This window comes from Plecotus auritus (genome assembly GCF_963455305.1).
Source record: "Plecotus auritus genome assembly, chromosome: 8".
NCBI lineage: Eukaryota > Metazoa > Chordata > Mammalia > Chiroptera > Vespertilionidae > Plecotus > Plecotus auritus.
Window position 1 is genome coordinate 160398984 of NC_137782.1, and position 65843 is coordinate 160464826.

The following is a 65843-nucleotide window of genomic DNA, read 5'->3' on the forward strand; positions in this document are numbered from 1 at the left end:
AAGAGGAAAAAGTAAAATAAAATCATGACCAACCCAAGATAACACTGATGATGCTCTGATGACTGTGAGTCCTTCTGCATGTCTGTGAGGACTTTCAATGATGCTTGTGGACATTCCCCCGGAAGTCCACAGGAGGGCTTGGTCCTGTGGGAAGGGTTTTGAGAAGAGGAGCAGCTTGGTTAATTTTATGTTTTAAGAAGATCACTCTGTGCCGTGGGAAAAGGACCATAGGTGTGAAGGTGTGAGAAGAGAAACCAGGCGAGAAGAGATGGTGGTGGTTCTCACCATGGCAATGAGAAGGGGACGAACTTGTGACAGCATTTTCAGGTAGAATCGTGAGAACATATGTTTTTAAAGGTGGGATTCAGCTCCCTAGACCTGTGTTGTCTAATATGGTAGCCACTAGCCTCTTGTGGCTACTTAAATGGGAATAAATTAGAGAATATTGTTTGTCCGCAATGGGCACATTCAAGTGCTCAATGGCCACATGGGCTAGTGGCTGCCAGATTTTGGTAGCCTAGCTTTAGTGAATATTTCCATCATCACGGAAACTTCTACTGGCTAGTGCTAAGATCTCTTGGAAAGGTATTATAACATGGGTATAGAAGAGATCAAAGAGGTCTCAAGTCCAACGCCCTCACTTTAGAGGTTGCATGCTGGAGGACGCTCAAGTGATGCCTCGGGAGTGGGACCTACGCCAGGTTCTCGGCTGGCAGCCTCCTTCATGGACGCACTTTGTAAGCGTCATTGGCAGAAACACGAGCTTTCCGAGGGCTTTGCTTCCAGAAGGAAAGGGTAGAGCCGTTCTTGCTTCTCCCCAAGCTTTTGTCCATGAGGGAGGAGGATGGGAGAGGCGAAGGCCACACGGAAGGCGTGATGACCCCATTTAACAGAAGGCTAAACTAAGGAGCTACTGGCAGTGACTGAGTAAGCAAAAGTTCCGGGAAGACGCGGCCCGATTCTGACTCAGACCACTTCATAATTCCACCGCAGCCTGGAGAAGGAAGGGTGGGATATAAACAATAACAATCACCATTGTTGTTTCCAGCTAACATGGCCCAGCGCTGGAGGCTCAGAGAATGTGTCTTCAGTCGCTTCTGCAGGAAAGAATGCACTGCTTTCTGAAAACCACCACCATGCAGGGTACCTCATTTTGTCACTCAGTCACATGCCATCTTCAGACTCTCCAAAGACATACGGAGGACGTGGGTTCCAAAGAAACACCATGGGCTCACATGTTACACACACATCCAGATCCCAAGTAGGCCCTGATTCCAGAGAAGCAGAAAGAAAAACAAATAAGCAAAAAGAAAGCCCTGAGCTAGCAATACTTCCTGGTGACCTGGTAATTCTGGGAACAATGAAGTGAGTTCACAGGAAGTAGGTGAAAACAGAAAAAAGCCTTGTTTCTGTCACCTCCGAGTTTCTGGTTATGGGCACGGCTTAGCTTCAGATGAGTCAGGTGGGGAAGGGGGCCGGGGAAGCAGCCTAAGGAGCAGGCTTGGGAAGGAGAGGACAACAGTTTAAGGGCACATGATCCCCCCAAGACCCTGACTTGCTGAACCTGGGACAGACTTTCCTATGGGACTGTGGGTTCATCTCCAGCTGCCCTTGCTCAGCTCAGGCTGCTGGGTAGACCACCACATTCCTCTTCCATGGAGCCAGGGGTACTCTGATAGCCTTCCAGACTTTATTGCCTTGTGCCTTCATGGACAGATGACCCATGACCATGACAGACCCATTTGTCACCTTCCTCAGTCTATGCTGGGACTCACATCCTTCACATTAGTGTTGTCACTAATGTTTGAGGAGGTGATAAGAACAGCTACCACTGCCTGTGCTGAGAGCTTCATGTGCGTTAGCCCAATTAAACATCACAACCCCTATGGGACTATGTGTCTCCAGTTTACCAATGAAGAAGTTGAGGCTCAGAAAAATGATAGGAACCAGGTGATCCAGAATCGTGCTCTTCGGTATTTCCTCAAATGAATCGAAAACTTACATCCATACAGAAACCTGAGCATGGATGTTTATAGTAGATTTATTTATAGTTGCCCAAACTTGGAAGCAACCAAGATGCCCTTTAGTAAATTAATGGGTAAATAAACTCCTGTACATCCATACAATGGAATATGACTCAGTGCTAAAAAGAAATGAGTTATTCAAATCCTTAGGAGACATGGAGGAGCCTTAAATGCTTATATGAAGTGAAAGAAGCCGATCTGAAAAGGATACATGCTGTATGATTACAACTGTATGACATTCTGGAAAGGACAAAATTATGAAGCTAGTAAAAAGTTCAGTAGTTACCAGGGTTGGAGGGGAGTGGGAGGGAATGGATGAATAAGTGGAGCACAGAGGATTTTTAGGGCAGTGAAACAACTCTGTCTGATGCTATGATGGATACAGGTCATTATACATTTGTCACAGCACACAGAATGTACAACACCAAGAGTGAACCCTAATGTCAACTATAGACTTTGGGTGATACAGATTTTGGATGACAATGTAGGTTTATTGGTTATAACAAATGTAACTCTTGTGCAGAGTGTAGAGGGAAGGCTGTGGAGGTGGGGAGGTGGGGTATATGGAAGCTTCTATAATTTCTGCCCAATGTTGTTGTGAAACTAGGACTGATCTAAAAAATAAAGCCTATGTGTTTTTCAAAAGTTTCAGTGCCTGTCCAAGGTCCCAGCACAGTAAACAGTGGAACTGGGACCCAAATGCAGGGCTCCTTAATCCCTAATACCATGTCCTTTATTTCACACCTCACTGTAGTCTTTCATCAGTCACATACTTTTAAAAAAATTTATGGCTTTAATTCACAGTGATAACATGATGTAGGCATTAATTCTATTTTCTGATAAGGAAATTGGCTCAGAGAGGTTAGCTAACTCACTCAGGTCACGAACCCGGTGGGTGAGTGACTGAGTCAGAACTTGAATCTAGGTCAGTTGACTTGAAACTGTGCTTTTATCAGGTAACCCAGTGACTTCTCTGACGCAGAAACGCATCTGACCCAGAAACACACACAGAGTATTGTCCAGCTGATTGCCTTCACCGACCAGCTACTATGTGACTTTCTTTAGATGTTGAGTTAGTCCATCAGTGGCTAGCAGTGGATGGAGTCCTGGGTACCCAAGGATGTGGGTCATGTCTCCACCAAAGCAAGATGCATGAAAACAGGCTTTGCCGTTGGTCCACACCCAGAATTAATGGGTGTGGAGAGATTCATGGAGAGAGAAGGGGCCAGGGAAGAAACTGGGCTAGAGTGCTGGGAAACTGAGATGCAAGCCCAACCCCAGAAGGCTCAGCTCTTCTTCCCGCTGAGGTCATGGGAGTCGGGCTGCTACACGGGTGGCCAGGCCTCCCAGTTGCGGAGGGAAAGCTAGCATCAGCAATGGAGGAGACCCTCTGGGAATACTGGGAGCATTCAACACTCCCTTCAGTCTGCGTCCCTTCTCTAAAGGCCATTGGGACAATGCCGCCCTCTCCCCTCTGAGCTGAGAACTTGTCTGACTGAAATCCTGCTCACATGCTTGTCTCCCCACTCCTTCCAATACCCTTTCTTCCCTTTGCTTTTAGGCTATACTTTCTTCCCTAGTCTCTAGGAAAAGAGGAGATGGAGGGTGCTGCCCCTCCCTGTCTGTTTGTCTGTCTGTCTGTTAGGTTGGCACTTCTCTTTCTTGGCCAAAGTCTACACTCTGGCTCACTGCTTTCGCTGTTCTGTGAGGAACCAACCTGAGAGTTAGTCAAATGCTGACCACACAACACCCTGCTGCAGAAAAACAACTGAAAACTGAAGGTGATAACCATGGGGGCTGCCAACGTGGAGTTGGGCAGGTTGGGCACTGCCCAAGGGTGCCTGGCAGAGGAGTGAGTGGGGTCTGAAATAGAGACCTGGCTCTTCTCACCAAGCTGTGTCCCCTTATCCAAAGGGACATCTCTAATGAACACAGAAGAGTTACTTTTTAAAAATCCTCACCCAAGGATATGTTATTGATTTGAGAGAGAGAGAGAGAGAGAGAGAGAGAGATCAATGTGAGAGAGAAACATTGATCTGTTGCCTTTCTTATATGCTCTGACCAGGAATCAAACCCATAACCTGGGTATGTGACCTGACCAGGAATAGAACCTGCAGCCTTTTGGTGTATGGGATGATGCTCCAACCAACTGAGCCAGCCAGCCAGAGCGACCTGACTGTTTTGAAGGCCACGGGTGATCACTGTAATCAGCATTACTGTGGCTCTTCTTATTCCTGATACTGCTAGCTTGACTCAGTGTGGAAAGAGGCTAAGCTTTGGAGTCAAGGTCCTGGAGTCAAACTAAGTTCTCCAGTTACAAGAGGTTAGAACTTTATAAGTCTCTTGGCCTCTATTTATCCATCCCCATATGCTGCCACATACATATTCTCATTGACCTTCACAGAACAAAACAAAACAACAAAACAAAACATACACACACATACACATGCACACACACACACACACACACACATACACACACCAGCAGTGGGGGACAGACTTGGAGCTCAGGCTGCTCCCTCGGGTAGAAACCTTCCTCTGCACCTCAGCCCTCTCGAGGGCATCGCCACCTTGCACACACCCAGGCCTTTCCTCCGGGGCCGAGGAGGCAAGGATGGCCTGGCAGTTAGAGTCACGCAGGGGCCATTGGAGAAGAAAGTGCAGCAGCTTTTCCCACTTGGTGATTACAACAGTGTCTGCAGTTGATTGCATTATTCCTTTCAGCTGCAAGGAAAACACACCGGCCTTAAATGGTTCTCTGAGAACCAGAGGCCTCTTGCAGACTGTTCCTCTCGGGCCCCCAGGCTCCTGGGCACATCCTCTTCAGCTTTCTTGCGCCAAGCCCCCAGCACAAAGGCACGCAGGCTTGGCTGTGTCTGTGAGGGGCTGCGCCTGCTGCCCAGGGCCTGTGGCCCCATCCTCGAGCTCTGGTGAGTAAGGCGTCCCTTTAAGGGCTTTAGGTATTTTTAAACATCGAGTCTTTGTGGAACCTGGAAGGGGGCAGGGCTCAGTGGGGGCTCTGTGGTTGTTTTCTTCTTTTTCCTGTACAGTCAGCTGGGACTGTCAGGAATTCCAGGCTGTGTGTGTTTATGGGAGATCATGGGGGGTCCTGGGAGAGGAAAGTGACATAACGACCTGCATTCTCAGGGGCCCCTGGGAGCCTGGAGGCAGCTCCTTTCCATCCTCGGAGCCTGTTGCCTCAAACTCAGGACATTGTCCAGGGGGGTCCCTGAGCTGTGCAAGGAGGGGCGGGAACTCAGCAGCCGAGCCTGTTGCAGCCCTGGCTTCCCGTCTCGGCTGTCACCCACCCCTACCCCTGCCCACCCTGCAGGTATTTCCAGAATGTCTCTGTGGGCACGCTGTGCTGTCTTCACCCTGGGCAATGGCTAACCTCTGGCAGCGCAAGGAGGGAACCAAGAGGCAGGGGTGCCGCACAGCCCTGGCACGTGGGAGCCCCAATAACTGCTCATGAAGTGCACAGGTATCAGGCTGATGTCAACTGCCTATTGCCGGCTCTGAGTGCGAACTTCCATTCCAGCCCCACCACCAGCTCCCCCAGGCCTCAGGGCAGCCCCCAAAGCAATGTCCACGGGTTGCGGTGTGGGTCCTAGACGCTGATCTGTAGGTGACTGACCACCACCTCCCCACTAGCTGGCCCCAGGCCTCCTGGATATTTTCACAGGGTGCTCACCCGTCTGGGCACAGCCAAGATCTTTTACCCAGTCACCCTGCCATTGGCAGACAGGTGTGAAAAGAACAGAAAGCAGACATCTCGGTCTGCTGATTTAATTACTGTTTTCAGAGCGGCTGGGGTTGGGTCTGGAGAGCTCCTAATGGCGGGTCTGTCTGTGGAACAAGAGCAAACATGTGAGCTTTAAGTAGGGGGTGGACAGGCCACTGCTAATACAAACAGTAATGCCAGGCCAGTCAGTCGGGGCGACTCCTCCGACTCCTCTGACTCAGTGTTGCCCTAGGCCTGGGCGTTGTGCTCAGACACGCTCGGTGCTGCCAGCAGGAGCCTGCAGCCAGGATGGGGTCGCACGGGGCAGCGACACTGCCATGTCCCCAAGGTGCTTGTCCTTTTCATTTACTCACTCAACAAACATTGATTAAGCTCCTCTCTAATTAAGCCCCATCCTCCACCCAGCAGTGGACAGGGGACGCCAGCCTGCCGGTGGGTCCTTTGCCCTCAAGTCAGATGTTTGTTCTCAGGAGACCGCACTTTATCTTCTTCTCAGGACCCCGTGGCCTGTTCGCACGCACCTCCCAGGAAGGTTCCTGACAGAGGCGACTGTCCTGATTTCTTGGCTCCAGTGCCATTGTACAGCCTCAGCAGGTCACACAAATTCCCAAACCACATAAATCCTACATATCCACTAGGGGAGAGGGTAAGGGGAAACGGGAAACAAAAGAGAGTAGAGGTTATCACGGTAGAAATGCAGGTTGGAGAAGGCTGCACCCTGTCCAGTGCAGAAGGGAAGGGGGTGAAGTAGTCACCGGAGCAGAGTTAATACCATTAATACCAGAGCCCCCACGAGCAGGGCACTGGCTCAGAACGTTGTCTTGGTTCTTATGGGAAGCTCCCCTCTTGATATAAAACACCTGGGAGAGCTGGGCACACACGGTTTTGAACAAATGGAAGCTATCATCATCAGCAGCAGCAGTGCTTCAGTAACATCATCGCCACCACTGCCACCACCATCATCATCATCATCACCCACTTTTATTTATTTATTAAAAATATTTTTATTGATCTCAGAGAGGAAGGGAGGAGAGAGAGAAAGAAACATCAATGATAAGAGAGAATCATTGATTGGCTGCCTCTTGGACTCCACTCCACTGGGGATTGAGCCCACAACCCAGGCATGTGCCCTTGACCAGAATTGAACTGGGGACCCTTCAGTCTGCAGGCTGATGCTCCACCCACTGAGCCAAACTGGCTAGGGCAGGGGTGGGCAAACTTTTTGACTCAAGGGCCACAATGGGTTCTTAAACTGGACCAGAGGGCCAGAACAAAAGCATGGATGGAGTGTTTGTGTGAACTAGTATAAATTCAAAGTAAAGGCGTGGAGGGGAGAGCAAGAGAACCCTTCGCTCTTTCAGCTCCGCGAGCCGGATAGAATAGCTGAACCAGCTGGATCCGGCCCGCGGGCCGTAGTTTGCCCACGGCTGGGCTAGGGCATCATCACCCACCTTTAGAAAAGACAAAGGTTCATGGAGATCTTCTCTCCTGTGAGGTTAGGAGAGATGGGTCAGGAGGAGCACAGGTCAAGCAGAGGGATGCTTGGCAGCTTAGATGTAGAGACTGGAAGATTTTGAACAATCAACTGAGCCTTCATCTACAGTCCCTGGGCTGTCATTGATCATTGTTGGGAGAGCAAGCATCGTGATTAAAAGTGGTGTCAAGGAAGGCCGGAGGTGACAGGTGGGTCTGAATGCTTCACTGAAGAAGGGAAAATGAGTCAGGGAGACTAATATGAACAACAACAACAACAAAAAGGATAGGTCCCGATGATATTTTTGTTTTATTTTGTTCAAATTAGTTTTAGTATTATTTATGGTTTTTTATAACTTATTGAGGTTAACTATACCCAACATCAATTTAACCATTTTGAAGTGAGTGATCCAGTGACATTTAGTATATTCATAATGTTGTGCAACCACCACTTTTATCTAGTTACCAAAAAACATTTCCATTGCTCCAAAGTAAATCCTGGACCTATTAGTCAGTTTCCCCCATTCCCCCTCCCTCCAGCCCCTGGTGACCACCAAGCTCTCTTCTGACTCTATGGGTTTATCTCTTCTGGACACTGCACATAAATAGGATTATACATGTGACCCTTTTTGTCTGGCTCCTTTCACTGAGCAGGTTTTCGAGATTCATCCACATTCTAGTACTTCATGCAGCAGCAGTACTTTATTCATTCTAATGGCTGAATAATATTCCAATTTTTAATCCATTCATTCATTCATGAGCACTGGGCTATTGTGAGTAGTCAATAGAAACATGCACACACAGTCCTGATGCCATTTTAAGGATGACTTTGAAGATGTGTCTTTATGTGTCCTCTGCTCTGATGCTGTGGCAGGACTTCATGAAATATATTTCTGAGCTGAGGGTCCCAATTTCAGTTCCTGGGCAGCCAGGACATGGTAGCCCCCATCCTGGAGAAGCAGCACCAGTTCTGCTCAGGAGGCTGGAGGAGACCGCCCTGGGTTGAGTCAGAAGACAGACCCCTGTTGAAGTAATGGCTCTGCTGCTTCCAGGCCGTGGTAGAGCTGGGTAGGTCTCGGAGCCTCGGGCTCCTCATTTCTCAGAAGGTGCCATGATCGCCGCTCATCTTTCTCACAGAGCTGTTGGAAGGATGACGGAGCTGTCCTAGGCGGGGTGCTTCTCAAGTAATCATGGATCACACATTTGTGCCATGATAATTATTTCTCAAGTAGAAGACATACAAGGTGACAATTCTGACTCACCATCAGTATGGGTTTGTGTTCCTCACTGCATTATTTATTACTAGAGGCCTGGTGCACGAAATTCATGCATGGGGTGGGGATCCCCTCAGCCCAGCCTGCACCCTCTCCAATCTGGGACCCCTCAGGGGATGTCCGACTGACGGTTTAGGCCCAATCCTGGGAATTGGGCCTAAACCGGCAGTCGGACATCCCTCTCACAATCCTGGACCGCTGGCTCCTAATTGCTCACCTGCCTGCCTGCCTGGTCACCCCTAACTGCCCCCCCTGCTGGCCTGGTAGCCTCCAGCTGTCCCCCTCTGCCGGCCTGATTGCCCCTAACTGCCCCCCCTGCTGGCCTCATCACCCCCAACTGCCCCCCCCCCACCAGCCTGGTCACCCCTCACGCCCCCCCCATCCCCGCCAGCCTGGTCGCCCCACACAGCCTGCTGTTCAGTCATTTGGTCATCCCTCACTAACCCCCCTGACGACCTGGTCACCCCTCATGCCCCCCCCGCCCCCGCCAGCCTGGTCGCCCCACGCAGCCTGCTGTTCAGTCATTTGGTCATCCCTCGCTAACCCCGCTGCTGGCCTGGTCGTAGGCAGCCATCTTGTGAGGGCATGAATGTCAATTTGCATATTACCTCTTTGTTATACAGGATTATTTATTTGCAAGTATTCAAACATGGAATTCTTTAGAAGGCTACTGGGTAGCTCACAGAATCAGAGAAATGAATAATTGGGCTCAAAAGGGCAGGAGCCAAACAAAGTCTGGGGGTCCCTGGAGCAGGGTTCTAAATCCCAGGAGAGGGTCTGATTGATGAGGCCCTAGGGGCAGGCAAGAATCCTTGATTGACAGTTCCACCAGGCCTGTACTCTGGTGGGGTGGGAGGGGCGAGGAAGGGGAGATGGGGAAGAGGTGATTCCCCAGATGGAAACGGAGGACCTGTTAACAGAAGGAAGAAGTGGAGGCTGGGAGGCTCCAAAGCCTCAGATGTCGACTAGAGACAAACTCCTTGAACTGGTTATGCAGAAGCAAGCACAGCAGGCCCTGCTGAGCCAGGGGCTGTGGGCCTACCCTAGCAGCAGAGCACAGTTTGGGGTAACTAGAGATCTGGGGTAAATGTTGGGGCATGTCACCTGCACAGCCCCTGCAAGGTGTGCCCTTAAATGCCATGCTCCACGGTGAGGTGCAACAGCCCAGCGAGAAGTCTGGAGCCAACTGGCAACAGAAAATATCCAGGCTCCAGGGGCCCAGCCGACGGGGCTTTCCCAAAGCCAGCCAGGTCCTCAGTGTGTGGGGGGGAAATTGTTCATCGCCATTCTTCTGGGCATGAGCTGTCTTCACACTTTAAAAATAAATGAATGTGGACTGAGGCCCACTGGGCCCCTCTTGTCCTTAATCATCCATCTCGGAAGTGGTTGGCAACCCCCGCTGTCCATGCCCCAATATAGGCTGCCACACTCCCTGGAAAAACAGGAATTTCTTATCAGATCAACAGGAAATTCTATTTTTACTTGATGTTAGAATTAAAAATACCAGAGAGGAACTTCCATGTCCAAGCAGGGCACTAAATTTATCCCCCACTGAGGCACTCTCTTCCAAAACGGCTGCGCTCAGGGCTTGCTCCCTGGGAGACTGGCCAGGATGGCACGGGTGACAGAGCGCTGTGCATCCCCACGTGGTTTTCTTTCTCACCCGGGCAGCAACTTTGCCAGGAGGATCCCAGGGTCTCAGTTTCCTCATCTGTAGTAGCAAGAGGCGTAACTAGACCTGTGTTTTCAGTGCAGAGGCCACTGGTCACAGGTGGCTGTAAGTGTAGTGTACGCACTGGGTTTTGAAGACCGATGACTGGAGGAGGACAATGCTCCTCGCACGTCCCGGTGGGTCTGGAAAGCTGCGCCAGGGACGTTCATTAAAGCGAGGAGCTAGCTCTGGTTAGCAGTCCCCTCCCGTTAACCAAGTGGCCCTGGCCAAGAGTGACCCGTAAGCCAGAGGACCCCCTTTTCCCAAAGCAGGTAGGAGAATGGCATTGATGTGCTGCGAGAAAGCAGGCTCAGGAGCATCAGGGAAGGAAAGCCAGGGTTTACTGAGGCTGCCTGGCGCCAGTGCTTACCAGCAGGGCCTGGATCTGTCCACCGCCACCAGCGGGGGTGTTGGCTTCGTCGGCAGCCGCCCCATTTCACAGAGGAGAGAGCAGGGGCTCCGAGAGGTTGTCAGGGAATGGAATCAGAGTCAACCTCATTCTGAACTCACGCTCTTGTCTTTTTTCCTCCACTGTTTTGTGCAACATTTTGCTGCAGGTCACAAGCCAAGCGAATGGACCCAGTGGCCACTAGTGTGGGCACTGCCAGCTGGGTGAGGGGCAGCCTTTCTCTGGGAAGGAACATGTCTGGTTAGCAGGGCAGCTGCCTTTGCCCGGCATTAACTGTAGCACAAGTACCTGCTTCCCTCAGCGGGCCATAGGCCTTTCCTGCAGTGCCCGGCTGGCTTGACCTTGAAGGTCACAGGACTCCTCGTAACCCTGCAAATGCACCCTTAGCCTTTCTTCTGGGATTCATATAAACCAGCGATTTTCAACCTTTTTCATCTCATGGCACACATAAACTAATTACTAAAATTTGCGGCACACCAAAAAATCTATTTCTTGCTGATCTGACAAAAATAGGTATAATTTTGATTCACTTAACACGGGACGGCTATTGTTGTGTTGGCTGTTGTTGTTTTTTAATTTGACAATCTAAGGGAAAAGAGGTCAGTGCCCCTGAGTAAACAGTCAGGTATTGCATGTTTTAAAAATTCTTGGGACACGCCAGTTGAAAATCGCTAGTATAAACCGATACCTGATTTGCTTGCTGAGTGGTATTTTTGTTTTGGTCTGATTTTTTTTTTTCTTTTTAGTGGAACGATAAAAAAATACTTGGGCTCTCACCCTGCCTCTGAAGGTGGGATCTTGATGTAATTTGCTTCTCATCCCGGGACCTCCGTTTCCTCATCTCTAGTAGCAAGAGGCTTAATGAGACCCGTGTTTTCCGTGCAGAGGCTGCTGGCCACAGGTGGCTGTTGAGCACTTGAAAGAGACTGGTCCGCTGTAAGTGTAAAATGTACACTGGGTTTCAAAGACGGATCAGAAAACAGAATGAAACCTTCTCATTAATAATAATGATGTTGCTTATATGCTGAAATGATAATATTTTGGATATATTGGGTTAAATAAGATAAATTAGTAAGTTTAAATTTACCTGCCTATTTCTTTATACTAAGGTGGTTATTAGAACGTTTAAAAATATATATGATTTGTATTGTTTCCCATGGACAGGTTGGCCTAGTCATTTTGGGTTCCTCTCTGTTTTGGGTCTGGCCAGTTCACTTGTCCCGGGAAGACTCTCATTTGGTGGCTGCAGGGACCCTCGCCTCTGGCTGCTCCTCATCCATTTTCTCAAATGTCCCTCACAGAGCTGTCCCAAGGCGGGAGGGGAAGTGCATAGCTGTCAGTGACCTTGTGACCCAGTGAATGTGGCAACGTGCGTGTTCTGGAAGGAGCTGCATCAGGTCATGGCCCGCCCTCTCTGCCATGGTGTGAGGGAGAGGTCACCCAGGCTCCGAGATCCTTCTTGCTCTGCAGCTGACGCCCCCTCATGAAAGCCAAGCCTGTGGCTAATGGCTGAGGGCAGCTTCAACTTTTGACACTAGGTCCAGGAGTAAGGGATGGTCTGGTGCGTTTTAAAACCGTGATACATGTCCCAACTTCCAAAGAATTGGTTCTTTTCACACACAGGTAGCCTAAGAAAAGGAAATAAAAAGTCAGAGAAAAAGGAATCAGAGTGTGTCCTGGACAGAAACCCAGTGACCTGGTTAAGGGGCTGACAGCTTTTAGAATACTCAAGAATTGGGGTGTGATAAGACACAACAAAACAAACACACAACAGAACAAGCCCACACCTCTCTTTGTAGGGTTACACTCTGTTGCCAAAAGCTAGGCACTTGTGTGGAGTCAGTTAAGGACTGTGAGTGTTAACTCAGTGACTAACAGTTAAAGGCGGAATGAAGTAGATGAGAGTCAAGCATAAACTTGTACCTGTTGGGCAATCGTATGAGGAACTGGGAGATGTGAAGGGTGAATCAAGGGTGGGTCAGTGCCCTTAGTCTGGCCTTTGCCACCTGGAGAAGGCAGTGTGGCTTATTCCTGCAGCGAAGGTGGGATATGCCCATGGACTGCTAGGCGAGCCTCAGTACCTGAAAACTCACTCTGCAAGGCATGTGATGAGCACTGTGGGGAAGAGAATACACACAGACGGGAACATAGACAGGACAGAAGGGATTTTTGTTTATTCCATAGTCTCATTCTAGAAGAGGGGAAACTGAGGCCTGTGAGTTGGAGTGATGACCCAGGATTACATATCTAAGTAGTGAAAGGCAGGGTGAAGATCTCAGACTCCTAATGTTAGGTCCTTGTCTCAAGGATCCTGAAGAGGGTGTCATGAAAGAAATATTGGACCAGACCTTAGGGGACCTTGGTTCTACTTGAGTCACTACTAATGATGTGACCTTGGACAAGTCATTTCACTTCCCTAAGCCTTAGTTACCTCATCCATAAAGGGGATGGGACTACGTGGTCTCTGAGGTCTCTTATTCAAAGAGTCAGGATAAGCTAGACATGATAACAAACCCCCACATCTCAATGGCCGTGATAACAAACAACACCCACATCTCAATGGCTGAAGAAGCAAAGACTTGTTTCTCACTCACACCATGTGATCATAGCAGGGATTCTGGCTGATGGAGGCTCCACCTCAACCCATGTTTCATGGGGAAGAAAATGTGGTAAAGCATATTCTGGCTTTTAAAGCTTCTGGCACAAAATGGCACATTCACTTACAGTTTGCTAGCCAAAGCAAGTGACAAGGTCATCCACCGTATGGCCAGAAGGAGAGACTCAAAATATTTGACAACAGTCTTTCCACCCATATGGTGTCACATGGTGACAAAACAGTACAGAGCTGTGTGGGGCAGGGGGGTTAGGAGCACCCGCCCTGAGTGGACTTGATGGGAAGACTTCATGGAGAAAGCTGCACTCAGAGGCAGAGAGTAGAAAACACTGTGTCTGGAAAGGCGTGGCAGGAGCAGAACCGGGGGAATGGCAAAGGACGAGAAATGCTAAGTGGGGAACTGCCTATTTGGCTGAAGTGTGGCTGCACGAGGGGAGGAATAAGAAGAGAAATCTGAGAGCAGACCATGCAGGGCTGTGAGTGCCAGGAGAGGGGGCCTGTGCCTTATTTGCTGGGCCCTGTCATTTCTGAGCAGGTTTTGGAACCCATGAAGTCGTGTGTGGATGCAGCTCTAGAGAAGGGGTGATTAGAATAGCATGGGAGTGGGGGACATGAGGTGGAGGCCTCTGCTCTCCTTGGGGCTGGAGGTGGCGAGGCCTTAATGCCCCGAGGCTTAATTTGGGGGGAGAATCAGGACAAATGCAAGGGAGACTACATGTGAAAGAAGCTAGCACAGGCCTTGGCACCCTACCCAAGTGGCTTACATTTGGTGATGGTCGGTGATGTATAAGGAGAAAGAGGGGGAAATAAAGATAAGCAGAAAGTTTTGAGTTCAGATGCCTGGACAGCATGGCATCTACAGAAAGAGGGAGTCAGGATGCGTCGTCGTTAGTTCGGAGTGAGGGAGGTGTGAGGTGCGCTCAGTTCTAGAGATAAGGGGGAGTCTGTTCCTGTCTCCGGGCGAGGGAGCGTGTAGGGAGGGGAGAATGGTTGTGGATGTGCAGTTCGGTGAAGCAGTCCTCCTGGTGTGAGATTTCAAGTCAGTGTCCCAGAGAGGACCATTGAACTGTCCAGCCTGTGTTCTCTGAGCATGTGCAGGTGCCCCAGAGGGGCAGGTGCAATTTGGTTGGCAGTTGCTGGAGCTGCCCCTAAGGTCCAGGCTTCGAAGGGCACCTAGGACTTTCTTGGGAGAGAAAGCGGGTAACCATGAGGGCTTGTGGGGCTCCCTCCCAAACTCTAAGGTGAGCATCAAGCCCAGTGACAGGGAGGACATTCCTGCCTAGTCTGAGGTCATGGTCCAAGGTGCAGGTAAAGTTCAATGCCAAATAACAGGAGTCTCCATGTGTCAGCTGTCCTTGTTCTCATTCCCGACGGGTCACTTTGTCCAGATCTGAAATTGCATTTAAAAAAAATATATTTTTAAATTTATTTTAGAGAAGGGAGAGGGAGGGAGTTAGAAGCATCAATGATGAAAGAGAATCATTGATCAGCTATCTCCTGCATGCCCCACACTGGGGATGGAGCCCACAACCTGGGCATGTGCCCTGACTGGGAATTGAACTGTGACCTCCTGGTTCATAGGTTGACGCTCAACCACTGAGCCACGCCGGCCAGGCTGAACTTGCATTTTTAAAGTGTCTGCAATCGTTTTGAGCTAATCTAGAGAAGATGTGGACGCACCCTCCCAGCCCCTGCTGCTTACGATCCTCCTAGCCTCTGAATATGATTATTTAAAGTAATAATGAAAAGCAAAACAGGAAATTCTTATCTGTTTGGTCAGGAAATTCTTGAGCTGTGTGGAAGGTACTGCTCTGGGGTCTGTGCCCTCCAGGAACTGTCTGGAAATGATTTATGATCCAAGATGGCGCCAGTCCTTCCTCAACCCACCACGTCAGAGAGGGAGGGATGCCCTAGCCCTGGGAAGCAGGACCTGTGCTATCTTGGAATGTGCATTTCTGTTGATAACATATTCATTGTCTCCACTCATAAGTTATGGAACTGTTTTTGTCTTGCCCTGGAATGGGAAATAGCATATTTAAGCAAAATAAAGATATTCTGTTTTAAATTGGAAAAGCTTAATTTTTTTTACCATGTATTATTTTATGTGGAATCTTGGGTAGTAAGACTTAGGGAAGAAGATTCATGTTGATTGAGGATGCATGCGTCCCACAAATTCTGGGAGACCCTTCATGTGCCATGTAAACTTCTCTCATGATGGGTATTACTTTCTTCATCTCACAGATGTGAAAGCCGAGGCTCACTGCGGGAAGCAACCTCATAAAGAATAAAGGGTGGAACCAGAAGAAATAATGTTTTCAATAGTCTCTGCGTTACCTGAGAGCCCAGGCCAGGTCCACTTTGCTCACCACTGTGTCCCCAGCACGGGGCAGAGTGCCTGAAATATATTAAGTTCAACCCCAAAACGAGTTCTTGAATGAAAGAATTAAGGTGTGTAGGGGATGGGGAGGCTGATCATCTGAGATTTGCTGCCACCTCATGACTAGGTCCCCTTGTTCTGTTCCAATAAGGGTTTTTTGATTATTTCTAGTATACATAGGGCCAAAGAGGATAAATCTCAGTAAGATGTTGAAAGATTGTTGATTTTTACCAAGAGCTCATGTTATGGGCTTAATGGTGTCCTGACCCCAAGGTTGATATATTGATGTCCTAACTAACCTCTGGTACTTCAGAATATTGGAGATACCATTTTAAAGAGGGAGGTCATTAGGGCGAGCCTTATTCATATGACTGGTGTCCTTATAAGAAGAGGTAATCAGCCTTGGCCAGTCTGGCTCAGTGATTAGAGGATTGGGGGTATGATTCCTGGTCAAGGGCATGTACCTGGGTTGCAGGTTCGATCTCCGGCCCCAGCCTGGGTACATGTGGGAGGCAACCATTTGATGTGTCTCTTTCAAGCTGATGTTTCTCTCTCTTTCTCCTCCCTCCCTTCCACTCTTGCTCTCTAAAAATCAATGGAAAAAATATTCAATAGAAAAAATATCCTTGGCCCTAGCTGGTTTGGCTCAGTGGATAGAGCGTTGACCTGTGGACTGAAGGGTCCCAGGTTCGATTCCGGTCAAAGGGTATGTACCTTGGTTGCAGGCACATCCCCAGTGGTGGCTGTGCAGGAGGCAGCTGATTGATGCTTCTCTCTCATCGATGTTTCTAACTCTCTCTCTCTCTCCCTTCCTCTCTGTAAAAAAATCAATAAAATATATTTTTTAAAAAAGAAAAAATATACGTGGGTGAAGATTAATAAAAAATTAAAAAAAGAAGAGGCAGTCAGGACACAGACACATGCAGTAGGTAATGAGACAGAGAGAGGGAAGACCATGTGAGGATGCACGGAGAGGCGGAGCCAAAGAGAGATGCCCTGGGAGAAACCAACCCCGCTGACCCCTTGATCTTGGACTTCTAACCTCCAGGACTGCGAGGGTACACATTTCTGTTGTGTAGGCTGCCCAGTCCATGGTACTTGACTGTGACAGCCCTAGCAAATTAAACTGCTGGCCTCTCTGTGGCTCATTCCCTACTGAGCATCACATCCTCATGCGGCTCCTCGCGCTTTCCTTATGGCATTCTTACCTCTGAATCTGCATCGGGACAAGGCCGGTGCTGTGGTGTGGAGCTCACCTTGAGCTGAGGACCATGAGCAGATCTGTGTTCGAACCAGGCGTCCTCAAACTTTTTAAACAGGGGGCCAGTTCACTGTCCCTCAGACCGTTGGAGGGCCGGACTATAGTTAAAAAAAACCACTATGAACAAATTCCTATGCGCACTGCGGGCCCGGGACGAGTCAGCTGCTAAGCAGGACAGGCAGCGGCACCCAGCGGGCCGGATAAATGTCCTCGGCGGGCCGCATGTGGCCCACGGGCTGTAGTTTGAGGACACCTGGAACAGACTCTCTCCTCTCCCCTAAAGTCCTGATGAGGTATTGCTCGCAGGAGATCATCAGGATGAACCTTGTTCAATATGACTGGTGTCCTTAGAAGAAGAGGTAATCCGCCTTGGCCAGATGTGGGCTGCAGTAACAGGGCTGTCATACACTGGCAGGCTCTCCTGCTCTCTGAGCCGTTTCTTCATCTGTGTTTGTTTAGCTGGCAAAGGTTTTGTTTTTAACTGATTTTTAAATGCTGCCATTTCAAAGGACATGTGTTCTCACTTCAGCAGCAGCCAGCTCGCCGATTGTCTTACACCTGCCTGCTTTGCTGGTTCACGTTCGAGTTTGAACCTGCCTCGGCTCCAGCAGCCTCTGTGCGTGTGATTCCAGCACAGTTCGGCCTGCGGCGTGCCCTGCACTTGGCCTTGTGTTTATGAGGCTTCTCTCAGCCAGGGCCTTCTCCTCCACTGTGAGGCCTCCTTTGCGGCTGGTGGTTGGCACCTGGTGTCCTGCCAGCTCGCATTCACGCCTCCAACTCGCTTCAAACTTCCACCTCCATGAACTTGGAACTGCTCACCCTTGTTTTTATGCCGAGGTTGGCATTGACTGGTTTTTTGGGTCTCCACAGTTCTCACTGACCTTAGCATTTCCTATTCACCCATTCGTTTATTCATTCACCTAACAAATATTGCTGGCTTTCCAGTATGTCTTTTTTAAAAATATATATTTTTATTGATTTCAGAGAGGAAGGGAGGGAGAGAGAGGGATAGAAACATCAATGGTGAGAATCATTGATTGGCTGCCTCCTGCATGCCCCCTACTGGGAATCAAGCCCCCATCCTGGGCATGTGCCCTGACTGGGAATTGAACTGTGACCTCCTGGTTCATAGGTCCATGCTCAACCACTGAGCCACACCGGGGGGGCTCCAGGATGTCTTTTTAACTTGTCACTTCTGGTGCTGCTAGCTTATTTATAGTGTATCTAAAAATTTACAAACTTTTTTTTCTTTATCCTAATTTAAGTAGGGTGACACAGGGAGGTAGGCATCATATACCCATTTTACAGATGAGAGAATGGTTCTGTCTTTTCAAGACACCCTGTTTGCTTCTAACTCCTCACAAATATAAAGGGGAGAGGTTTGTCAGCTTTGGAGAATGTCCTAAATTCGAAGATGCACTAAAAAGGAATTATGTGTCTGAACCATGGTCCTGTGAAACCACTGTTAAAAGAAGTGGACCCAGGATGGGGGAGGCTGGGTAAGATGAAGTGTCAGAGGGATTTGAGGATGTGGCCAGATGGGAGCAGGAAAAGGTTGGGGGACATTCTAACAAATGCAAGCACATACTGAGCACTTCCTTCCCAGGCAGCATTTGGGAGAATGTTTTGATCCAAAACAGAGCAGAGACCAGTCTGGGGCCTTGGCTATGGGGCTTTATTTGTCAGAGGCTGAGGACTAAAAAAGTGAAAGCTGGACCTTGAGTTGGAGAGCCGAAAGCTGGAAGGTCAATGACCAGAAGGCTCTTGGTACCTGGAGTGTGCTAACTAGAAGCATGAAATGAGAGAGACACCAAGACATTAGCCCTGTGCCAAGCTGACTGAGCAACCGAGAGTGTGTTTCTTTAATTCATAAACCGAAGTGTTCTTTGTGCACCAAGACAGGGGGATACAATGCACCAGTACAGTGGTGTCTACAATGCATCTGTCTCCCTTTCCAAGTTAGCCTCTCCACCTCCTCTAGGATCATTATTACCTCACTCCATCCTCACAGTGTTATCTTCTCATTTTGTAGGATGACCAACTCCAGGTTTGCCTGGGACTTGATCAGTTTTAGCTCCAAAGTTCCACATGCCAGTAAATCTCTTCATTGAGGGCAAACCAGGACGGCAGGTCCCCCTAAAGAGCTTTCTTTTTACTGAGTCCTTCCCAACCTGAGGACATTTTGTGACTCCTCCTTGTTAATCAGCTCTGCTTCCCTTTGAGCTCCCAGTCCATCCTTTTCATCTGTGGACTGCTATACTTCTTCCTCATGTAGTCCATCATCTTACTAAGTCCCCTCACCTTCCAGGTGACTCCTGAACCTTCCCCTTTCGAGATTCACCAGCCCTGCTTCTTGATAGCCACTGGGTTCTGGGATCACATTTTCTCCTTCCAGCTCTGAGTTGCGGCTTCTCTTTCTCAGATCTAGGGAGTGAGTGTTCCCTCCACTCTCTGTGCCCATTTGACACTCCTCAAATCTCAGGTCTTGGTCCTGTGCCCTCACTCATCTGCACAAATGCCTACAAGAGTGAGACAGGTAATACAACAGGACAGGCAGACTTAATAAGGACGGAGAGAACCAGAGTATGTGTGCCCCATCAAGAGCTGTTTTCTACTTTAGCAGGTTTTCAAAAGAGTTGGGTACCTTGGTTTGCATGCACTTTTGGAGTCCAGCTGTTCCATGAAGTAAATTTATAGTAGGTCACATGCTCCAACCTGGAAATGGAATATTTTCACCTAAAGAATTCATTTCTCAGAGTTTTTGGAAATATCCCATCCTTGAGTTCTTGGCCTCACGTTGGGATGACAAGGCTTCTCCTCACCTGACTTTATACCCTCTCTCTTTCCACGCAGGTAATCAACACGTCCCTGATCACAAAGCTCTCACAGTGCAGTCAGGACCTTGAAGGGGACAAGTGAGAACCAGCTAGTCAAGTCCTGGGAACATTATTAGTGTGGAAAGATTCTCCCAGCTGATGAAAGTCTTTTCACTCATCACTGGCTTATTTCATCTTTTCATTGAAATTTACAGGCAGAGTGTGGGAACATAGTGAGAACAAGATGGTCAGCAACCAATGAACAGACAGGTCACAAGAAATTACTGACATGAACAAGGTCAATAGCTTGAATATTTAAGCTATTTTTAGTATCTAGTGTTGTAAGTCTAGAAAGGACTTCGAAGAATAAGTTGTCTATTCATCTGGTCTCTAGTGGGGCTGTATGCGAATAATCTCAAATTTCTTATATTCTAATTCTTTTTATTTTCCTAAAGGGTTTGTGCTCTCCGATTTAAAAAAAAAATCCTTCCTTCATTTTTTGGTGTTTTTAAAGGCTCTGCTGGCCAGACTGGACCTGGGTTCCCACTGCTGGTGTATGACACACGTCCATGCAAGGCTGCAGTGCAGCTCCCCTGGCCGTGGCCCTCACGGGACTCCATTCCCTGTGCCAATTTGTCCACCACCATATGCCAACAGGTCGCTGAGGTTCCCAGAGGGAACCTCGGGCAAACTTTTTGACTCGAGGGCCACAATGGGTTCTTAAACTGGACCAGAGGGCCGGAACAAAAGCATGGATGGAGTGTTTGTGTGAACTAATATAAATTCAAAGTAAAGGAGCGGAGGGGAGAGCAAGAGAACCGGATAGAACAGCCGGATCCGGCCCGCGGGCTGTAGTTTGCCCAAGGCTGCTCTAGGCAGTTTGAGAGGAAACTGCAGGAAAAGGAAATGCAAGCCTGCCCTCTGGTAGCTTACAGTCTGGTTAGCAGACAAAATAATGACACTTGACACCATTAAGAAGCAGCTCAGTCTCACGTTACCAGGTGCCTACTTTGTGATGCAATCAGGGCAGGAAAGGAAGAGGTCCCTGTGGACTTATGGCCAAGGCTGAAAGGGGGGGCGTGGTGAACATCAGAGTGGGCTCATTTCCTAGCTGCAAGTTGACAGGCAATACCAGGAGGACGGGGTGCAGAGCCAGGCCCTTGTTGCTGATTGCACACCTCTGCTGTGCTAGGTCTCTTACATTGTCTTCTTTCATCCCCATGGGAACCCTGGGGCAGCAGCTTCATTATCTGTGTTTGACAGATGGGGTTCAAAGAAGGTTCAGTTACCTTCCCAGGTGAGGCGCTGGTAATGGGAGCGGTGGCCTTGAGAGCTGGCTGTTTAATGCTATGTAAACATTGTCCTGAATCTTCAAATTGTTCAGCTGGAGGCCCTTTTCATTCCCTTTCCAGAGCCGGAGTTGCTGAATGGAAGCAGGATGGGAAGGTTCTGGAAGGTGTGCAAAGTGGTTCTCAGGAACTCTCTAAAACCGTTGTACTAATAGAGGAACGGGACAAAAACAATTTTCAACACAAACACAAGCACACACATACAAGTAACTAATCCACACAGGCGTGTGCACACACATACTGAAGCCTGGAGACACTGCCGTGTCCTACTATATGCTTTCCCAAAGATGCTGGATTGGGGCCAGGAACTATAATAGCTGGAATAACTTTGTGTGAAACTTCTGTGGCAGAGGGAAGAGTCAGGGGAAGGTCATTGAAGGATTATTTTACTTTTCATCCTTGTTTAATTAATGCTCACAGAGAAAGGGGGTGGGCTGAAATTGATCTCTTACCCCTTCCCCCCACCTCAGATCTGCCTGTTTTAGTTTAAAAAAACAATGACTGTCTGTGGTTTGGGACACATGAATGACACATTTGATTTTGAAGGAAATTTTTATTGTTGCATTGGAAGAAACTTAAAGAGTCCATTTTTCCCTCAAACTTATCTAGAGAGTTGCATTTCCTGAATAGCAAAGAAAAAAAAGTATTTCCCTTCTCGTGACTTATCTCCTTTTCTTTCAACAATAAGTCATCTTGGGTTATTTTTTTCCATGCATGAATCAAATGAGACCAATAACAAAGGGAAATGATGAGACAAGATGATCTGGAAGCCTGGCCGTGGTGGGAGGCAGGCCCTCCCGAAGAGAGCTGAGTGGGGTGCCGAGAAGCGGGGCGCAGGGACAAGGGAAACCAAGTGTTGTCAAGGTCAGGTGCAGTTGCAAAGACGAGGACAATTAATTAAATGGTGGTCTTTTAAAATATTCTTTCTTTTCTAGACCCAAATTCCCCCAACTTAAAGCTCAAACACCTCCTCACGGTACACAGCGGTCACTGATTTAATTGGTCTGAGTGAGATGGGGAAGGACCCATGCCTGTTGGCCCCAGAGCTCACGCCGGACAGCATTTCCCCTCCTGCTGCACAGATACTGAGCTCTCCGCACAGAGAGGCCCTGATTTATTTGTTTGTTTGTATTTAATAAGCTTCATTTTTAGAGCACTTTTAGGTTCATAGCAAAACTGGGTGGAAAGTACGGAGAGTTCCCATACGCCCCCCTGCTCCCACACATGCATAGACTCCCCCACTATCCCCATCTCACCCCAGTGTGGCACATTTGTCCCAATCAGTGAGCTCACATCGACATGTCGTTACCACCCAAAGCCCATAATTTACTTAGGGTTCACTCTTGGGGGGGTTTGTTCTATAGGTTCTGACAAATGTCTATGGATCCTACTTTCTTTTCAGAGGCAGTTCCGTGTGCATGTTTATGAGGCATAGTGTTGTAGTCACTAGATACGGACTGCCGGAAGATACCGCGCCCCGAAGAAACTGGCCCAGACATGTGGGTGGCCAGGGACAGTCATAAGGAGACAAAACTCCATTGGTGGGTGTCTGAGTCCGGGTGGACATGATAGTTTCAAAGGTCTCATTCGTCGCCAAGGCCTGTAACCTGGGCCAGACACAATCAGGACAGGCCTTGTGAAGGCATCTCCATTAGGGTGACTGCTGGCCCATTTTGCCCACTCTCCCAACAGGCTCCTTACACAGGATCTCGGGGTTCACTGTGTCCAGGATCCTATTTGTTGAATATGTCCCCCCACTCCAACTTTTCAAAGATGATAAAACGATTGAAAATATGGTATAAAGTTTGCATGGTTTATGATTGAACGATTAACTATGTATACCATTATTTATATTACAAACCATCTGTAATATACAATATGACGGGTGTTAATTTGATTCCTCTTTGCTGAGGAGCTGGTGACATTTGAGTCTGGGAGTGTGCCACGGTTCCCCATTTCTGGGCCAGCAGAGTCCTTGCTGACTGGTCAGGAAGCCACACTGGGTCTCAGACTCCTCTCTTCCGTGTTCTGGGCAGGTGTTACCTGTCAGGCCACGTGGATGTGGAAAGCAGCAGGGAGTATCCTGAACCCCATCAATCTGCTTTTGGTGCCCCATTTGTTTATCACCGACTGATCTTTTATATCCCTCACGTCTGCAACGAAAAACAAATCTCGTCCTGATCCCCAGGGCTTTATATCAAATGCAGGAATGTCTCCACCTCTTGTGCAGTGGCTCTGGGCTGCTCAGAAGTTTATTAAGGACAGCACCTTCGTCATCACCTTCTGCCCAGTTTCATTCCTGAGGAAGTATCCTTCCCTCTAGTATTTACCTTTTGATTTTTAAAAAATTGATTTCAGAGAGGAAGGGAGAGGGAGATAGAAACATCAAGAGTGAGAGACAATCATTGATCAGCTGAATCCTGCACACCCCCCACCAGAGATCAAGCTAGAAACCCATGCATGTGTCCTGACCAGGAATTGAACCGTGACCTCCTGGTTCCCGGGTTGGTGCTCAACCACTGAGCTACACCGCCAGGCTAGTATTTACCTTTTGAAAAGCTGTGGCTGGAGCTGCAACCCAGGGAAGGATGCTTTCTCCTGCATCTATTGATCTCTGTCTCTCCTGGAGGGGTGGCAAGTCCCGGAATGGGGGGGATTTGCTTTGAGTAACGAAGGAAGAACTTGTGGATTGCGGTGGTGGTTTGAATAATGGCCTCATTTTGCATGGAGTAAGAGTCCTATGGCCCTTCTCCTTAGTCACTAACAAACAGCCCTCTGGCTGCAGCTGTCTGATGTGTAACTATGAAACCATTTTTGGCTGTCCCCATATTTTTCTCTCCCATGGCTCCAGCTTCTCCCAATAATTCAAAGTGGCCTGCCAAGTAGGGTCTGGTGCCATGGGGCACTTACTTTCTGGCAACGCCACTGCTCCTATTTGAGTGGTCAACTAACTAGCCCCCATGCACTGTCCTATGATTGGACTTGTCGCTGAGCCATTGGCTGCTCAGTTATGCCAACCAGCATTTATTGAGCAGCTCCTCTCTGCCAGACCCTCCCTGCAGGCTGGGTCCCTGGGAAGCAGACTCTGAGATGGAGGTTAGCTGCGTAAGTTTATTAGAGTGTGCTCTTGGGTTGAACACTGGAAAGGGGAAGGGAAGGAGGCAGGAGTGGGCAGAGGGAGCAATGGGCTGCAATGCAGGCACAGGGCTCAGCTGACCCGGTGGCGAGTTCTGAAGCTGGGATGACCCTCCAGGACTATTCCAGGCTCAGGCAGCGGGGACAAGCCTTATGTTCCCTCACTGACTACTCACTGGATGCAGCTGCCCTGGGAAGAAGGTGTGGCATTAGGCCAGGCAGATCTTTGCAGTGGAGGGCAGTTTCTGGGGACAGTGACAGCACCGCCTGTAGCTGGGGAATAAGCGCTCAAGGACACTCTAGGTGGCACAGCGAGGCCTTCCCCGCACCACACTGTGCTAAGCGCATTCTGTGCCTTTAAGGAGCTTGTGATCTGGATGGTGAAATTAAGCATGTGAATGACAGTGGCAGCAGGCAGATGGAGAGCTGAAACTCTGGGGATGTGCAAATGGAGGGGGTGATGATGGAGGAGGTGTCACATTTGCTTGGGGGGAGCATTTGAACTGGGTCTTGGAAAATCCTGGCTTGAGCATTTTTGTCATTACCAGTCAAGGTAGCCCAACTGAAATATGTGGGCACAAAGTGGGGCGTGTTTTACAGGCACTGGTAGACCTGGATGCCAAGACATTCAGTCACTCCCGGGGCTGAGGAGTGACATCTGGCCATGCCCTGCAGCTCCGCGTGGTTTGCTTATGTTATCTTCATCTCAAGAAGTTCCAGGAAATGTCACTGAAGAGTCAGGGCTACCGCTAATCTCAGGCCTCACTTCCTGTGGCCGCTGGACATGCCAGGGTATCAAGGGAACAGGCTGCATGTGCTCAGGCCTGGATCATTACCCTGCTCGGGGCGAGAAGCACCAGCTGACGTCCCTGCAGGGAGCTCTGTCTTTTCCTTCCTTGGCATGCTCCTGAGGAACAGAAGTTTCTGGAATGAGGCGAATAGCCCTGTACTGCCAAGGAACATGTGGAGGCATTCAGGAAGCAGGTCAGACCCAGAGGGGAAGCCTGTGTGTGAGCAGGTGCCTGCATGATGGTGTGTCCCAACACCTGCCTGCCCCTGAATCTCTCACCTTCTTCTCTACTGGGCTGACAGGAATCTCTCTCACTGGCCCCCTGCTGGTCTCATACCTGTGACCAGAGCCATGGCATTGGCTTCTGACCCCATGGTCACACATGCAGACTCTTGGTTCCTCAGATCAGCCAATGGCCCCATAGCAAGACCCAGCTCCATGGGATGGAGCAGACACGGATGATGGGATTGGTGTGTGTGTGTGTGTGCACGTGCACACACGCGGGCATGTGTATGCACATTGCGGGATTGCTGGCCTGGAGAGGACAGAATGCCCAGTCAGGGGAGGGGTGACCCTCTGCATCGTGGGATGGAGGTAGGAAGAAGACAGGAGAAAGAGGGATGGGAGAGGAAGTGGCCTGTGAAAAAAGTGAACCTGGACTGAAGTCAGATTTCACCAGTGTCGTCACTATGCCAACCAGTGGGGGATCCTCTCAAAAGTGAACCAAACCCCAGCTCCTTCCCCAGGTGAGACTGAGATGCATTGAGGCTTATTTCCTCTCTACACTGATCTGGCATTTGCTGCTTCCTTAGCTCCTGTCTTCAAACAAGGATTCAAATGCTATGAAAAGACGCTGGCTAGGAGAAAAGGAGACTTCACCTTACACAATAGTGTCATTCTGAAACTGCGTGAATGAAGAGAAACATTTGCCATTTGGGTCGTGCATTCAATATATTGGAGTGTCTGCTATTACCTGTGAAATTCTTAGGTGGTCTGCATTGGAGCCAGGCAATCATGTCACCACTCCCCCCTGCCCCAAACCCACCGTGATGAGTGAACTTTGAGTATTCACAGCCCACTGTCAGCACCGGATGAGGATGGCTTGGAGGTCAGGCGGGGAATCAGGGCTGTGCATTCACACAGGTGGCAGGGGCCATGGTGGGCCAGGGCTTGCAGGGACCCACAGGTAGTCTCCCATCCCCTTTTAGGTATTCAGGCAGTGCAAAAGTTGCTCTCCTAGGTCATCCACATCCCCTCTTCCATCTCTTCTTCCTCTGTGCATGTGATTGGCAGGGCCTGGAATCACATCCTGAACCTGGCTGCAAGGGAGTTTGAGAATTATAGTTTTTCTCTTTCTGACCTGTACACAACTCTGTTTCAGGTCTAGATAGACAAATGCCCAATCAATCTTATTACTGCCAGAAGAAGACAAGGCCCAGCAGTGTTTGATTCCAGTAGTGTAAAGTTATTCAGTTTAAAAGGTGATGTTGAGGGGCCAGATCTGGGACATTGCAGAATGTGGCTCGGATGCAAGAGGATTTGTGCAAATCACCCGTGACTTCAGCTTTGGTGGCCTCGGTTTTTAGGAAGGCAGGAACTCAGTCTCCTAGACTTTCTCTCCTCTACACTTGCTATTGGAAGAATTGACCAGGTCTCTTGGTCATGATGGTCTAGGTCAGTGGTCGGCAAACCGCAGCTCGCGAGCCACATGTGGCTCATGAGCCGCGGTTTGCCGCTCTGCGAACTAATGAGTTTGCCGACCATTGGACTAGACTAAATGTTACCGTGTAGTTGGAAGCTGTGAGGATTAGGCAATTGTGGCATGTTGTGTGCAAAGAGGTAAAGGGTAAAGGGGGAGAAAGCTGAGTCCTCCCGTTGTAAGAGGACCCGAGAACCCACATATGAACAGCACTGATTACCCCAGCGGGAGGTCGAGGGGAGAGTGGTGCCCCTTCTATCCCCACGTCCCCCTCATGCTCCAGCTGGAATAGCTGACATTCCCCCATCACCATTTTTCTTTTCCTCCAGCCACTGGGAATTTCAACTTTAAAGACACTGATAACATTTTTACTTGAGAATGGCCTGTGAAACACCAGCAGTCTCCAGAGACACAATTCGAATGATGCTTTTCCTCAAGCACATCAGTGGTTCTGAGTCTGGCAGGATTTTGTGGTCTGGGGATGCTGTGTGTTTACTTTTGTATAAAATCCTATCTTCCTTGGTTAGGGAAGGAAGCCAGTAGGCGTAAGAGGGAGACCCCAGGTTTCTTAGGTTCATCTCATGTGCCCCACCCTCACCACAGGCTTTCTCTGACCATCTCCTCCTAAGTAAGTTTGAAGCCATTTATGACTCTCAGGTGCCCCAACTTTTCCTGCACCCCCACCCCAGGTTCTGTCCTGGTCCCTCCTTGTATTATCAATGTATGTATAAATGTTTCCCTAACTGGAAGGCTGTGAGCTCTTTGAGAGCAAGAACTTGGTCTGACCCATCTGGAATTGTCCCTACTGCACAGATGGCATTTATTAAGTGTTTTTCAATAGCTCCGAGAAGGAATCTCTATCTTGACCTTAGGGCCTCTTCTGCGGGAGGCTCTCAGGATGTTCTGAGTGAAAGAAAGAACGGATGGATGGCTAGATGGTTGAATGGATGAGCAAATTAAAGCGTAAAGAAATAAATATGCACAGAGACCAGTTAATGTCTCCTAGGGAAAAGAAACAAGCCTATTGTCCCCAGATAGCTCTGCTAATTCTGATGAGCTAACACACAAACACAAGCTCTTCAAACAGAGGGGACAGATGGAAGTGGGGCTGTCTTAGGGCCCTCTCTTGCCCCTCTGCACTCGGAGGCCCAGGCCCTGCCATGACCAGCGGTGTCCCTGAACACAACTAGACTCTGGTCAGGAGGTAGCCCTCATGCCAGGAGCAGGCTTTCCTGGGGCAGTGGTGCCGGGTGTGCTCCTCATATCTGACGACTTCTGTGACCCCGGCTGAGTGGTGCATGGGGATGGAGCCACAGCACAGTGGGGTCTGTAGGGATTCCTGCCTGTGAGACCGCCATGGCATGCATCTGCTTTCTATTAAATGTTTCCCAGCTGAGGCACACGATCTCCCTAGGACCCCAGAGCCAGCAAGAGGTCAGAAAGTCAAGGCAGCAAGAGCCAGAGGGGCAGCCCCAGAGAAAGTGACCCTCAGCTGTCCCTCAGCCATTGAGAGGAGCCTTGAGCACCATTTCCTCTTTCTCGGGAGATGGGAAAAGTGCCAACACAGAAACCCCAGGCCTCCTAGATCTCTCCAGGGTGGAGTCTTGGAGAAGGGAGGGAAGAGAGGCGGGGCAGGAAGGTGGTGCATGTGTCCAAGTGGCTGTGGGACGAGGGGACTGATACCCCGTTCCTTCTAAAATAAAAAGACAGAAACTTCACCCCCCTCTGCTGTCTCCTTCCCATTTTCCTTCAGCTCAAAGAGAGGCACAGAGCTGGCCAATGGTCTCTGCGAGAGGAAGCTAGACCTCTTTGCCTTGACCTTCCTTTGCCCTTCACATCATGAGACAGAGGAATGTGTGGGTGCAGAAGGAAGCCCAGAGGTTTGAGGGCCATCTCCACTGCAGAGTGGCAGGGAGAGGTGGTTCCACAAGGGTGGCCTAGGGGCAGTCATCAGGCCAGTGGGGTATGTGGATGCTGCCACGGCAGCCCAATCCCCTGCAAAAGACACCACCAGGGATCTCAGGAAAGAACCCAGCCCCTCCCCACTGGCCGCCCATGGAATGAGGCTCTGGGTACCAAAGGATAACTGTGCTGTATTAACATGAACACTAATGACAAACGCACTACAGTAGTGGGCACATCATAGATACATAGAATATTCTCTCTCGAGTCTGAACATAGATATAAAATAAGTTATACTTTTCTTTTCCATCACAGTAGGAGCATAGCATACAAAGTGACTGGTTCAGTGGCCACGAAGCAAATCAGGGGAGAGACCATGGAGGCGGGAGCAGGGCACCGAGAATTGGGGGGGGAGGGGGGCGGGGAATGTGTCGAGGACACTGCAGTTGCTGGCGGCCCTGCCGGGGCCACCTCAGACCTCTGAGCTGTCTTTCTGAGAGTCAGCGCGAGGTCCCATGTGATAGCCAGTGACTGCATTTGTGCTGGGATGACTCAGCTCTGGTGGGAGGTGGAGCAGGGACAGGCAGGAGCAGCATCCAGCAGGCAGGCCCACTCTCCCGCTGGCGCTGTTGGACTGCGGCAATTTTAGGAACATGGGGCGCAGAGCCAGAAGGCGTGGTTTGCTTCTGCGATGTGACAGATGGCCAGACGGATGGCCCACCAAGTGCTGCTGGCCCCGCTCTCCGTGGCGGGTCGTGGGCTAGCGATGCTGACATCTCCGAGGCAGAAGGAAGAGCGAGGCCCTGGCTCTGAATCCTTCTCCACCATGTGTGACCTCTGGGGCTTTGGAAGGTCCCTTAAACTCTGAGTCTCAGACTCCTCATCTGAAAAATGGGGGCACTAATGCATACTCCCTTGGGCCCCACGGGATGAGGTCTGTAAAGTGCCGAGCACAGGTCCTGGCATACAGGAGGGGCTGGGTAACCGGGAGTCTGGGCATCCACACATCAGAGGCCAGGTGGAAACAACGCGAATCTCACAAAATCTGCGGAACGAAACCACCTCCAACTGGCTGAGGAGAGGATGACAAGGCAGTTCCCCTGCTTTCGTTCCCGCCGGCTTTCCCACTCTCCCCTCTCACTGGGACCTTTGAAATAAAGTGTCGGTGGGGTTCAAAGCCAGATATGCTGAGGCAGATGGAGCCTTAGGCTGCAAGAAGGGAGTTCAGAGCCATGTCTCCTCAAGGCTGGGACCTGATTCCCAGGGACCCTCTCCTCCCCGCACCCTCCTTGCAGCAGCCCCGTCCCGCATACCTCCCAGCCTCGGAGCAGATTTCATATTAGGAAGCCAAAGACAGGGAGAAAGCTCAGAAAACAAAGTCAATCGCCTGTTAAGTGAAAAGTATTTCCATCTGTCCTGAGTCCGGGGAATGTGGAGGTGGGTGGGCCATGTGGGCGGGTGAACTCCCTGCAGGAGAAGGCAGGTCTCTGGGCGGGGGAAGATGGAAAGGAGAGAGGGATGGAGAGGGAGGCTTGGGAGCTGGGACCCTGTGCTTCTGCCGATGCTGAGAACTTGTGTCCAGCCTGGAAACCTGAGGATGGCTGATCCCTCTCACCTGCTGTGCGGTTCTCAAGATCTGTGCCCGTGAGTGTGTGCATGTGTGTGTGCGTGCATGTGTGTGTGTGTCCGTGTCCGCCTCTGCCATCTCCTGTAACACCTGCCTGCTCTGAACCTCCTCCCCCCATCACTCGGCAACTTTCCTCTTGGATGGCGGCAGGAGGTGGGCGGGCAGCTCATTGGGCAGCTCATGCCCCTCCAGCTTGACCTTGATGAGGTGGTTGGCCAGTGCGAACTCCTCGTCATCCAGCATGCCATCCTTGTCGATGTCCGCCAGCTTCCAGATCTTGCCCAGCACGCTGTTGGGCAGCTTGGAGCGCACCATCTCCTTCTTGGCATTGGCACCCGTGATCTTGCCGTCCACCGGTGACAGGGTGTAGAAGATCTCATCGTACATGGGCTTGTCCCTGGCCACGACCCACTCAGCATCATCGATGCCCTCCCCAGCCCCCTCCCCGTAGCCGTGCCCAAAGGGGCCGTGCAGGGTGCCCTCGAACGCGCCACCCTTCACCATCTGGACGGGCCGCTGCGACTCCTCCTGGCGCACCAGCACCATGAGCTGGGCAATGTCATGGGCCAGCATGTCATCCACCACCTCCAGCAGCTTGCTTTTCAGGGGCTGGAATTTGCTAAAGTCCTGGGCCTGCAGCTGGTCCTGGGGAGAGGGGGAGAAAAGGAGGTGAGGCAGGAAGACAGTGGGAGGAGTAATGCTGGGATGCTCACAGCCCTTTGGCCTGAAGCCAAACTGAGCCACATCAAAATCATAGAAGATATGAGAGAGGAGGAGGAAAGAAGGCACACTGTGTTGAGGTTGGGGTTTTTCAGGAGAGAGTAGAACCGTCTCAGGGGCTGGGAAAGAGTGAGATGGAGCATGGGGGTCTCTTTAATAAGGTTACACTTGAAAACACAGAGTGCTTTTACTACAGGGTCTTATTGGCTCCTCTAGTGCCCTTCTGAGGGAGGGAAATCACATCTCATCCCCATTTAGGGAGGAAAAACTGAGGCCCAGGCAGCTCAAAACAAATCATAATAGAAGCCCAGGGTCAACCCTGCCCAGCTTTTCTTAATCAGGATGCTCATCGGAGTCACCTGGGGAGAGTTTTCACTGACTGGCTCCCCTCTCGAAGCTCCTGACACAATAGACGTAGCGGGTACACAGATTTTGCAACAGCTCCCCTCCTGGCCTCCCCACGACACCCCCGCCACACGGTAAGAGAAACACGGTCCACTTTGCATGTCGTTGTGATTTTTGAAAGGTCCCGAGTCTAGAACGCCCGGCTTCCCCTGGGCCTCAGGAGTGACGAGGTGAGAGCTCTCCGCTCCTGCCCTGGCTAGGCCTCAGGACCCAGGGAAGAGGCCAGTGCACAGGGGATAGGCTGGGGACAAGCACCTCGAGTTCACTGCAGAAAAATTCCACCAACACCCACAGCTACATTCCAAGAGCCAGTGTTAGCTTGGGCGTTTCTCATCTCCCTTCAAGGACAGGCTGAACCAGGGCGGTGGGGGCTGGGAGGGGAGGAGGGCAGGGGCAGACCAGCTGTTTCCTGCCCTCAGGGCATGACCTCTCAAGGTCCCTCGGATCTCTGTCCACAGCTAGGTATGTTTAGTGGGTTCCCAATATCTTCCAGGGACACAGTGGCTGCGTCCCCCCGTCCCCCCCCCCATACATTCCCCCAAAGGACAGCCACTTACCTTATTGATCAGCAGACCTAATAGCAAGAGATGAATTCACTTATGTTGTGAAAGAATCTCTCACATTAAAAAAGAGGTTGTATGGTCCCTTTCAAACATCATCTTCCCAAACGTTTGATTACAGATCATTAAATTCTTAATGGAAAGGGAAACTACAAGTTGACCACATTCCATGGCACAGTCGATTGAGACACAAGTAACGTTAAAGTAATTTCTGAAGTTAGTGACCGGCTCGTGGTAGGTGGTTATTGGCATGAATGGATACATGAACAAATGTATATTTTGAATGTCTATTTTTTTAATCAGATAGGAAACTCGAAGTGTCTATTTGAGACTCTAGGGAGTTCTAAAACCCCAGTCTTGAGCTGAGAAACTGGTTCTCAAGCTTCAGATCGAAGTCAGCAACAAGAGCAAAAGCAGTATCACTGCTACATCTGCGGCTATGTTTTCTCTGATTCTCTGATTTTTAAAACTCCGTGTTTTGATATAATACAGAGCCATGAGAAGTTGCAAAAATTACATGGATAGGTAAGTCCCTTTTGCTCATCACCCAGCTTCCCTGGTGGTAACATCTTACGTCATTTCAAGGGTGAGTCTGTGCCAGGCTCTGTACTGAGTACCTTATAAATATTATCTCACGGATGCTCACAGCATCCATAGCTGAGTATGTCTGGGGCCTTGATTTACAGATGAACAGACAGAGGCTCAGAGAGGATTCAGTTGGTATGGGGAGGTAGTTTCTTGCTTGGACTGTGGGGACAGCTCCTGGGTTTTCTATTAGCAGGCCATGGGAATACTACACTCAGAAAACTGCAGGCAGTTAACTGCGAAGGTTAATTATCTTTGTAAATTGCAATTTGCTAATCCATCACAGGAGGATGAAAAGGCCTTCTGCAGAGGGCTGATTTGGGGATTGACATGAGTCACCATGTGTGATGGTCCCTGGCTCAAGAGAGGGGCCTGTAGTGGGCTCCAAAGATGGCACGCTCCTGGGCAGACTTCTTCTCCATGGCTTATGTCCCCCGTCACTCCTACGTACTTGAGGGCCTGGAGAACCTTCATTAGGTGACTTGTCCTATTTCACATGATGTGGTGGCTGTGACTAGGGAACCGGAGGTACAGACCACAAACATCATGGGACACCCCTGTCCTACTAGGATTGCGGGGGCTCCACATTTCTCGCCAGCCCCAGATATGACACCTGCTAGGCCAGTGACAGCACCAGGAAGGACAGACCTAGGGCATCTCCCTGCGTGGCTACCTCCATACTCAGGCTGCTCACTGCCCTTTGTCCTGGAGCCCCAGACCCTGGTTACCTGCATCCTCTTCAGGTTGGGAAAGTCCCCAGGCGAGATCTGGTGCTCCCGCTCGATTCGGCCGTAAATCTCAGCCAGGTTGTTCACCAGCTCCTTCTTCTTGTTGTCCTTCCCGAACACGGAGGGCATCTCCTTCTTCAGAGAGCTGATGATGTAGGCATGGACCTGAGAAATGGGCAGAGAGAACGCTTCTGATCAAGACCTCGATCCATTCCTTTCTTCTTGGTGGCTCTCATCCATCTCTTCCCATAAACCCCTCCTCCTCCTGCTCCTACTTCTGAAATAATTTCTGTCCATGCTCTTGCTCTCTCACTTCTTACAGCACTGAGCTGTTTTTCTAGGTCTCAGGGGAAAGGCGAGATTGTGGGGAGGTTAAGGTCAAGGCAATAGCAGGGACGGTAATACTGGAGATGATGCTCATGAGGAAGACAATAACAATAGCTAACATTTACTGAGCGCTTTTAAGGACACCGGCATGGCAATAAAGGGTTTTACATTCTGATTCTACTCTATCCTCCAACCCTTTCATTTCACAGGTGAGGGAACAGGCACAGAGAGACTGAGGGCCTTGCTGGGGGTGGGATCACAGTTTGTAAACAGTGGAGTGGAGCTCCAATCGGGCCATCTGACCCCAGGGCCTGTGATCATATCAACCCCCGTATCCTGCCCCGGCTGCTGGTGTGGGCATGGCTGAAGCTCATGACGTAGTAGCTACAGGACATGTTCACATGGGCAGGCAATGCTCAAGGTTGCAGGTAGCTCTTGCAGCTGAACCCCGCTTCCCCAAACACTTGGTGCCACCCATGCTGCCCATCCCCACAAGGGCAGCCTCACCTTGGCCAGCCTGGCTCTCTTGATGAGGTCATTGAGCTTGCGCAGGGCAGCGTTTCGGGGCAGACTCTGAATGTCCTTGAACAGGTCCTGCTCCTCAGCCTCAAAGAGCTTCCGGTTGTCAGGGATGAGAAGGGGATGGGACCAGAAGGAGCCGATGTAGACCCGGATCACCTCCGGGGTGTTCACTATCTTCCCCAGGGACCACATGAGGGCCCCGTACACCCGCATCAGCTGCTGTGTCTCGATCTGGTCGGCTTTGTTCAGCACCACCCGCATCTTGTCCTCGTGGTTCTTGAGGGCCTTGATGACTTCTGAGAACTCATCAGAGATGTCCAACTTGTGGGCGTCAAAGAGCAGGATGATGCGGTCAACCCGCTCGGCGAACCACTCGAGGACAGCAGCGAAGTCATACCCTGCCGGCAGAGGGACAGTCAGGGGGCGGGGCATTTGGGGCACAGGCTAGGGGTTTGGGGAGATGCACCAGGTGCAGTAGAAATAATACCATCTTGGGAGTCAGATCTGGGTTCAAATTCTGATTCTTCCACTGTTTTCACTATTTGGCCTTGAGCAAGTTACTCTGTGTCTCCAAGTCAGAGCATTTTCATCTATCAATGGGCTCACTGATAGTACCTCATTAAGAGAACTATGAGGACTAAATATACTGAAAGCTCAGCATGTAGTAGCTGCTCAATAAATGCTAATTATTATTAGCACCGTTAGTCCTATTAAGTCTTTTGATTCAGGGAAACCGGCCCTCTCTCTTAAGGAGCAGGGCCTAGGAAAGTGCTTTGGGGGCCAGGCTCTGCCCAGTGACCAGGCAGGGATATTGTCAGTGCCACCTAGAAGCTGTCACCCAGTGACTTATCCAGGACCACCCGCTTGTAGGAGGCAGTGGTGGGGCGCGGTACAAAGCTCTCTAACCCCAGATCCAGTGCTTGCTCCAGCGGGCAAGATGGTTACAGCACACCTTCATTTCACCCTCACAATACCCTCTGAGATAGGTGGGGTGAGGAGTATCATTCCCACTTTCCAGAGGAGGAAACAGGTTCAGAGATGAGGTGAGAGTTAAACAGCAGGCAAGGGGTGGGGCCAGAACTGCACCTGGCCAATGGGTCCCTGTGCTCCCTGCACATGCCACGAGGACAGCAGTCCAGCACCTGGCCACATCCCTGTCTACCTGCTCTACCCTGCCCTGCCTTGCCCTGCCCTGCTCACTGCACAGGCCCAGCCAGCAGCCCCCACAGAGCCTGGGAGGCCTGCAGCTTGCAGCTGGCACCTGCTCCCCTTCCTGCACCGCCCCAGGGATAGCTCCTGGCTATTTCTAATCGTCCCTTTGGCATAGCCTGGTAGACTGGCTGCCCTCACCTCCCAAAGGCAGTCCTTCAGAACTGTGGGCAGGAAGGGGGCAGAGGGCTCAGAAAATCAGGGCAACCTCCAGGATGGGTATGGAATCGTTTGTATGCCATAAGCGTCTATAGACGAAATTAAATTCAAAATATTGTGGAGTGTGGGATGGTTTCCGTTTTGGATGTATGGCAGTTAACTGGTTCATTGTGCCCTAGACTCGGCTTATGTACAACCAGGAGTGGGAACAGCTGAAATGTGCTGGAGCCACTAAGGAAAAGGGCATGGGACTGGCTCTCCTATGTATTCACTGTGTGGCCTTGGGCAAGTCTGAACCTCAGTTTTCTCAGCTGTAAAATGGGGATAACAACAACTGACTAATGAGGGGTCAAGGGCAGGACTACGGCAACAGGATCCGACTGCAGAGGGAGGGGCTGCGCTGAGTCTGGAGGCTCTGCCCCAGTGCCTGGGGTGGACAGGACACCAGTGACAGGCCCCCTTTCCCTCACTGGCCCCAGGAATGGCTCTCAGACCCATAACAAGAGCTCTAGAGCACCTGCAGCAGCCTGAGGGCTCGTGACATAAGATATGGCCATGGGTGGGGGAGATTCGAGCCCCAAGAGAATTGCTTACAGCAAGTCCGCTGGCTCCAAGAGATCTGGACTGCAGGCTCCGGCCCAGAGACTGGGCAGCCTGCAGGGACCTGGGCCTCTCCCTACGGCCCCCAGGCTCCAGCCGACTGGAAAGAGAATATTTCTAAGTAATGCCAGGCAGCAGGAAATCAATGAGACAAGCCACATAAGCAAGGCAGCTCCTTAATGACCCACTGGCTTCCTTCGCAGTCTAAAGAGAAACGCAGGGGATAAGATAGCACATGTCTCTGCATGTTCAGCCACACAATCTCATTGATCCTCATAACTCTGCCGAAGCCAGGGGTAAACAGGGCATACACATCTGATAGGGAAGGGAGAGGGAACAGAGAGGTTAAGGGGCTGGCCCAGGCTCACACAGCTAGGTGGTGGCAAACTTGGGACTAGAACCCAGATCCTTGACTCTTGTCCACGTTCCCTTCGTGCTCATAGCCATGTGCCAGGCTGAGCCCAGAGGCCTGAGCCCTTAGAACAGGCAGTTACTTATGGTCCTGCTCTGCCTCCCCCCAAATCTCTTTCAAGATTTAAAATAAAATAAAATAATAACAAGGCATCGATTTCCAAAACGTGGGAAGAATTGAGATGACTACGGGGAACAAATACCACACTACATGCCTTCCAGAAGTCTGCAGGCTGTCAGCAAGCCCTTTGGAAGGCATCGGGACTCTCCTGCTGTCCCAGTGTGAGGCCCAGGAGGCCCCTAAGTGCCAGTCCTGCTCCAGCAAGGGTGCCAGGGACAGGCCAGGGCTGTGGAGTCAGCCCAGACCCTCCAAGTTTCCCCAGGGGATGAGTTTGCCCTCATGTCTACTCCCCACCTCCATGAAAATGTGCTGGGAAGCCACTAGACTGGGAGTCAGGAGGCCGGAGTTCCCATTGCAGCGTTGAGACCTGGGCAAGCGGTTCACCTGCTGTAGAGCTGCTGAGCTCACCTGTGCAGGAAGGGGCTTACTGAGAGGGATGTGAGCTCCACGTCCGGGGGCTGCTTTTCCAGGGTGGGGCCGGTGGGGATTTCTAGCTGAGAGCAGCCGGGAAATGCGGCTCCCCAGTGAGAGGACACTCAGGCTTCCGGGACCCACCCACTGCTGTTGCTTCCTTGCTCCTTCCCAGTAATGAGTCCTGGGCCGGGCACATCCTGTCACTTCCCAGAATGCCTCCCTGCCCCTCTGCTGCCCACCCAGTGCATCTCCATCCAGAGAAAACTGCTGCTCGTGGTCTCCCAGGCCCAGGTTCTGGGATGTCCCCCGCTTTCTCCCACCCTGCAAGATAACCACCCCTGGCCTGGGCAATGGGGCCACACCCTGAGCAAGGACCACACTTTGTCCAGCTCTGGCCTGGGGTCTGAGTCCTCCTTCCTGTGAAGCCTGAGGCCTGCGGAGCCCTTGGGAGCTCCATGGGGCCCAATGGCCCAGGGGAGGCTCTGCAAATGTCACAATGGTGCCTTTTTTCTGGGGAGACACAGCCCTGTGCCAGGCACGAGGCTTGGGTGCAGCAGAATGTGGCCTGGATTTCAGGCTCCCCACACCCCTGTGCAGGGTTGGGGGTTCTTCCCTGCCCTGGGCTGGCTGAAGGGAGGGCAGAAGTGCCTCTCTGCCCTGGGACCAAACCCAGGCTCTGAGGGCCCCAGACCACAGCCAGATAAAGTGTGTTTGGTCCTATGTACACACATGTGGGAGGTGTGTGTGTGTGGAAGGAGGTGTGGATGTGTGTGTGCACATGTGTATATGAGCATGGGTATTTATGTGTGGATGTATATATGAGTGTGGATGTATATGTGTATGGATGTATGTATGAGTGTGAGTGTATATGAGTGTAGGTGTATATGAGTGTGGATGTATATGTGTGTAGATGTATGTATGAGTGTGGGTGCATATGAGTGTGGGTGTATATGTGTGTGGGTGTATATGAATGTGGGTGTATATGTGTGTGGGTGTATATGAGTGTGGGTGTATATGAGTGTGGATGTATATGTGTGTAGATGTATGTATGAGGGTGGGTGCATATGAGTGTGGGTGTATATGTGTGTGGGTGTATATGAGTGTGGGTGTATATGTGTGTGGGTGCATATGAGTGTGGGTGTATATGTGTGTAGATGTATGTATGAGTGTGGGTGCATATGAGTGTGGGTGTATATGAGTGTGGGTGCATATGAGTGTGGGTGTATATGTGTGTGGGTGTATATGAGTGTGGGTGTATATGTGTGTGGGTGCATATGAGTGTGGGTGCATATGTGTGTGGGTGTGTATATGAGTGTGGGTGTATATGAGTGTGGGTGTATGAGTGTGGGTGTATATGTATGTGGGTATATATGAGTGTGGGTGTTTGTGTGGGTGTATATGAGTGTGGATGTGTATATGAGTGTGGATGTGTATATGTATGTGGGTATATATGAGTGTGGGTGTTTATGTGTGTGGGTGTATATGAGTGGGTGTATATGAGTGTGGATGTATGTATGAGTGTGGGTGTATATGAGTGTGGGTGTATATGAGTGGGTGTATATGAGTGTGGGTGTATATGAGTATGGATGTATGTATGAGTGTGGGTATATATGAGTGTGGGTGTATATGTGTATGGATGTATGTATGAGTGTGAGTGTATATGAGTGTGGGTGTATATGTATGTGGGTATATATGAGTGTGGGTGTTTATGTGTGTGGGTGTATATGAGTGTGGGTGTGTATATGAGTGTGGATGTGTATATGAGTGTGGGTGTGTATATGAGTGTGGGTGTATATGAGTGTGGATGTGTATATGTATGTGGGTATATATGAGTGTGGGTGTTTATGTGTGTGGGTGTATATGAGTGGGTGTATATGAGTGTGGATGTATGTGTGGATGTATGTATGAGTGTGGGTGTATATGAGTGTGGGTGTATATGAGTGGGTGTATATGAGTGTGGGTGTATATGAGTGTGGCTGTATGTATGAGTGTGGGTGTATATGAGTGTGGGTGTATATGAGTGTGGGTGTATATGTGTATGGATGGATGTATGAGTGTGAGTGTATATGAGTGTGGGTGTATATGTATGTGGGTATATATGAGTGTGGGTGTTTATGTGTGTGGGTGTATATGAGTGTGGGTGTGTATATGAGTGTGGGTGTTTATGAGTGTGGGTGTATATGTATGTGGGTATATATGAGTGTGGGTGTTTATGTGTGTGGGTGTATATGAGTGTGGATGTGTATATGAGTGTGGATGTGTATATGAGTGTGGGTGTGTATATGAGTGTGGGTGTTTATGTGTGTGGGTGTATATGAGTGGGTGTATATGAGTGTGGGTGTATGTGTGGATGTATGTATGAGTGTGGGTGTATATGAGTGTGGGTGTATATGTGTATGGATGGATGTATGAGTGTGAGTATATATGAGTGTGGGTGTATATGAGTGTGCGGGTTTATGTGTGTGGGTGTATATGAGTGTGGGTGTATATGTGTGTAGGTATAAGCTGGAGCCTCCAGCTTCTACAGCTCTGTGAGGAAGGAAGAGGAGGGACTCTGTACACTGGAAACCCTCCTCATTTGGGGTGCTCTGACATCTGGGAGTGTGTGACCCTCCCCACCGATTTCCTGGAGAGCTGAGGTCAGCACTGCCCGGGCTGATGATGCAGTGCTGCGGCCCAGCTCCCAGCTCCGGTTTCCACCACAGGCTGCTTTGCTAGCAGCTGCACTTGTAGTCTGGACGCAGGAGGGCAGCGAACAAACTGGCCTGGGTAGCACTCAGGGGCATCACTTCTCCCAAAGGTGGGGCTTAGTCACGTGAGATGGGAAAGGATAGGAAGGGCAGGAAGATGGCCAAGCACTCAATCTGCATAGGGCAGCCGCTGAGGCCTAAAGATGAAGGCAGGAGAGAAGGCAGAGGGGTAGAGAAAGAATGGAACAGGACAGGAGCTGAGGAAGGCAGGGATTCCCGAAGCAGGGCAGCCACACACAGCTGCACAGGCTGTGCACCCACAGCTGCAGGGAGGCCATGCACACAGATGACCCTGGGGCTGCAGAGCGGGTGGCCCTGGCTGGCAGGTCAGGGGAAAGGAGGGAGCGCTCTGAGATCCAGACCCAGAGCTGATGCCCATGTTCCCATGCGTGGACCTCACAAGGTCATATGATGGGTCGTTACTCCTCGTTACACACGGGAACAGCGAGGCTCAGGGGGCAAACGTGACCTGTTGAGAGCCGTGCAGGTTCTTAACCCCCATCTCTGAACTTGAGTCCAGCCTCCTTGGAAACCTCCAGACCCACCTGTCAGGCTGCACTGGCCTTGCAGGTGCGGGCGCCACCCACCTTTAGGGATTGAAGTCTGGCTCTCCGGAGCCACCTGGAGGAGGCAGGCTGCCCGTGGGAAAAAGCGCAGCCTGGGGGAGTGGGTTCTGGCCCTGGCAGGCCGTGCCCTGGCGGAGGGGGTGTCCACGCCTCCTGCTGTAGCACAGAGAGCCTGCAGAACACACCTGTCAGTCTGTCTGGGTCACAGAGCACAGGGGCCGAGGGAAGCGGACAGCCAGCTAAGGGTTCAGGCGAGGCGAGAGCTCCAGCCGCTGCCCAGGGAGCTCTTGCCAGGCCGAAGCCAGTTCCTTCCCGGATGCTGACTTCCGAGTGCTGATTTGGCTCTAGCTCAGCTCCCAGCTCCACTATCGGACGGGTGTGCCTCATCTGCTTTCCTCGGCAGAGATACAGGGCACAGAGAGGGTAGGGGCGTCACCCGGGGCACACAACACGCTGTGGCAGGGGCGGCTGGGGGTGAGGAGCCGAGAGCAGCCGTTTTGAGCTTTGAACAGCATCAGTCTAGCTGTAAAAAGCAGTGATGATGATGGTGAGGACCTATAACACCTCATGCTTACTGGGCACTGCTATGTACCAGGCAGGCTTTTAATCTATATTATTTCTTTTAATCCTCAAACAACCTATCCGGTAGATAGAATTATTTCTCCCTACTTTACAGATGAACCAACCAGAGCAAACAAACCTGCCCCAGTTCACGCTGCCAGGAAGTGGCAGAGGCAGGCTTGGAACCCTGGCAGTCTGGCTCGAGTTCCAGCTCCTAACCACCCTGGGGGCGACCTCCTTAACGAGCGGTTACCCCCTTTCTGTCCGGAGTGAGCAGTTTTCAAAGTGCTCTCACATCCCAGCTCCCGTCCCCAGGCCCAGAGCATGCTGTCCTCACGTTGTGGAGCTGAAGTTCTCTGCCTCGCCCGCCGCCCCTGCAGAGCTGCAAGCTCTGGGGCAGAGACTGCAGAGACTTCAGAAGCAACCAGGGTCTGGCCCGCGTTAGGTGTCACTTGGAGCATGAATAACCTCGATGAGGGAGGAAAGGCAGACAATGATGTCTCCCTTTTACAGAGGAGAAGACAGAGGCCAGCCGTCTCCTGAGCCACAGTAGACCCACCCTGGTCCCCTGGCCACTGCCTCGGACCATCCCATACAGCACACGGGGCAGCACTGGCTCATCAGGGGACAGCAAGGCCCTGCAGGCCTCGCTCCTGGTATGGAAGCAAGAGAACATACCAGAAAGAACAGAGCACAGAGCCCGCCGACCCTACCTCGGCTGATCCTCTGCTTTTCCCCAGAGAGGATGCCTGGCGTGTCGATGATGCTGATGCTCTCCAGCACGGGGTTGGGCAGCTGGGCACACACGAACCTGCATGGATGACAGGAGTCCGAGGTGAGCCACTGTCCTCTCATTGCCTCACACACCCTTGTTTCAGCCTCATGCCTACCTTCCCTGCCCGGGGGCCGAGGTTCAGAAACCTGGCTGCCTTCCCATGCAGACGCCCAGCTCCAGGTCAGACTTAGCCCCAATGCTGGGCCCAAGACCTAAGGAAGCTCCCAGGGGAACCTGGGCAGGAGGGTCCTACACTGTGACCCCTGCTGTCAGGAACACCAAGATGTCCAGAACTCGAGCCCTGCTCCCAGGGAACCCAGTCTGGTGAGGAGAGGAGGCATGCACGTGGCCAAGCCGAGGGAGGCCAGGCAAAGGGTTCGGGAGATCCAAGGTGGAGAGATGGAGTCCAGGACAGCTTCCTGGAGGTGGCGGCCCTGGAACTGGCCTTGATGAAGGGGTCACACCATCCAGAAACATTTGTTTGGGCCTCGAAGGGCTATCCAAATATCAAACTTTGCTATTAGGATAGCAGTCAAGCCTTATTCAAGGAAACATTTATCGTGTTACATCCTGAAGTCTCAACATACACACTGGTAAATCTAACTTACATCCTTCTTACTTTAGCCTTCTCTATCATATGCCATTTTTGGTGAAAGCTAAAAAGGAGTCTTACTCTTCCAGATATATTATGTGAAATGGCAGAGATGCAGGACACATGGGAAAAAAAGTGGGGGGGGGGGAGGGGCTTCACAGAGGAGGCCGAACTTCAACTAAGACTTCAAAAGATAATCAGCATTTGCCAGGCAGATAAGAGTGCAGGCAGGAAGCCTGTGTGTGTGTGTGTGTGTGTGTGTGTGTGTGTGTGTGCATGTGTGTGCGCACATGTGTGTATCAGTGGATGGGTAGTGGAGAGAAGACAGTATTCCAGACTGGAGATAAGGGGTAACAATGAAAGAGCAGTGTTATGGGTTGAACTTTGTCCCCTAAGAAGATCTGTTGAAGTCCTAACCCCTAGGGGGTCTAGAATATGACCTTATTTGGAAACTAGAGGCCCGGTGCGTGAAAATTCATGCATTGGAGTAGGGGGGGTGTGTCCCTCAGCTCGGCCTGCCCCCTCTCACAGTCCGGGAGCCCTCAGGGGCAGGAGGCGACCTGGCGGTCAGGGGAAGGCGATGCCTCCATCACACCTCTGCTGCTGCCACTGCCGGCAGCACAAGCCTCAGCTGGCCCTAGTTACCTGAGCCTCTGGCGGCCCTGGATGGCTGGACAGCTGCCATCAGCAGCTTGCTTGCACCTCGGGTGTCGGCTGGGCAGCCGCCATCCATGGCTTGCCTGCGCCTCAGGCCGGCTCTGGGTGGCTACGGGGCTGAGGGGACTGGGGGACTCCGGAGACAGGTGCACAGAGTAGTCAGACCCACCTGGGGGCGGGCCCGACCATGCCACGCCTGCTGCCCCAGCGGAGCTGAGGGGACTGGGTGCCACCATCTTGTGGCTGTGGGCGCCGCCATCTTTGAGGGTGTGGCAGTCAATTAGCATATTCCCTCCTTATTGGCTGTGGGCACCACCATCTTTGTGAGGGTATGATGGTCAATTAGCATATTCCCTCTTTATTAGATAGGATAGGGTCTCTGTAGATGTAATTAGTTAAGGTGAGATCATACTAGAGTAGGGTAGGCCCCTAATCCAATAAAACTGGTGTCCTTTTTAAAATTAAGTTAGGGTAACACTGGTTAATAACATTATGTAGGTCTCAGGTGTACAATTCTATAAAACAACACTTTATAAGATAAGAGAACACATGTGAAGACAGACATGCACAGAGGGAAGACGCCACATAAAGCAGGAGGCAGAGGTTGGAATCATGCTTCGACTACCAAGAACACCTGGGCAACCAGGAGAGGGAAGAAGCAAGAGAGGGTGCTCCTCTAGAATCTTCTGAGGGAGCATGGCCCTGCTATACCTTGGTTTCAGCTCTGGCCTCCAGAACTATGAGATAACACATTTCTGTTGCTTTAAGGCACCGAGTGGCAGCCCCGGGGAACTACTAGAAGTAGGTGCAAACGCAGCACAGAAATGAGAGAGCTTGCACCATTCCTGTGGGTACACATCACTGAGGCGAGGACAGGAAGGCTGGAGTGGCCAGAGATGAAGCTAGACAGGGAGGAGGCGGGAAGCCAGATCACAAGGGCCTTGAAAGTCACATTGAAATTTTGGATTTTATACTGAAGGCAGTAGAAACCTATCAGAATGCTTTAAGCCAAAGAATGACATGATCCAATACGATGGTTGTCAGCATGTCCAGTTCAGTTCCACAAATATTTATGGAGTGCCTGCTACATGCCTGGCACTATCCCAGATAAGGGGGGTAGAACAGTAAGTGACACAGCCCCTGTCCTGTCGAAGCCCATGGTGTCCATTGTACCTGAGACTCAGCCACATTCTGCTCCTGAGGTTCTATGGTACACCCCAGTGTTCTACAATACATCCCCCATCTTGCTGAAGCTAGTTTGAGCTGGGTTTCTGTCATTTGGTATTTGGGGCCAGGGTTGTGGCTGAGGCCAAACCCAGGCCAAGCATATGGTGTAAGAAGGGCAGGGGGTGATGATGGGCCAACTAAGGGTGACAGCAGGTAATCGGGGCCAGAGAAAAAGGAGACACAGAGAAGACTGGATGCAGAAAGGGCCTGGCCAGGGAGGCAGGAGAGGGGATGGTGGTCAAGAGAGACAAATACCAAGGAGGTAATGTAAGGGTAGAAAGAGGCCCTGCTTATGATCACTAAGAGGTCACGGTGACCTTCACACAAGCAGCTGTGGTAGGGTGAAGCTACATTCCACAGGCTGGGGGACAGGAAGAAACGAGGAGATGAAGCCAAGAAACTTGGCTGTGCGAAGAGAGAGAGTGAAAGTTAGCAGGACCTGCTTTCGGGTTTTCAAGAGGAGATTTTCGTGTGAAGGGAAGGAGCCAAGGGAGGGTACAGTGGCCAGAAGGAGAAGCAGTCACTGATGGAGAGGATCCCTGAGAAGATGCCCCGTAGTCCAGGACACGATGAGGCAGGAGTTAGACCTTGTGAGGACAAGAGAAGCCACAGCTCTCTACACCCCGGTGGAGGAAGTGAGGACAAAGGCAGATGAACTTGTTTATAGGCAGACTGAACAAACAGTGAGATGGATCTGTGGACACTGGTTCCCATTCTCTCTAGAATGGAAGGGAGGCCAAATGCCATAAGAAGGAGGTGCGGTGATTGGAGAAGGGCGGGATTTGACGAGGGACATGGTGTAGGCTGCTGTAGGCTAGCTGAGGGGCACAGAGATGGGCACCCGAGGTCAGGGGTGCAGCCTCCTGTGAGTGGCTGCAGTGAAGCTGTCCCCCTTTCCCTGTTGCCCTTGCAATGAACATGCCTGGCAGATCCCCAGCCCATGGTCAGAAAAGCACGAAGCTTCCTCAGTTCTGGTCACAGGGTTCCTGCACTAAGCCACATTCTTTCATTCCCCTCTGGGTGGAATGTTGTTTGCCTGGAATGCTGGGTTGTTGTTGTTGTTTTTTTACACTTTCAGTGTCACCTCACTCATCTTTATCACCCATGTCAAATGCCAACTTCCCACAAGACCATCTCAGTGCTCTTGTCTCGAAGGAGGGTATTAGTATTATCCTCTTTCACAGACGGGAAAAGTGAGACCCAGAGAAGTTAGGCAATTTGTCTGAGATCCATGGTGCTACGTGGCAGGATTTGAACCCAGGTCTGTCCGAAGCCAAAGCCCATAGCCTTTCCCTCTCCTCTAAATCCCTCCCATTAGGGAAAGTAGTTTAAAAATGTTCAGTGCAATACTCATGCAAAAATGTGGTGTGGGTTGATAGAAAACATGCAATCAGGGGATCTCCTGCATTTTCGGTAAGCAGAAACAGGAAGACCTGGATCGGCCTACCAAGCATTCCCTAGAGCTTTTCCACTCAAATCATCACAACGACTCTGGTGTCCGCAGGCTTTTACTTGTGACCTGTCCAAGGCCACACAAGGTTAGTAGGAAAGTCAGTGCTCAAACTCAGGACTTCCACCTTAAGTCCAGGGTTCGTTCCACCAAGTGAAAACCATGTCCAGGGATAGAGAAAAACCTTCCTCTGCCTCCTTCCATTGGATGCAAATCCCCTTGGTAGCACAGGCAAAGGCTGAGAGTGCTTTCTGCTCTTATTGGCAGGAGGTGCAGATACGGGGGTGTGTGATTCACCTTGAGGTAACCTTCCCTGCTCCTTGATCGGGAGGAGGCAGCCTAGCGTTTGCAGCTCCCGCATCCCTACTCTACAGCGACTGGCTCAGTTACATTCTGAGCAAGAAAGGGACAATCAAGAGAGACTTTAGGTATGGGAAAGGCACCATGCGTCTAAGACCCGGCCCTGTGTTTTCTCATACTCCTTCTCATACTCCAAGAAGAAGAAAAGTCAGTGTGTATGTTCCCTCTGCACTCACCTGTTCAAGAAGGCATTGCCAAAGGCGTTGAGTTTCCGGAAGGGTTTCTTAGGATCCACCACCAGAGCGTTCCCAGGGATGATCCCCTCCACCTCACCCTGCATCACTGCAATGAAGGAGTCGGTGGTCGGCTCAGGCCCAATCCTCATGCCTGGAAAATCCTGTTCCAGCAGGTACCTGGCAGAGGGAGCACAGTCATAAAGCAGGGATTCTGCTGGTAGATCAACACGGAGCATCTACCACAAGGCAGGACAGAAGGGCAGAGCCACGAGATTTCTCGTCAGGGAGAGATGACTGCCGGGCAGGGTTTCAAAGACGTGGTGGAGGAGATGGGATTACAACTGAACTTAAAATACCAAATCTGTCCTTATCTTTTCCTCTCCCTGAATCAGTAGGGGGAAAAATGCAAGGTTTGGGCTCGGGGCTGGAGCACGGGTTGACACTGATTGCTGCACAGAGTATTGCAGACTTTACAACTGCTGATGGATCTGCATAAAGACTTGGTTAGAATTTGAGCATCCATGGACTCTGCCAGCTTTCCACAGGTCATTATTTATTTATCTGGTTAGTCAGTCCTTTAATAGAAAACTAGCTCATACATTAGGCAAAAATACAGCCAGTGTGCCTGACCGGCGTGGCTCACAGGTAGAGCATCAACCTATGAACCAGGAGGTCGTTGTTCAATTCCTGGTTCAGGGCACATGCCCAGGTTGTGGGCTTGATCTCCAATGTGGGGTGTGCAGGAGGCAGCCGATCAATGACTCTCTCTCATCATTGATGCTTCTATTTCTCTCTCCTTCTCCTTTCCTCTCTGAAATCAGTTTTAAAAAAATACAGCCAGTGTGATAGCTACATTATGATAAGTAGATCTCCAATCCCTCTGGACTTCTGGTCCACTCTCTAGGTGCCAGGTCCCTTTCTTCGCTCTTCTCCTGGCCAGAGCAGTGACAGCCCAAGGCCATGCCCTTCTGCACAGCCCCCTTTAGAAGTCAAAAGCAAAGGCACATGAGGAGCCAGAGAACAAAGAGAACAGCTCCTAAGGACAACTGAGTCCTTTAGAAGAAGCTCAGAACAGCTTTGGGCCCAAATAGCATGAGGTTGGATTCAGGGGAGGAGCCCAGAACCGCCTCTGGTGGGGACTGAGCAGAGGAGAGTCCCGGGGCACCTTCCAAGACCATGATGGACGAGGAGCTAAGGGTGTACTGACCAACAAACACAGACCCTGGGGTGAGCCCTCACTGTGCTGAGAACCTCCTGAACTTCGAGGGCCCCCAGGAGAAGAGAGGTCGAATCAGAGACTGTTAGTTGGGAGGGTAACATGGAGACCTCCTGGACCAGTGGTCCTCACCCCGGCTTCACAGCCGAGCTACCTCGGAGCTCTAGCTAAGGTGCCTGGTTCCCACCCCTGGAGGTTTTGACCCACTCACTTAGAGGCAGGGCCCTGGCCACTGGTGCTTTTTAGGAGCTCCCCAGGTGACCCTAATGCGCAGCTGGGGTTGACAGCACTCCCATTTTACTGATAAGACCACGGACACTCCATAGCATTTCCACATGCCAGGCATCACACCAATCATTTGGGGAACATTATCTCCTTTGGGTCTCACTGCAGCCCACTAGGTAGGCATTGAAGAAACAGAGGCCTGGGAGGGGTATGTGACTTTCTCCAAGTTAAATAGCTAATAGTAAGAGCTGAAACCCAGACCAAAACCAAACACCAAATCCTTTGCTCTTCATCTGCCTTCTACCCTGAGGAAGTCACTGCAGAGAGAGTTGATCCAGGCCCCACCAAAGGTCAGGGCAGAGCTGGAACCGGAGGCCATGTCTCCAGGGCCCAGGTGCTCTGCCCATCCCATGCCTCCCGCAGGTGGGCCTGCAGCGGTGGTCCTGCTCTGCTCACAGGGTGGTGGCCAGTGAGACGCGCTGGGGTTTCTTCCGGCTCATGGGTCTCCTGCCTGTGCCTCCGAGAAGCGTTCGGAGCTATTACATGACTCTGTGGTTCAGGCAGTTTAAGCCGGTTGCTATGGGTCCTCCCCAGGGAGCCAACAGAGAAGCTGGTGCCCAGAAGGCTCCCCTTCCACCCCCGCCGGCACACACCGGAGGGTTTAGGTGGCCCGGGGAAGCCCTCATCTCCCTCCAGCATCCCAGCCCGACAATCTGGGTGTGAAGCAGGATTTCCTCCATCAGAGGACCATTGTGAAATCTGGCACTGCGGCTATGAATGAGGAGACGTCCAACAGCTGCACCCTTGGAGAGCGCTTCCTGCTTTCTCAATGTGCCTCCTCCTTCAGGCCCTCACAGGAGAGGCAGGGAATCTCAGCAGCCCGGGGCCAGCAGGCCTGGTTTTTAACCAGGAGGGCTATGCCTTTCAGAAGGCACTGGGCCTCTATGAACCTCAGTACCTTCCTCTATAACACGGGAGGTAACAGTTCCAATTTATCAAGCACCTGTGATGTGCCAAGCTCTGTTCTAGATTTTCTATGGATTATCTCATTTCATCTTTACACCTACTCTAAGGTGAGGACTATGATCCGTATTGTCAAATAGGCCTAATAAGAAAGCCCACCTCTTAGGGTGTTCTGAGGGTTAAACTAGTTACAGCCCTTCAGCACTTAACCCAGTGCCTGGCACCCAGATTTATCATTCCAGTTTAAAAAGCGGGGGGGACAGGGGTTAGACAATTTGCCTCAGGTCATGCAATCGGTACATAGCTGAGCTAGGATTTGAACCTGTCACTTGGATTTGAGAATTTACGTTCCCAACCACTACCTTTACTATCTCCTTTCCTGCCGTAGGTCTCTTCTTGACCCGGAAATGCGAAAAGGCTGAGCCACACATGGGACTGGAATGAGGAATGGGACAAGAAGGTCACGAAGGAATATGGCTTGGCAGGAGGCTGTCTAGGGCCCAGGCCTTGGGAGAAAAGTAGGCTCTGGGTCCCACAAACCCAGCAATGTACTCATCTCCATACACACCTGTCCTAGGGGTTCTCAGCGAGGCCTCACTGAGTGACGCATGGCATGCAAAAGCTGTTGCTATCAAGTGACCAGAGCAGGCCCCAGGCCCACTGGCTCTCAAAGGACATTCTTGGGACTTAAAAATAGTAAAGCCAGATTTCCCGGCGAAGAAGGTTCATGAGAACCAACACCATGCCAGGGGAATCCCATCCGTTCTGTCTGTGTGCCAGGAGCCCCTGCCCCGTGAGCACGTGGGTGAGAAGCCCTAAGCGGAGCCCAGTAGTGGGGTGGCAAGTGTGAGTTCTGAGGCAGGAGGGGCTGGTGGATATGACCAAAGGCTTGAGGGAAGCTGACATAGACAGGAGTGGGAAGAAGCAATTCTGAGGCAGCTTTGAGAACACTCAGACTGAACAGGGCCAAATGGCAGTGATGGAGTATGCTGCTGACCCTGGCAGCTCAGATTCCATCCCTGAGAGACATGCTGTGAGATCAGATGATCAAAGGGTGACTTCCCAGCATGACAGGACCGCTTTCCTGGATGTGCCGGAGCCCCAGCCTGAGTCTGTCTGAGCAAGGGCCTGGAGGCTGGGCCGGCTGTCCTGTCCTTGTGGCAAAACCCACATGAGCCCAAACTTGCTGACCACACGTGGGCCTGGAGGAACACAGAGTCCAGAAAAGCCACCAGCACATCCAGGGACACAGTGGGGCCAGGCAGAGAACCGGAGCTGGGTAAATTCTCAGGGACATTTGGGTATGGCTTGCAGCACCAAGTGCCCCCTTCACAAAGCCTCCACTGTGTCCGGAAAGGACAACCTATTGAGGGATCTCACTGCTGCTCTGTGGGAAGTGATACAGATCGCCTCTGTTGCCAGGCGCAACCATTCCCACGGCAGCAGACACAAAGCCGAGTGAATTCAAGCCTGGGTGGGAACGGCTGAGACCAGGACGTGCAAGGGTAAGGAGGGGCTGCTGAGTGGCAGGTGCTGTTCTGGGACCTTTACCCAAATTATTCCACTGAATCGACCCTACAAGCACTGTGGGATGGCAGCATTATTTCAGTTTAGCAGTGGAGTAAATTGAGATATAGGTTGCACAAGTTCATGGCCAAATGAAAATATTTAGCAACGTTAAGAGCTAAGATTTTGGTGCGCTGTGCCCCCAAAATCACGCCATCCCCCGCCATCTAATGAAAAACAAGTAAATACTAAAACCATAAAATAGGTGTATGGAACTCCTACACAAGGCTGATTTTTTTCTATAAGAACCACTTTTCTGTACATTTTTCTTCAGTAAATTATTTCATGGCATTTTCCTCATTTGTGTGTGTGTGTGTGTGTGTGTGTGTGTGTGTGTGTGTGTCTCCTGCTTGCCTGGCAATCTAGGCATGCGGTCTGCTTTAGTGGTGACCTAAGCACCCAGGGAAAGGCATGGAGCCAAGACTCTTAACTTAGTCTGCTTCCGAAGTACCCCGCTCCGCAGCAGTGGGCCAGACCTCGGCTGCTGCTGGGACGGCGCCAGGGCAGGGAACAGAGGGGCGGGCTCCGCAAACATGCTGCCCTGGGCTGGGCCCTCTGCCTCGGCTCAGCCCAGAATGCATCCTCCTGGGTGGCTTCTCCATCACCGATAGGACCTTGGACATATCACCCAACAGCCCAGTGGCTCAGTTTCCCTGGTTTATAAAAAAGGGTTAAACCTTGGTTTCTAACTAGCCAAAGGGACAGCTTGAAGGTTTTGATATGACATCCATGAGTTTGGGAAAAACAAAGGCGACACCAGACATTTGCTCATATTGGAAGAGACAATGATTAGAGGAAACAAACACCTCATTGTTGCCTGTAAGTACTCAGTGCATTTCTACAGAGTCTCCAAATCCAGTCCCGATGCCGCCCCAGTGAGGCCTTAACTGATTCATTCTGTCATCCCAAACCTGACTTACACTCTTCCCAGAAAATCACATAGCTCTTATTTGCATATCTTTAGTAGACTCTAAAGGCACATATCACTTTCTGCCTTGTATCATAGGTATTCGTGTTATAGATCTGAATCTTTGGTCTATCTTATCTATGGACACACACAATAGGGTGGTGAAGGCCTGGGATGGGGTGGGAACCGGGTGGAGGGGGCAATGGGGGAAAAAAGAGGGAATATCTGTAAAACTCTCAAACATTTTACTCTTAAAGATTTTTTAAAAAATTAAAGTGAAAAATAAAATTAAACGGAGTCCCAACAATCATACTTGCCCTGTCAGCCTCCGGGGGTTTTAGGGAGACTGTAAAGCACCCCAGAGACACAAAATGAGGGAGTAGGTGGGGGAGACCCCTGATGGTGCAGTTGAGGTCTGAGTCAGCTCTGTGCTCCTCAGATCAGAGCAGCCACCACTGTCCCTGGGGCACAGCAGCCTCTGCCACCGGATGAGGTGACCCCAGCACAAAGACGGGTGGCCACACTGCCAAGCCTCCTGCTCCTCTCCCCTTGCCCGCCCACTCCCCAGCACTGTGGCTCAGGCCCCTCTTCCAACTCTCCCAGCACGCGATCCAGCCCCCTCATCCTGGCTGTGGGAGGGGCCGACCAGGGCTTCCCCCACCTCCTGAGGGCCAGCCTCCAAGCCTCTGGTTAGAGAATCTGCTAGAAAGAAGAGAGGGAATGATAAAGCCCCAACAGAGGGCCTGCAAAGGCACTGGAGCCACACTGGTCCTTTCCCCTTCTAATCCCTCGGAGCCCTCGGAGGGAGTTGTTAGGATTCACACGATAGAGGTGAGGCAACAGGAGGGATAGATCTTGCTAACAAGGTCTCTTGTTGGTGTCCGCCAGAGCCCGGATTCTGCTGAGCAGCAGGCCGTGTTCTATCCATGGCCTGGCCTCATTGCCAATGCTGTCGGGGTGGGGCCCTTTCTCCAGGGTCCTTCTCCTCCCAGGCAGCGCTGCTCCTGATGCCCTCCAAACACCTGACTTCCAAGGCGGATCTTAAGCTGGACCTGGGGCAGGCGGACCCCGCCTCACTTCGGGCCCAGCAGATCCGAGCCCTGACAGGAAAAGGATGTCCACTGAGCGCAGGGTGGACAGGACAGGGGTGTGGCAGGGACTGTGCCTGGTGGGATAGACCTGGCAGAGGTCAGTGGGTCTACCTGGAAGGGGATGGGATGGTGATGCTGTAATGCACGGGGTGAGGCCTAGGCGGTGGGGATGGAGCAGCCACAGGGAAAGGCTGAGTCACTTTTGGGGAGGATTCAAACATCCCCCCTGAAGAAGTGGGAGAGGTTGAAAGGGTCAGCTAGTAGCAGCTCCCACTGTGTGCTCATACTTCAGAGTCCAAGTCATGCTGTCGAAGGGCCACCTGAGCCTTGAGATCAGCCCAGACCTCCCTGTGCAGACACAGGCAGCTTGGCTCTGGCAGCCCCAGGCCTGAGCCCCCATCCCCAGTCCTCTATTTGGCCCCCCTTATGGCCCCTGAGAGCGCTGGGCTTTCCGCAGCCCTTGGGCCAGCCGGCTATTCACCTCTGTGACCAGGGGGCCAAATGGGGCACGGGAGGAGGGATTGGAGGCTGCCTGCCAAGGGAAGGAAGAGTGAAGGGAGGAAAACAGCAGAGGCAGGGAAAGGCTGCCAGGCCCTAGGGACACAGAGCTACTGTACGCCGAGGAGGCAGCCTGTGTTGGAGGGAGCAGCCACCGGGCCAATTTATTGTTTATTTTATTACTCTGGGTTGCTGGGCCTTAGGCCAGAGAAGTTATTTCAGGCAGAGATCATAGCACATTAATTAGTTATTAAAAGAATGCCCTTTTCTTCATGTTCTTCCTGAGAAAAGAAATAAACCCCGCGGCAAGTACATATAACTGAAACTGGGTGGGCACTCCGGCGGCAAAGGCCCAGGGCTGGGAATGAAGAGGCAAGTCTCTATTCCAGAGAGAAAGGTCCTTCACAGGCTCAGCCTGTGATGGAGGGGAGAAGCGTGATGTCCAAGGCAGGAAGCAGGGATGGGGAGGACGGAGAGGCCAGGGCACCCTGAGAATCTATGCCCCGCGCACCTTCCTACCCCAGTGCAGCCTGGGAGAGGGGTGCTGTACCAACTTACCCTCTTGGAGAGCAATTCAGAAATAGGACCCTGAACACCGAAATTAAAAGTAAAAGAATAAATAAATAAAATAAATAAACAGAAACAACTCTGCATAACCTTTGGCCTAGTGATTTCGCTTCTGGGAATCTCTGAGAAAACAGTCAGTGTGTGAAAAAACATTACCCACAAAGATATTCAGAGTGATACTGCAATAGCAGAAAAGTCTGAAACATCCTAAAACATTCAAAAGGAGTAGACTGGTGCCACGAATAATTGCATACACATACAGCGAAATAGCAGGAGGCTCTTAAAAAGAATGCTTACAAAGATTTTTAAACTTACATCAGAAATGCTTGTGCTGTAAGCATAACAACTCAGCATACAAAATTACATTATGAATGATCTTAACCGTGTGATAAAATAGCTAACCATACTGGAAATATATTTATACTTATATACATGTGAATGATTTAAAATGGTTTCCCTTGAGTTGTGGGATTATGGGTGATCTTTCTTCTTCCGTACATTCATTCTCTGCATTTTCCAATTTAAAGAAAATAACTGTTCAGTGGATTTAATGACAAGGCAGGAAAACATGCAATTTGGTTTGGGAAGGCGTCCCTGTGCTGCAAGCCCTCCTACCCTGCTGGCCCACTCTCCCTCAAGGGGAGGCGGCTTTTGATGCATGAGCTAAATTCAGTTACTGACATGAGTGGGGAGAGAGAACTCTTGTACTTGGAGGATAAGAAAGAGGAGGGATCTGCCCCTCCCGGCCTTCCTGTTTCCCTCAGATAACGAATAATCTATGGCAGCTTGACCCTGCCACTTTCTTAGGCCCAGTTAACAGCCAGCATGACTCAGGCGAAACCAGGAGAGAGTCTCAGACAGAGGCACTTACACCTGCCTGCTGCTTGGAGATCCAGCGCCCTAGGGACACCTGCCTTTCCCCACGTTCCCTCCCATTCTGCAAATGTATACTGGGAACCTCCCGTGGCTGAGACCCCAGGCCAGGCCCCAGAAGCTGAGGCACCATTGTATGTGCTGCTGTTACAGGAAAGAGACGCTCTAAAGAACCAAGGTGTGTCCAGAGGGCCAGAGAAGGCTCTGCAGAGGCAGGAGCCATCTGTAAATGGCCAGGACTTCCCGTGGGGTCATAATACAGGCCAGAGAAAGGACACAGGTTACAAAGGAATTGTGCACAGAACCCAGGTATCTCTAGAGTGTGCTTGGCAGCAATGGGCATTTAATAAAGTAAAGGAGATGGGTTAGATCAGAGCCCTCGCCCTAAAGTCCATGGTGGTCCTCGGGACCACAAGATTATATATAAATCTGTGATGTATGTGTATTTTTTTTTTCTATAGATAAGTCCAGCTTCCATCAGATTTTCAAAGGAGGAACTAACCTTTAAAAAGTTAAGAAGCAATGAGTTCAATTCATAGCGAAGGGTCCTTGTAGTTCCAACAATATAAGAGATCCGAAAGCCAACTGGCCCATCCACCTCTTCCCCTCCCCCACTCGGGTACCGAACTTCTTCAGAAATCACTCAGTCTCTCCAAGCTGCTGAGCCCAAGGCTATTCGCCTACCCAAGGGCAAGCTTGATCTGGTGGCCTATTCAGACACAACATGTTAGTATGGGGCACGCGCAGCTTGCAGAAAGCGTGTGTTATGAAAGTTTACCATTAAGAGAACATTTGTACCTAGAAAATCAATAACCAGACTGCTCCTGTTGCTGCTTTTCTTGCCAATCAAAGACTAGTGCTGAGTGTTGCAGGTGCTCAGTCAAGGAATGGAAACAAGAGCACCCCGCTTTCAAACGGGCAAGAGATGGGCACCGTTGACTTTTGGAGGCCACGGAACCCATCGCTACGCTGTGGGAGCCTGCCTCTCACCACAGAGGACCATAAGCACCAAGAGCTTGGCAAGGGCTGTAGATGAGGCCGAGGAAAATGGCTGGCCTTGAAGGTTGTGTGGCCTGAGGACTGGGGAGAAGCCTGTCGTCTAAAGACAAGAAGGATTCTCATCCCTCTAGTGGCCCATTTGCGGACCTCTCTAAATGCAGGGTGGACACGTTGACTTCTGGAGGATCTCTCCAGCCCAAGGACTCTGTAATTCAAGGGAATGGATGACTCACCCTCAAAGTCACAGGCATTTAGCCAAGCATCTCCTTCCATGGGTCAAGGACCAGCATCCCACGTTGACCTCCCCCCAGTGAGATGACTCTGGACAGCGCAGCTAACCTCTCCATGCCTCAGTTATCTGACCCGCTAAGCTGGATGAGACAATTGTCAATATCCCTCCCACCTCTAAAAGACTTTAATATTATTACCGAGCCATTAAGATAAAACAAGAGAAGACATTTTAAAAAACAACATGCTCTTTCTGGATACTGCTTCTGTCCAGTCTCCAAGAGATACATGTCGGAGCTCTGCTCCGCGAAGGAAAATGATAAAAGGACAAGTGGCACTGCCAGGCAGGGAGCCACAGGGTCCCCAGCCCACCTCTTCAGCTGTCACTGTAAAGCCCCCACGTGAATGGCTGAAGCCTTTAAAAGGCAAGGGAAATGGAAGTGGCCATAAAGGGCATGTCCCTAAAAAGTGAGGGTGTAAGATATTCCCACACGGGACTCTTGGGATAAGGGATTTCTCACTCTTGCCTCCTGGGCCTTGATTTCACCATCCATAAAATGGGAAGAATAGGATGGCTCTGATTTTTAACATTTCAGACTGACCACTTGGAGAGGTAGGATGGGGTGGGGGACCAGCAGTGAAATTGTGGGGTAAGCTTTGGACACATGTGCATGCAAAGATTTCTTCAGAGTCCTGGAGAGAAGACAGTACCCAGCCTGGAGGGGGCACCAGGAGTGAATGGAAGGCTTAAGCGCTGGGAGGCAGGGTGGGGCTGCCGGGGGCCCTGGGCTGGCTCACCTGATGAACGTGGTCTTCCCAGTGGAGTACTGGCCCACCAGTAAGACCATGGGCTTGTTGTCAAAATCGGCATCCTCCAGGGCGGGCGAGTGAAACTCGTGGAAGCGGTAATGCTCTTCCAGGGGCAGCAGCTTGCTCTTGTAGAGTTTCTTGAGCCCCTCGCTCACCGTCTGGAAGACCTCGGGGTCCTTCCTCCGGCGGTCGTCGGTACCCAGCCAGCTGAACATCGCGGCAGCTGCTCGCCCCCTGCGTGCAGCCCAACAGGAGGGCGCGGAGCCCCGCGTCCGGTGCCCTTGGCTCCTCGGGGAAAATGCCCCGCAGGGCGGGCCCGCTGGGCTCGGAACCACGCCGCCGCCTCACCCGAGCGCGGGGCTCAGCCGCACCATGACTCGGGCGCGCGGCTCGGAGGTCCCCGGAGCAACGCCGCGGGGCGGAGAACGCGCTCTTTCCAAGCTCCTGGGACCAAGCCCAGCCCCAGCTTCATCCAGCAACCAAGGCCGGAGGGAGGGAAGAAAGATCGGGGCTGGGCGGGAGGGTCGCGATCTTGGAAATTAAAGTCAAACCTGTAATTGAACTGCCAAATGTCGGGGTCCGGGGTCTCCCCCAAGACCGCTCCAGCTCGGACCCGGGTACAGCTAGAGGATGCTTCGGCTCCGCTCCTGCCCAGCCCAGTCGCTCGGGGAATGCGGTGGTGCTCCAGCTGGCGGTCAGCTCGGCGTCCGCAGCCCCAGGCGCCGGTTTAAATGCCAGCGGTGCAGGAAGCGGGCTCCCGGAGGAAGTCCCCGAGTACTGGCAAGGCCGGCCCGGCCGGCGGGTCCCGGCGAGGAGAAGCTGAGCAGGGCGCAGCCATGTTTGTGGGCAGATGCTCCGCTGGGGACCCGCGGCTGCTGCCTGGGAAGCCAGGGATGCTGAATCCTGTGGGAAGGCGCTGGTATTTCAGTCCAGGCCTGGGAAGGTTACTTTGGGAACAGCGCCCTCTCAGGGACCGCTGCGAAGACAGAGCTGACCTGCTCATCTGTCTCCCTACTTTTACTAGTAAAAGCGGTTTCCTTAGGTACTGAGTTCCATTCCTTAAGAAGACAGGTACCCTAGTAGGGAATATTTTTCTTGGGGCATGGAAAGAAGAGTCAATACCAGGTTATACAAAATGACCCAAACTGTAGCTACCCAAACTTTTTGCTAGGTCTAGGATGAAGTCAAAACCATTCACATTCATTCCTTCTAATAAAACAAGCTAAATCCCTGTCATTACTGAGCCGGTAATATGGCTCACCAATTTTGGTGACTGGATACAAGGTTGATGAGCACATACAGACTCTCCCTTCTGGGAGCTCCAGTCCAGGCAGGCTTCACCGAGGAGAAATGAGCAGGGAGCCATTGGGCTCACAGCAGGGAGGAGGTATTCCTTTTGTCTGGATAATTTGAGGAAGGCTTCACAGAAAGCATGACTGTGACCTGGATCTTAAATGATGAATCTGCAGAGAAGAGGGAAGACATCCAGGCAGAGTAAAGGGCATTTGCAAAGGCATGGAAACAAGGAAGAACTTGCTTTGGTGAAGGCCGAATAAACAGTTTTGCTCGAGTATAGGGTGCAGGAGAGTGGAAGGGAGTATCTGAGGCCAGAAAGGCTTTGCTTGCCCAAACAGGAATCACATAGGGGATAAGAAACCAAAAGCAATGTTTTTACTAATCATCGTTTACGTTAACTAAGTGCTCACCCTGTGCAAGGGCCTGGGCTAAGTTCTCAGTAAGCACTGTTGTGTTGACCTTCATGGCAGCTCTTGAGACAGATCATGTCATCTACAGCAGCATACCAATGAGAACGGGGGGGGGGGGGGGGTGGGTGGGAACAGTTGTAGGCCAGGTGTAGGCAGAAGGAATGACTTGTCTATAGAGAACTTCAATGCAATAATAAAACCAACTCGAAATCAGTCTGCTTTATATTAGCTCCATTCTCACCCTCCTCCATGCCAAGGCAGATGGCTCCCACACACTCCCTTCCATAGATGAAGAAACAGTAGGCTAATGGGCCAGGTGGGACTGCTAATGCTGGCAGCAGTGTGGGAGAGGGACTGGAGGAGCAAACGAGGCTGGAGGCCAAGAGACAAACTAGGAAACTATTCAAACATTTAGGAGACAGCAGTAATCGCGATTGGGGAAGAGGTCATATTCAAGAGATTTTTTTTTATGGCATAGAAATGACAGATCTCGGTGAGCAATAATAGAGAGGAAATGAGGATAAGCCGGAGTCTCAGATGATTCTGAATTTTCTACTGTAAGGGAGAAGATGGTTGGAGACACTCTTCCACCAATGAGGGGAGTTAGGAGGAGATCAGATTTAGCATTTAAAGATGATGTGTTCCGCCTGAAACATGTGTGGTTGAGGTACCTGTGGGAACTCCAAGTGGAGGAGTAGACTTGGTGAAGCTGCAGGGATTTGGGCAGGAATTATCAGAGATGGGTGTTAGTTAGAATCTCCTTAGTTACAGCTCAGATCTCCTGCTTCCTCCTGGAACCCCAGAGCTGATCATCTACTTCTGAGCTCTCTGCATCTCTGGGTAAGAAACCATTTGGAGCCCTAGCTGATTTGGCTCAGTGGATGGAACGTCGGCCTGTGGACTGAAGGGCCCGAGTTCGATTCCAGTCAAGAGCACAAGCTCAGGTTGCATGCTCGGTCCCCAGTAGGGGGCATGCAGGAGGCAGCCGATCAATGATTCTCTCTCATCATTGATGTTTCTATCTCTTTCTCCCTTCCTCTAGGAAATCAATAAAAGTATTTTAAAAAAGAAACCACTTGAATTAATAACTTACCCTTAGTGTTTATATTAGCATTGGTATATAAGCATAAGAGATAATATTAAAAATATTTAATAACTCACATCGATGGGAATAGAACAAGCACAACAGACACCTACCTTTCCAGTGGAACAGGGCTTAAGGCCCCAGCTGAGTTGGGTGTAGAAGTACAAAAGAGAGTGAAAACATATTGCAATGCATAAAACCACAAAAGAGCTTCTAAAATATATAATAAATGCCTATACATTGATAAGAAAAAACATTCCAACAAAAACATTTGGCAAAGACAAAAACAATCCTTGTATAAAAGATGCGACATGGATGTCCTATAAACATAAGAAAAGATATTAAACCTCATTACTAGTGTCTGGAACTGGGGAGGTGTGGGTCAGTCTGGAGGGCAAGTCCAGGATGGCCAAGGTACCAGAGGGAAAGAAAGGGGTTCCACTGTAGAAATGTTTCAATATTTTAGTAACCGGTACAGCCATGATATTGTACACCACTGAACATCAGCCCCGAATAGCTCATTTATTGAGTGCCTGTTGACACATCGAGCTCTCAATCCTGTAGAGTTGGAAATCTATCTTTTTACAAAAGGAACCAAGTAATAATGCAGCATTTCTGTATACTAGCAATAAGAATTAGATAATTTTAAAATAGTATTTATTATTTTTCAGTAACAGTTGACATACAATATTATATTAGTTTTAGGTGCACAACCCAGTGATTAAACATGTGTATCACTTACTGTAATCACCACGATAAATCTAGTACCCATCTGACACCATATATAATTATTACAGTCTTGTTAACTATATTCCCTATGTGGTACTTTACATCCCCATGACTATTCTGTAACTACCAATTTGTACTTCTTAATTCCTTCATCTTTTTCACTCATTCCCCCAAGCCCCTCCCATTTGGCAACCGTCAAAATGCTCTCTGTATCTGCTCAATTGTTTATTTTGTTTTTTAGATTTCACATATAAATGAAATCAAATGGTATTCTCTGTCTTATTTCACTAAGCACAAAACCTATCTAGATCCATTCATGTAGTTGCAGATGACAAGATTTCACCTTTTTTTTTTTATTTTGATGGCTGGATCATATTCCATTGTATATATTCACCACTTCTTTATCCGTTTATGAATACTGCTTTTATATCTTGGCTATTGTAAGTAATGCTGCAATAAACATATGGATGTTTATGTCTTTTTGATTTAGTGTGTTCAGTTTTTTCAGATAAATACAAGTGGAATTGCTGGGTCCTTTGCTGTCTCTTGTTATAGCCTTTGTTTTAAAGTCTACTTGGTCTGCTCTAAGTATTGCTACTCAGCTTTTTTTCCCCATTTCCATTTTCATGAAATACCTTTTTTTCATTCCTGTGTGTGTCTTTCAATCTGAAGCGTGTCTTGTTTTGTTATCCATTCAACCTCCATATGTCTTTTGGTTGGAGCATTTAAACCATTTGCATTTAAAGTAATTATTGATAGATATGTATTCCATATATGAGTGAGATCATGTTCTTAAAAAATCAGGTGCCTATACTTGTATATGAGGATTTCTGGTACCAAGAATTAACCAATCAGATGCAACCTTATTATATGATGTGACCAATAAGGCCAAGTCTATTACATGACATATTTATGATTCAAGACAGGACATTTACACAGGACAAATTGTGTTGACGTCTGTCATTTTTTTTTTTTTTAATTTGACAAACTAAGCAGGGGTCCTCAAACTTTTAAAACAGGGGGCCAGTTCACTGTCCCTCAGACCGTTGGAGGGCCAGACTATAGTTTAAAAAAAAAACTATGAACAAATTCCTATGTGCACTGCGGGCCCGGGACGAGTCAGCTGCTAACCAGGACAGGCAGCGGCACCCGGCGGGCCGGATAAATGTCCTCAGCGGGCCGCATGTGGCCCATGGGCCGTAGTTTGAGGACGCCTGAGGGAAAAGAGGTCAGTGTCCCTGACTAAATAGTCAGGTAGTGCATGTTTTAAAAATTCTTGCGGCACAGCAGTTGAAAATTGCTTCCTTTACAGGATGGGACAGAATTCACATGTTAAAGAGACATGAGATTTAATATACAGCAAACTCAATGTGAGTCAACACTGAGATGTAGTTGCCCAAAATAATTATGAGGTACCAGCTGCATGAGGACAGCATAGGAAATGATGACTATCAATGCTGGCTGAGAGCTTGTTATATGAGAGGCATTACGCTGGGTGTTCTCACATAGATTACTCATTTCATTTTCACAGCGACAGTGCAAAGTGCCATTATTCTCCCAGACAGAGAAACCGAAGCTTAGTAGCAAACATGAGGCAGAGCGGGGGATGGACCACCATTTTTATGAAGTGTAAGGTCTTGTACTGATTCATATACCCCAGATATGGCTTGATGTGGCATAGGACAACAGTGACTATGTTGTGTTGTGAATAATTAAAGGAACTAAAATCTTCAGTTATATTCGAAGGGCTGTCACATGGAAGGGCAAAAACTATGGATATGGAATGAGCCAAAAGCAATCAATCTATTACTCACGCACCCTATTATCTACTGTGACATTATCCATGTGTAAGATTTCAATTACCATCCTCCGGTCCATAATCTTAAACATTCCTATCTCCAGGCTATCATTATAAAATAATCATGATTATTCTTTTAACAAAATGAGTATTAAGTGCTCATTTTGTACCATCCACTGGACTAAATGTTTTGTATTCATTACAATGTAGATAGTTGAACTCTTCCACTGATCTTGCGAAGTAGCTTTGATTCCTATATTGTAGATATTAAAAAACGAGGGCCTTCGAGGTACATTAATGACTCAAGGCTCTCCAACAAATACATGGTGAAGTTGGGTTCAAACCCCAGGTTCATCTGGCTCCAAAGGTAAGCTCTTTTTAGAACACAAATGCAACCAATTCCAGAAAGGGCCAATCAAGGCAAAAACCACCGTGCACGCGGGAAGCCAGATACGGGGTCCTCTCGGTGACTAATGCTTTTAGAGCTGCTATTTCATTCCCGAGAGCCTAGATCCAAAAGCTTGTCAGAACTGATGCTTTCAGTTAAAGGGATATTAAATCTCTTATGTTTTGAAAGATACACATGGCCCTTCCACGGAACTGTAGCAGGAAAACATGTTTCAGCATGAATCTGTCATGTTCCTGTTGAAAGCTTTAGCCCACACGACTTCTCCATGAAAGCCTGTTGTTATTTGGATATAGAGGAGTGCCTTATTGAGGAGAATGCAAGGTGAGGATGGCTGATAGATGTGATTGTTAATGTGAGGGATTCCTTTGATTGCGACCCTGACAGAGACATCACATTAGATGGTTTTGCATGAGTCAACTCAGGAACAGGAGCTATTACTGGAGTCTGCACCCTAGCTGGGATGCTGCTGACTTAGGATGCTATTCAGATCCTTGCTTGATCTTTGGGGTATCAGGCACCATGGCTTTCTTATTTTTGTACCCCTGGGATTAGTCATGGTTTATTTACCACCAGAACTTCTTTCCTTTCCTTCCTTCCCCCCCCCCTTTTTTATTGGGACTTCTTTCCTAACAGAAATCTTGCCATCACCTCTTGGAAGAAAACATGGAAATCATGCTGTTCTTCCCAGCAGTCACTTTTCCCTGACATGAGTATCCTAATGGCAAACTTTCTGCCAAGAAAGGCAGGTCAGGTCACAAGGTCAACAAACCAACAAAAAAGCCAAACAGACAGATAAATAGAGGTAGAACTGTAAGACACTCAGGGGGAAATGATGTCAGGGACAAAATCAGGGTCAGGAAGAGGAATGGTGACAAATACATTTTGGAATTGCATATTGATTTGAACAAGTTTAATAATGCCAAGAACACAATTAAGGGTAGAGGCTAAAAACAAGAGGTGTACACTATGAGACGCGGAAAGAAAAAATGTCTAGACACCATGTTTATCTGTCAGGAACCAGACTAGGAACTAAAAAAGAAACAAACAAACAAAAAAACCATACTGTAGACCCTTTTTTGTTTTTTCATGTTGGACAGTCTTTGTGTGAAGGAATAGTCCATAACTTCATAATTATGTGATGTTTGGGCATACCAGAAGGCTCATCATGCCTGAAGGATCTCCCCCACCCCACCCCCATGGCTTATTGTTAATAAACGAAGTTCTATGCTTCCAGGTGCATATTTTGTAATTGAATCAATGACACTTGACAATTAAACTGTTATTAATCTTTTCATATATGCGGTGATCAGATACTTTCCAATGATCATGGGATAAAAGAGGTTAAAAAAGGAGGTGGTGAGAGTGCCAGATTAATGGACATTTCATGAACCTGCTAGAGAAATATCAAAATGTACCACTCCCCTAACTGACATGTTATGCACCTGTGATGTGTCCCAGGGATTGCCCCAACAAGACTCCAAGTGCTGCCAAAACCGGTTTGGCTCAGTGGATAGAGCGTCGGCCTGCGGACTGAAGGGTCCCGGGTTCAATTCCGGTCAAGGGCATGTACCTTGGTTGCAGGCACATCCCCAATAGGGGGTGTGCAGGAGGCAGCTGATCGATGTTTCTCTCTCATCGATGTTTCTAGCTCTCTATCCCTCTCCCTCTCTGTAAAAATATCAATAAAATATATTTTAAAAAAAAGACTCCAAGTGCTATACAAACCTGGTCTCCTGGCCAAGACCAGAGAAGATAATAACCAGGAGGGAGGATGATGGAGGGAGCCCTGCTCTGCTTCCATTCAACTTTCTCCAACCAAGATTTAGAGAGAAAGTCTGGGGAAATACCCAGGACCCAAATTTAAGTAGTTAATGAGCCCTTGAAGTCTGTTTCAATAAGTTTGCTCTTTACTTGTTTGGTTTTCTATGACCAAACAATTGCCTTGCATCCTAACACCACTGTGGGCTCCTTGTCTAGGACCCCTGTTCCTACCTCTGCCACTTTTCCAGGAATCCAGATATGTGGTTTTGGACCCTCTCTGATGCTGTCTGCAGGCCTGCCTGAAGCTTGATCTTGGGGTATTTCTGCATTTTTCACATTCACCCAGACCACTGTGTCCTGAGGCCTGCCCTGCGTTCACGATCGGTGTGCCTTCCAGTGAATCCCTGAACCCTTCTCAGATATAACATACTGTGTCAATATGAGTTCACTTGGGTTATGGGTTAGAAATGAATGTCCTTGAATTCTAGTTGGCTCTCTGATAACAGGAAAACATCCTCCTGTGGGGAAAAAAATAGCTTCTCTGTTTATAGTTCCAAACTTCATAGTGAATTTCTTTATTTTTTTAAAATATATTTTTATCGATTTCAGAGAGGAAGGGAGAGGGAGAGAGAGAGAGAGAGAGAGAAACATCAATGATGAGTGAGAATCATTGATTGGCTACGTCCTGCATGCCCCCTTCTGGGGATAGAGCCTACAACTCAGGCATGTGCCCTTGACAGGAATCGAACCTGAGACCTTCAGTTCTCAGGCTGACGCTCTATCCACTGAGCCAAACCAGCTAGGGCCGTAGTGAATTTCTTAAAAATTATTTTTCTCATGATACTCTGAAAATATTTTGAATGTGAAGGAATTAATAACTTAGGTCTTAGAATTTACTTTGGAACCTTGGAAGTGACTTTTATTATGAGCTAGCCCACAAAGCCTCTTTTTATTATCTTGGTTTGAGGATCAATTTTTAATGCTTGAAAGTTATATATGGAACCACCAATTTTTCTTTCATTCAGCTGAACTTGGTGTTATTCTTTCTCACATTCACAAATCAAATCCCTTCTCTTTACCTTGTTGGATCCTAGTTTTGAACAAAAATCAAGTGGGGACAAAACATCAGAGAAGAGTAGAACCTGCCAATGGATTTTATGAAGCTTTGGTGCTGCCATAGCCACTAGGACTGCACGTCACTACCTATAGAGTGGCCAGAGGTAACCCTTGCCAGAGCTATAATATCTCATGATTTTCTTGTTTAGTCTTATATCTGCAAAACATGGAATCAATGCATGAAGTATTCAGAGCTTACCCACAGTATTTCAGTAGTTTTCCCCATTTACAGTTGGGTTGGACACATAACAGTTTTAGTTGATTTTTATTGTGAGTCTAATGAAATAACACAGATGACCCTTGTGAGCGTAAATGGACACTTGTGAGCAGTTACTACTTAATATACTTGGCACCTAACTTATTTCTCAACTGGACTTTTTCACTTATTGTTTCACTGCCTGAAATTTCAATAATCAGGGATTCATTTGAGTGAGTCTTATTTTAAAAGGTGCGAATGCCTATGCTAAGGTTAGGGATTTGTGAGCAAGTCACACATTCTTGAGAACTAGTTCAAATTGCTTTTCAGTGCCCCGATGAATGAGAATTGTGATTGGAGGAAAAGAAAGGAGATATTTAGTGAGTGACCTAGGTTTGTGGGGAGGGCAGGCTTAAGTAGGGCACTTGGACTCTGAAAGGTATATACCAGGAAGTGGGACACTCGTCCCTGAAGTGGGTCAAGAAGCCAGAGACAAACTTGACCTTCAAATGTTTGCTCAAGGCAGGTCCCAAACGGAGTCATAGAATGTCATAACAGAAAGCTGAAGATGACTAACTCTTTTTTTGTTAAGGCATTACTGGCACAAGCTCTGTTTGGCTATTATTCTAAGGAAATCATTAGATTTGTATGATGCCATCACAAAGCCCCAGGGCTCCCCTCCCTTCCAGAGAACACACAGTGGGAAGGAACCAAAGCTCTGGAGGCTGGAACTCAGACTCTTGGCCAAGCCCTTGTGCATAGAAGGACCATATATATAAGGGTGGTCTGTGGCAGTGTGCTTTTGACTGCATTGGGACTAGAGCCTGTCCGGTTGCTTAAAGAAGCAACATCACCTGTGCAGGTAAGTTTCTTTAGCTCTAAGGGTGTGTCCGATGCAGCCCAGAGCCCCCAGGGGCCTCTGCAGAATCTGGGTTCAGGAGGTGAGAGAAAAGTAGTCGCTGCCCCTGGTTTGAACTTTGCAGGTCACAGTATTTTTGAAAAAAGCCATGGAGTCTGGAGATG

The 65843-nt window shown here is 49.9% G+C and overlaps 1 protein-coding gene across 1 annotated transcript; it reads right to left on the minus strand.

Moving 5' to 3' along the window:
• Positions 1-28748: 28748 nt before the first annotated feature.
• On the minus strand, positions 28749-56889 carry EHD3 (EH domain containing 3). Its single transcript, XM_080683717.1, has 6 exons — positions 56010-56889; positions 46079-46255; positions 41555-41652; positions 34036-34448; positions 33202-33366; positions 28749-30848 (listed from the first exon to the last, which is right to left on the minus strand). Exons 1-6 carry the CDS (start codon positions 56234-56236, stop codon positions 30321-30323), a joined length of 1608 nt encoding a protein of 535 aa, XP_080539843.1. The 5' UTR covers positions 56237-56889; the 3' UTR covers positions 28749-30320.
• Positions 56890-65843: the final 8954 nt, after the last annotated feature.

Excerpts from the sequence above, each read along its gene's own strand:
- EHD3 (XM_080683717.1), bottom strand. The coding sequence starts at position 56,236 with ATGTTCAGCTGGCTGGGTACCGACGACCGCCGGAGGAAGGACCCCGAG. Across the intron at positions 46,256-56,009 it reads GGGAAGACCACGTTCATCAG|GTACCTGCTGGAACAGGATT; the intron begins GTGAGCCAGCCC and ends TCCCTCTGCCAG. Across the intron at positions 33,367-34,035 it reads AGAGAGCCAGGCTGGCCAAG|GTCCATGCCTACATCATCAG; the intron begins GTGAGGCTGCCC and ends CCCATTTCTCAG.